The sequence below is a fragment of the Puma concolor genome, chromosome C2 (assembly GCF_028749965.1).
Source record: "Puma concolor isolate L17-30 chromosome C2, mPumCon1.1.hap2, whole genome shotgun sequence".
NCBI classification, from domain to species: Eukaryota; Metazoa; Chordata; class Mammalia; order Carnivora; family Felidae; genus Puma; species Puma concolor.
The window spans coordinates 154,366,684-154,438,272 of record NC_141675.1 but is presented as its reverse complement, the minus strand read 5'-3'; the positions used below and the strand labels follow the sequence as shown (position 1 = coordinate 154,438,272).

The 71,589-nt window shown below is 48.2% G+C and overlaps 1 protein-coding gene across 3 annotated transcripts; it reads right to left on the bottom strand.

Moving 5' to 3' along the window:
* Nucleotides 1-28,392: 28,392 nt before the first annotated feature.
* Nucleotides 28,393-66,296, bottom strand: B3GALT5 (beta-1,3-galactosyltransferase 5). Of its 3 annotated transcripts, none has more exons than XM_086676000.1 (6): nt 66,143-66,296; nt 53,906-53,967; nt 39,054-39,158; nt 38,497-38,665; nt 30,285-30,604; nt 28,393-29,402 (listed from the first exon to the last, which is right to left on the bottom strand). In XM_086676000.1, the coding sequence occupies exon 6, from the start codon at nt 29,400-29,402 to the stop codon at nt 28,467-28,469; it is 936 nt and encodes a 311-aa protein (XP_086532126.1). In that variant the 5' UTR covers nt 30,285-30,604; nt 38,497-38,665; nt 39,054-39,158; nt 53,906-53,967; nt 66,143-66,296; the 3' UTR covers nt 28,393-28,466. The 3 variants fall into 3 exon arrangements, with proteins under 3 accessions (XP_086532126.1, XP_086532125.1, XP_086532127.1); XM_086675999.1 differs by having other exon boundaries at nt 30,444-30,604; nt 66,143-66,295; XM_086676001.1 differs by lacking the exons at nt 38,497-38,665; nt 39,054-39,158 and having other exon boundaries at nt 30,444-30,604; nt 66,143-66,295.
* Between the last annotated feature and the right edge of the window lie 5,293 nt (nt 66,297-71,589).

Genomic DNA, 71,589 nt, shown 5'->3' with positions numbered 1-71,589 from the left:
CACCTGTGGTACTAGGAAGTCAACAGAAAATGTCTGAAGCAACACAGGACACACAGCGTAATAAGCACATCACCTAGAAATGTAGACATAAATGCCCAGAGAAATAGCAAAGGAGATCAAGTCTGGGGGAGGGAGGGCTAGGACAAAAATCTGCTATTTTCATTCCTTAAAGCTGATTAACACCAGTGACCTTTCACTCTAGGTACGTGTATCACTTTGGTAAAAGTAATTGATTTTTCAAAGTGTGCCTGTAGGAAAACTCACGCAAATTTCAAAGTAGAAATGATACTGCTAATCTTCCACTGCGATTCAATATTCCGATTTCAGAGCTACCGATTTCTATGGATTCTTCAGCACCCAGCTCTTAATGATACACTTAGAAGAGCTTATTCCTCAGGAGGGGATATGTTATGATGAATGAATGAAATACACAGAGGTGTCACTGGCTTCATATAGTCAAGCAAGTCATGATCCTGCTGAGTCCCAGTTAACTTCTTCAAATGCAAAAGGGAAAAAATACACTTGTTCTGCCTGACTCAAAGGCTGTTGTGAAATTAAATATGATTGTGTTGAAAGTGCCTTATAATGGTAAAGTGCTATTTTTAGCTCATTTTTCTCTACCAGTTAGCTTCTTTTATTTATTTATTTATTTATTTATTTATTTATTTATTTATTTATTTTTAACGTTTGTTATTTATTTTGAGAGGGCGTGGGCACAGAGAGGGAGAGGCACAGAGAGAGAGACAGACAGAGAGACAGAGAGGCAAAGGGAGAGAATCTCAAGCAGGCTCCACCCTGTCAGCACAGAGCCCGACTCGGGGCTCAAACTCACAAACCATGAGATTATGACCCGAGTCGGACGCTTAACTGACTGAGCCATCCAGGCGCCCCGCCCCCCAAGTTAGTTTCTTTTTTTGTAACTCACCATCTTACAGTTTTGCTTTGAAAAGAAGACAATACTTTTCCAAAGAAGACATCCAGATGGCCAACAGACATATGAAAAGATGCCAACATCACTCATCATCAGGGAAATACAAATCAAAAACCACACTGAGATACCACCTCACACCAGTCAGAGTGGCTAAAATTAACAACTCAGGAAACAACAGGCGCTGGCGAGGATGTGGAGAAACGGGAACCCTCTTGCACTATTGCTGGGAATGCAAACTGGTGCAGCCACTCTGGAAAACAGTGTGGAGGTTCCTCAAAAAATTAATAACAGAACTACCCTATGACCCAGCAATAGCACTACGAGGAATTTATCCAAAGGATACAGGAGTACTGATTCATAGGGGCACATGTACCCCAATGTTTATAGCAGTGCTTTCAACAATAGCCAAATTATGGAAAGAGCCTGAACGTGCATCCACTGATGAATGGATAAAGAAATTGTGGTTTATATACACAATGGAATACTATGTGGCAATGAGAAAGAATGAAATCCTGCCATTTGCAGCAACGTGGATGGGACTGGAAGGTCTTATGCTGAGTGAAATAAGTCAGTCAGGGAAAGATATCCTATGTTTTCACTCATAGGTGGAACTTGAGAAACTAATAGAAGACCATGGGGGAAGGGAATGGGAAACAAATAGTTACAAACAGAGAGAGAGAGGGAGGCAAACCATAAGAGACTCTCAAACCATAAGAGGGTAGACGGTGGGGAGGTGAGGGAGAAGGGAAAATCAGTGATGGGCATTGAGGAGGGCACTTGTTGGGATGAGCGCTGGGTGTTGTATGGAAGCGATGAACCACGGGAATCTATCCTCAAAACCAAGAGCGCATTGTACACACTGTATGTTAGTCAATTTGACAATAAATTATATTTAAAAAAAAAAGTAAGACAATAAATTAGCCAAACCAAACTGTACCTGTGGCATCACAGTGAAATGGTTCCTCTTTCTGTGTAATGATTTAGATGCAACCTACACGGTAATGACATTACAATATCTACATTTTCCTCCTTGGTATAATACGTTAGGCGAAAAAAAAAAAAAAAAAGAATCCTCCCAAACAGGGACCATGTTCAAATGCAAATTCTGGTTTTGCTCCAAACCTAGCTGCTTGTACCGTTGACATATAAACACAGTCTAAAGATACAAAGAGGGGCAATTATTCTCAGGTGTTTTTTGCTTCTTTACTTTTCATTATGGAAAATGTCTAACATACATTATGTGGGAGGCAAAATAATGTCTCCCAAAAATGGTTCCCGTGAATATGGTAGGTTACACAGCAAAGGGGAATTAAGGCTGCTAATCAGTTGAGCTAGAGATGGGGAGATTATCCTGGATTAACCCAGTAAATCCAATGTCATCACAAGGGTCCTTAAAAGTAGAAAACATTTCCTGGCTGGTGACACCCAGAAAGATGGCAGCATGAGAAGGATTCAACCCGCCCCTGAGGATTTGAAGATGAATGAAGGAAGAGGGTCACAAGCCGAGGAATAGAGGCAGTTTCTAGAAGATGAAAAGGCAAGAAAACAGATTCTCCCCTAGAACCTCCAGAGGAAAATGCAGTCTGCCCAGCGGGCACCATGATCTGAGCCCCGCGAGACTCATGTTGGACTTCTGACCTACAGAACCATACGATAATAAACGTACATTGTTTTAAATCACTATGGTTGTGGGGGTACCTGGGTGGCTCAGTCGGTTAAGCGTCCAACTTTGGCTCAGATCATGATCCTTTGGTTTGTGAGTTCGAGCTCCACATCAGGCTCCGTGCTGACAGCTCAGAGCCTGGAGCCTGCTTCAGATTCTGTGTCTCCCTCTCTCTCTGTCCCACCCCTGCTGGTGCTCTGTCTCTCTCTGTCTCTCAGTAATAAATAAACATTTAAAACAAAATTTAAATCGCTATGGTTGTGGTTATTACGTTGAATGTGATGAATGAATTTTAGGAGAGGTGACATCCTACAACTTAGGGTTTTTCCAAACATGAATATGATATGACTCTCCATTCATGCAATTCTTATCTTATTTTTCAATTAAGGTGTATAATTTTCTGAGATGCCTGGGTAGCTCAGTCAGCTAAACGACTGACTCTCAGTTTCAGCTTAGTCATGATCTCGCAGTTTCATGAGTTCAAGCCCCACATCAGGCTCTGAGCCTGCCTGGGATTCTCTCTCTCCCTGTCTGCCCCTTCCCCACTCCCGCTGTCTCTGTGTCTCTCAAAATAAATAAATAAACTTTAAAAAAAAGATGTATCATCTTCTTCACAAAGTTCTTACATAGTTTTGTTAAATTATTCTTTTTTTTTCAAATGTTTATTTATTTTGAGAGAGAAACAGAGAGAGATGGGGGAAAGGGGCAGAGAGAGAGAGGGAGAGAGAATCCCAAGCAGGCTCTGTGCTGTCAGCACAGAGCCTGACTCAGGGCTTGGTCCCACGAACTGTGACATTGTGACCTGAGCTGCCATCAAGAGTCAGACTCTTAACCGACTGAGCCACCCAGACACCCCTTGTTAAATTATTCTTAAACAATATGGATTTTGTTGCTGTTGCCAAAGGATCTTCTTAAATACTTATCTTTTAACAACTTTTTATTTTGGAATTGTGATAGACTCACAAGAAGTTGCAAAAATAACCCAGACGGTTATTATTATTTTTTAAGTAGTTGTTGATGTGTTATTGACTTATGTATATTGGTTCCATATCCAGCAACCTTGATAAGCTATTTATGGCTGTACTAGTGTTTCCGAATATTATCTTCAATATTCAATCATATCACCTGCAAATAGTAAACATTTTATTAATTCCATTTCAGTCCTTAACTCTTTTTCACTTACTTCATTGTGCTTTTTAGATTCTGAAAAGAAATAGTAAAAGCAAGCCTCCTCATCCTATTTCCTGCTGTAAAGCAGGATTGTTTAATCTCAGCGCTATTGACATTATGTAGGATGTTTAGCAGAATCCCGGCCCTCTGCTCACTAAATGCTAGATGCCATAACATAGCACCTGTCCCTGCAGGTTGTGACAATGACAACTATCTCCAGGTATTGCCAAGTGTCCCCTGGAGAGCGATAATTCCTCTGGATCAGAAACATGCCCTAAAAGGTAGTTCTTCTAACATTTCACCATTAAGTTTGAGTTTTGCTGTAAGCTTTCTGTAGGTACCAATTAGGGTTTATGGTTACCAACAGCAGAAGCTGACTCAGGCTAAACTTATCACAAAAGCAACAACAACAAAGAGATATCAGGTTCCTAACATAATCAATGAGAAGGCTGGAGAAAGCGAGCTGAGAAAATGGACGTGAACTAAGGGAAGCTATGTGGAAGCCCAGGGCACAGGGGAGTGTTCCAAGAATAGCCTACTGAGGGCTCTGGCCAGATGCTTCTGCACCTGACCCGATTCTTTGTGATACTCATTTCCAATCCGGGCCACTGGTAGAGCATCCAGTTGTCTAGGTTTAAGTCACAGAGTGGAGGGGGTGGGGTGGGGTGGGAGTGGAATACACAGGCAGAATCTGGCCTTTGGGGCTTCTAGAATAGGATATGGGACTAGACTCTCAATGAGACTCAGAGAAAAGTGAATTTCCCAAATGTAGAAAGGAGATCAGATGTTGGACAGCCTAGAACTGTGCACAAATATTGGTTAAAAGATACCCATATGCACTACAATTCTCTTTATCAGGTTAAGAAAATCACCTTTCAAATCCTAATTTGCTGCTTTTTTTTTTTTTTTTTTTTTGGAATGAGGGTTTTAATTGTTAGTTTGATATGTCAGTGTAACTAGGTTAGAATCTCCAGTTCTCCAATCAAACATGAATTGAGGTGTGGCTGTGGCCATGTATCTTTTTTTAACATTTATTTATTTTTTTTTTAATTTTTTTTCAACGTTTATTTATTTTTTTGGGGACAGAGAGAGACAGAGCATGAACGGGGGAGGGGCAGAGAGAGAGGGAGACACAGAATCGGAAACAGGCTCCAGGCTCCGAGCCATCAGCCCAGAGCCTGACGCGGGGCTCGAACTCACAGACCGCGAGATCGTGACCTGGCTGAAGTCGGACGCTTAACCGACTGCGCCACCCAGGCGCCCCACATTTATTTATTTTTGAGACACAATGAGACAGAGTGTGAGTAGGGGAGGGGCAGAAGGAAAGGGAGACACGGAATCCGAAGCAGGCTCCAGGTTTTGAGCTGTCAGCACAGATCTCGATATGGGGCTCAAACCCACGAACCGCAACATCATGACCTGAGCTGAATTCGGACACTTAACCTACTGAGCCACCCAGGCGCTCCTGTGGTGAATTTTTTTAGATGTGGTTAACACCTACAGTCAGTTGACTTTAAGTAAAGTAGATTACTCTCAATAATGTGGTTGGTCTCATCCAATCAGTTGAAGGCCTTAAGAGCAACACTGAGGTTTCCTGGGGGAGAAGAAATTGTTTCATGACTGACACATCGGCTCCCGCCTGAGAGTTTCCAGCCTGCCAGTCTGCCCTACAGATTTCAGACTTTCCAGCCTGTGCGATCATGTAAGCCAATTGCTTGAAATAAATCTGTGTGTGTGTGTGTGTGTGTGTGTGTGTGTGTGTGTACAAATGCATGTGTGCATTCTATTAACGTATAGATTTGGGTAGAAATATATACTGGTCTGTTCCTCTGGAGAATGCCAACTAATACAAAAGGTTTTTAATTTTATTAAAAGCTTTATCTGCACTTAATGAGAGGATTTTATTTTCTTTTGAGGCAGAGGCAGCTAGTTTTTCCCCATTATCTGTTCTTTTTCTTCCATAGTAGTAAAGTTAAGGACACACATTGCCACTCGTGACTTTCCCAAAATCTCTTGCAGCGAGATGTGGACGTGTGACTACGTTCCAGCTAACGAGCTGTGATTTGAAGTGTGTGCAATTTTCACATCTTGTCCTGTAAGGTGCAGGGGAGGGAGAATGGGGAGAGGGGGGCATGCTCTTTGCTTGACCATTTTTCCCTTCTTGCTAGCTGAGACATATCATGAAGAGAGCAGCTGAATCAGCCATCTGGGTGACAAGACGGAAGCCACATGTTGAAGGGCACAAGGCAAGCAGTGAGTGTGTGTCACCATTCATCATGAGTCACCACTCCAGCTTCGGGCCATCTGCCTACAGTTTCACGTGAGGCACAAAATTCTATCTGGTTAAAGTTGCTATTATTTTAGATCTTTCTGTTCCAAGGGTCAAACTTACATCCCAATACATCCCGTCAGCACACATTACACCAACAAATTTTCTAATATTAAACAGTACTCTCATATTTTTTTAATTTTATTTTTTATTTTTTTAATTTACATCCAAATTAGCATATGGTGCAACAATGATTTCAGGAGTAGATTCCTTAGTGCCCCTTCCCCATTTAGCCCATCCCCGCTCCCCCAACCCCTCCAGTAACCTTCAGTTTGTTCTCCATATTTAGGAGTCTCTTCTGTTTTGTCCCCCTCCCTGTTTTTGTATTATTTTTGCTTCCCTTCCCTTATGTTCATCTGTTTTGTCTCTTAAAGTCCTCATATGAGTGAAGTCCTATGATTTTTGTCTTTCTCTGACTAATTTCGCTCAGCATAATACCCTCCAGTTCCATCCACGTAGTCGCAAATGGCAAAGTTTCATTCTTTTTGATTACCGAGTAATACTCCATTGTGTGTGTGTGTGTGTGTGTGTGTGTGTGTACACACACACACACACACACACACACACACACACACATATATATATACCACATCTTCTTTATCCATTCATCCATCAATGGACATTTGGGCTCTTTCCATACTTTGGCTATTGCTGATAGCCATGTGTCCCTTCAAAACAGCACACCTGTATCCTGGGGATAAATGCCTAGCAGTGCAGTTGCTGGGTCGTAGGGTAGTTCTATTTTTAGTTTTTTGAGGAACCTCCATACTGTTTTCCAGAGTGGCTGTACCAGCTTGCATCCCCAAGTACTCTCATATTTTTAATGTATTTCACATTCATTTTAGTATTGGGTTTTTTTCTTGTTTTTTACATCTATTTTCACAGGTGAGATTGGTCTATAATTTTCCTTTCTTTACTGTGCCTATCAAGTTTTAGCATGAAGGTCACATTAGCCTCTTAACGCCCATTGGAAAATGATGCCCCCTTTTTCTACTTTCTGGAATAATTTACACAATAAAAGTTGTTGAATCTTGGAAGATAAACGATTTCCCATAAGTGCTTGATGAGATGGCCCTATGATTGACCACTGATACAGTTTTTATAATTGAGTCATATGTTTACCCATGGACATAAATTCCATTTCTTCTTGGCAATTGTTTTCCTAGAAAATTGTCTCAGTTCTTAGATGTTTTCAAATATTTTGGCTCTTTCTCTTTCAATTTTACATTTTCTACTCAATCTATAGATGGATTTCCTCTTTAAAATTCCTAATATGTCGGTGCGCCTGGGTGGCTCAAGTCGGTTAAACATCCAACTTCAGCTCAGGTCATGATCTCACGGTTCGTGGGTTCGAGCCCTGCGTCGGGCTCTGTGCTGACAGTTCAGAACCTGATGCCTGCTTTGGATTCTGTGTCTCCCCCTCTCTCTGCTCCTCCCCTGCTCACACTCTCTCTCTCTCTCTCAAAAATAAATAAAAATTTTTTTAAAAAGATGCTTTGCTGCAAAAAATAAAATTCCTAATGTCTGCCGCTTCCCTCTCCTTTCCTTAATCATTTATACCCAAAATATACCTCTTTATAAAAGTACTTCCAATGTGTTTGGGTATTGTTATTCCCTGTTTAGTACTTATCTGTATAATTGTAATTTTGTTACTTTCTGCTCTTACCATTGTTATTTTATTATTACTGCTTTTTTTTTTCAATTATTCTGTTGTTATTTTTGTATGACGTGAATAGGTCTTTCTCAGCCCCTCGAAAGATATGCTTCTGGGGTTACAGTTTTCCTTCTTAGTCCCGTTTCAGGTTCATCCAGGCCTCTATTAGCCCATGAAGCCCCTGTGTGCGAAGTTTCAAAAGGTATTCTCTTAGGGTGGACTCAGTTTGCTGGGTGCACAGGTTGGTCAGTGGTGGAGCTCTGATTTGGAAGAGGAAAAGTTACCCTTCACCCGGGCAGACACCATTGCATGGGGAGCACTTGATGACGAAGCTTCAGCCCTGCCCAGGGCCCCTTGGACACACCTAGCCTACACCGTAACCCTACTCGCATCCCACAAGTTTTAATAGATTAAATACATTTTGATTCGCTCTTGTATATGTGTGATATCCGTTTGACCTCTTCGACGCATGAATTCTTTAGAGATACATTTTTCAGTTTCCAAACACATAATAGGAAGGAAGAGCGGTGTTTCGAGTGGGTGTTTTTTACATATTTATTTCTTTCTGTATTTCACGGTGGTCAGAAAATGCGGTCCATATAATAATCATTCTTTGGTGTGTGCTAACATTTATCCCATGGCCTCAGCTAGGTCATTACTGTTATCGGTGCTCCTGCCACCCACGTGCGAGAGAGACCTACTTCTCCCTTTGTCTGTGTAAGGCTTCACAAATGTCAATTCGCATGAGTTAGGAATGGTATTCATTTTTCTGGGTTCAATTTTCTTTTTGTTGATGTCCATTTTGCAGTGACTTTTTTTTCCTTTCGATGCATTCATAGCAAAATCTTAGTTCTTGACAAGAATGCTTTTATTTCCCTCTTCCATGTTTAAAAATGTCTTTCTTCTGCTTTTACACTTAACGGATAGTTTGGCCAAGTTAAAAAAAAAAAAAAAAGTCTAGGTTGGAAACAATAATCCCCAAAAGAAAAATTCCCTCCTAGCTACTGGTCCTGATACTGAGAAATCCAACGCAATTCTGAAACCCGTTATCTTTCCCTCCAAAGCTTTTAGGATCCTCTCTTTGGACATTTTCAAATGCCCTGTGGTTGGTGTGTGTGACTGTTGTCGTCCAGTATGATGAGCACTTGGTGGGCCCACAAAATTCGGAGGTGTGTGTCCTTCAATTCTGGATATTGCTCTTGAATAACCTCTTAACAGGTCTCTCCTCCCCCATTTTCCCCTTTCTCTCATGGCCTCTCTGCACCTCCTATTTTAGGATGACCCACCCTCTCATTTATGGTCTGTTCTTTCCTCTTTCACCTTTGTTCCATTGCTTCATTTACTAGGATATTTCCTTACATTTATCTTCTGCCTCTGACCACACGTCCCCTTCTCTGCTGTCATATTGTTAATTTCCAAGAAACCCTTTGTGATCCCTAATCTATTTTTTAACAATCTTCTTCTGGTTCTTCTTATATATCTGAGGACAGCCTTTGAAGATTGCCTTTCTTCCATTCCTTTGGTCCTCCTGAAACTCCTGCTGGATGTATTTGGACTTTCAAAGGGTATTATCTTCTTCTGCCTCAGATAAAGTCTAACTGTCTAACTTGGCTTGAACATTAGCTTTCTATCACTATGTAAGCCCAGCACAGACTACTTAGTGCCTCGTGGTTCTGGCCAGGGCTCTGCTGAGCAGCCTCACGCCGTCACAAGGTACCGGCTGGGATGGGCATTTACCTGGCAGCTTTGGGGAAGCATCCACTTCCAAGTTCATCCAGGTTATTGGCAGATGTGGTTCACGGAAGCTGTAGGACCAGAGTCCCTCTTCCATGTGGACCGTCAGGGGAAGACTCCCACGTTCCCTGACATACGGCCTCTCCGACATTCAGCCAGCAGCAGCATGTTGCCTCCTTCCCAAACATGGCATCTCTAGCACTTCTCCGTCCATCACCATCCAGAAAAAACTCTGAGTTTGAAGGGCTGTGATTAGACTGGACTCACCCAGATAATCTTCCTTTTCATGAACTCCAAGCCAACTGATTGGTAACCTTAATTACACCTGCAAAATCCCATTGGCCGTGTAAGGTAACATAATCGCTAAAACCATGGCCACGATGCTTCATCATGTTCACAGTGGTGGGGACCAGAGCAGGGAATCCTGGGAGACCGTTTCAGAATCTTGACCGTTTCAGAATCCTACACAGCCATCCATCATCTGGATCTAAATTATCTAGTCTGTCTTAGGCAGCTCGGGCTACTGTAACAAAACATCACAGACTCAAACAACATACATTTAGCTCTCACTGTTCTAGAGGCTGGAAGCCCCAAAACAAGGGGCTGGCCAATTTGGTTCCTGGCGAGAGCCCTCCTCCCGGTTTTCAGACAGATGCCTTCTGGGCTTTCTTGCCGTGTCCTCACATGGCGGGGAGAGAGGGATCATCCTGTGCACTGCGCTTCTTGTAAGGCAGTAATCCCGTTCATGAGGGCTCCGTCCCCCTTCACAACCTCATCACCTCCCAAATCCCACCTCCAAATACTATCACACTGCAGATGAGGATTTAACGTATGAATTTGGGGTGGACAGAGGCATGAAGTCCAGGCAAGTCTTTTGTAGTTGTTTTGTTTTAATTTTTGTTTTTTGTTTTATTTTTTTTTTCAACCTAATTTATTGTCAAATTGGCTAACATACAGCGTGTACAATGCGCTCTTGGTTTTGGGGATAGATTACCATGGTTCGTTGCTTCCATATAACAGCCAGTGCCCATCCCAACAAGTGCCCTCCTCAACGCCCATCACTCGTATTCCCCTCTCCTACACCCCCCTCCCCCCAGAGAACAAACTGAGGGTCATGGCTAGTCTTATTCTTGGCGTTGTCCCTCTGCACTCTGCTTCTGGTGCACTGAACAGTATTTCCCTCCCAACGCACCCTGCTCCCGCTCACATTCAGCCTCTCCCCAGTGTTTCTCCCAGGAACCCTCCTCTTCCTCCCACGTGACTAAGTCTTATGTATGTTTTAGGTTATATTTCACTTTGTCTGGAGAGCTTTCCCTGTCCCTACAGAATACATGAAGCGCCCTCTCTGCGTGCACCCCCTGCACTTAGCATGAAACTGATCAAAGCCCTTAGTACATGGCATTCTGCAAGCCTGTCTACCCATCGTTTTCTTTAATAGAAAATAAGTTCCAAGGTGCCTGGGTGGCTCAGTCAGTTAAATGTCCAGCTTTTGATTTCAGACACACAGTTCGTAAGTTTGAGCCCTTGAATTGGACTTGGCGCTAACAGTGTGGGGTCTGCTTGGGATTCTCTGTCTCCCTCTCTCTGCCCCTCTCCCTGCTCACTCTCTTTCTCTCAAAGTAAATAAAGAAACAAAGAAAAGAAAAGAAAAGAAAAGAAAAGAAAAGAAAAGAAAAGAAAAGAAAAGAAAAGAAAAGAAAAAAGGGAAGGGAAGGGAAGGGAAGGGAAGGGAAGGGAAGGGAAGGGAAGGGAAGGAAGGGAAGAAATGGAAAGGAAAGGAAAGGAAATTCCATGCGGGCAGGAACCCTGGCACATGAAAAACATTCAACACAAATGTGATAAATGTGTAGCAATTGTCACTCAGTAAATATTGGAAAACTAAGCGTAGAATCACACCATGCCTCCTTTAAGACATATACCGTTAGCTCTGATTGAATTCTAAGCTTTAGGCAACGGAATTCGAGTTAGACTCCAGGATTGGTTTCTAGCTGTATTACTTTGCTGTGGACTGAATGTCTGTGTCTGTCCCCACCCACCACCCCCACATCCTCCTCGCCCTGCTCCAAATTCTTACGCCGAAGCCCTAACCCCCAATGCAATGGTATCAGAAAGTGGTCCTTCAGGGGGTAATTAAGTTTATATGGAGCCCTCATGAGAGGATCAGTGTCCTTATAAGAAGAGACACCAGGGGGGCACCTGGGTGGCTCAGGAGGTTGAGCGTCTGATTTCGGCTCATGGTTCATGGGTTTGAGCCCCACGTCGGGCTCTCTGCTGTCAGCACGGAGCCTGCTTCAGATTCTCTCTCTCAAAAATAAACATTTTTTTAAAAAGAAGAAGAAACACCAGAGAAATGAGCTCTTTCTTCCCACCATATAAAAACATAACCAGGAATCGTGCCTCACCAAGAACCACCTTGATCCTGGACCAGCCTCCAGCCTCCAGCGCTATGAGAAATGGATTTTCTCATAGCCCCCCCGGTCTGATACTATTGTTATTGCAGCACAAGCAGACAGGGCTCCTGGGACTGAGGGCAGGCGTCAGTGGAAAGAAGGGGAAGAGGTCTGAAGTCTCAGCCCCGCAGCTCCCCAAGTGCTGGAGGGTGAGGCTGGACGAGGAGGAGGACCCAGGGAAGGACCCAGGGAAAGGGGGCCCAGAGAGAAGCCGCAGAGAGGAGAATCTGCAGGGGCTGTGGGGTCCCAGGAGCCCGGGGAGGCAGCCCACGGGAGGAGGGTGGGCCCAGCGGTATCAGGTGCAGGTGCTAGCCAGGAGGAGGGGGTGAGGCCTCTGCCAGAACTCTCAGTGCCACAGCGGGGGGGGGGGGGGGGGGGGGGGAATAGGAGCTGGTGGTGGCCAGAAGGCTGTTCTTTGGAGAGGTTTTTATATTCTTTTTTTTTTTTTTTTAATTTTTTTTTTCAACGTTTATTTATTTTTGGGACAGAGAGAGACAGAGCATGAACGGGGGAGGGGCAGAGAGAGAGGGAGACACAGAATCGGAAACAGGCTCCAGGCTCCGAGCCATCAGCCCAGAGCCTGACGCGGGGCTCGAACTCACGGACCGTGAGATCGTGACCTGGCTGAAGTCGGACGCTTAACCGACTGCGCCACCCAGGCGCCCCGAGGTTTTTATATTCTTAAAAAGAAAAGTAAAGAAAGGGGGCAGTACTGGAAAAAGAGGGAGGTCTAGAAAGTTGTCTCTGAGTGGGAAGTGAGCGCATGTGTGTGTGCTGTGGGAACGTTCTGGAAGGCAGGGAGCAAGCGGAGGTGCAGATGGGGGCGGGGTGTGATGAGCGAGTGAGCGTCACTGGCGGGAGAGCGGCCCGGCTAGGGGACAGGGGACAGGGAAGAGCGGTTCACGCATCCTTTGAAGGCATCCCCTTCCCTGCGCATCCCCAGCCCCCCCAGGCCCCCTGTCCCCTCCAGCTCCCGCTTTGTGTCCGAGACGGGCTGCAAGCAGGAGGGGTGGACAGTGATTTCCAAGTGTGCGGTAGCACAAGAACTGTGGCAAACGCAAGCCAAAAGCCCAAGAAAAGCACATCGGTTGCGTTTTATTTCCATTTAAACGGCACTGAAAGCCCCAGGGGCCAGTGCGTAACCCAGAGACAAGTTAATTCGTGTCAATTCACAAGTCCCCACTTCTTACACTTGAATGACAGCTTTCAAAACATATAAATATACCGGAGAGGAAGATAATTCTGAAGGACGGCTGTCTCCTCACGCTCTGGGCTTAGAGCTCCCGACACGATGCCTCACCCCTCCACACCCACCCAGACACTGTCCCCCTAAAGACCCGCCAAGAGTCAGAGCCCCAGGGTGTTTTTTGCTTCTAAAATCCAAGGGAAATAAGAAATCCCCATCTCTTACAAAGATAAGCACGTCAATGTTGTTCAGCATATTTTTCTAAAATCAAAGTCGAATTTCAAAAGTATTTTCCCCAACGGGGCGCCTGGTAGCTCAGTTGGTTAAGCGTCCGACTCTTGGTTTCAGTTCAGGTCATGATCTCATGGTTCATGGGATCGAGCCCCACGTCAGGCTCCGTCCGCGCTGACTGCACAGAGCCTGCTTGGGATTCTCTCTCCCTCCCTCTCTGCCCCTCCCCTGCTCTCTCTCTCCCTCTGTCTCTGCCCCTCCCCTGCTCTCGCGCTCTCTCTCTCTGCCCCTCCCCTGCTCTCTCTCTCCCTCTGTCTCTGCCCCTCCCCTGCTCTCGTGCTCTCTCTCTCTCTCTCTCTCTGCCCCTCCCCTGCTCTCTCTCTCCCTCTCTCTGCCCCTCCCCTGCTCTCTCTCTCCCTCTGTCTCTGCCCCTCCCCTGCTCTCGCTCTCTCTCTCTCTCTCTGCCCATTCCCTGCTTGTGCTCTCTCTCTCTCTCAAAAATAAATAAATAAAATTTAAAACCTTTTCCCAAACACAGGGCACCTGGGTGGCTCAGTCGGTTAAGCGTCCAACTTCGGCTCAGGTCATGATCTCACAGTTCGTGAGTTCAAGCCCTGCGTCAGGCTTTGTGCTGACGGCTCAGAGCCTGGAGCCTGCTTTGGATTCTGTGCCTCCCTCTCTCTCTGCCCCTTCCCCACTCACACGCTGTCTCTTTCCCTTTCTCAAAAATAAATAAACATTAAAAATGTTTTTAAAAATTCCTAACACAAAATAAATATAGAAAGCTTTAATGGAGGAAAAAAAAATTGTCCAGTTTAGACCTCGGATGGTTGACTTTTCAGGAGGAGGACAAGTTTATCACACCTATCTACAACTTAGAACTAGCCACGTAAGTGCATTCTGCCATTTTAATGGTTGCTTTTTTATTAAAGATAATCAGTAAATCATAAATAAACACATACGCCCACTTCCAAAAACTGACATAAGAGTCTAGTACATCCCTTAAAATACAGAGACATTTTCCAATATCATTCAGTAACATACAAATTCACTTTTATTTCTTGTCGTTTAGGAAGAACAAACTTTGACCACAAAGTCTCCTCAGTTAACATTAAGTAATTTCCAGTCATAGTGGATTTTCCTTGACGTCTCGTATGATCAGGTGTAAAATAAGTAAGTTCTCCCTCCACCTGACATTTCCCGAAGCAGAACTTAACAAAGGGTCTCGTTACTTCTTTGGTTTATCTCTTTGGGACCCAAGAGACTGGTCCCTTGAGACAAATGACCTGGCATTGACTTCCCAGGAGCGTGTGTGTGACAGGAGCCCCGGGCCAGGCTGTGGAGATGCCACACCAGCTGTCTACGCCTCAGGCAATCATTTCTCAAACCAGAGAATGGAGGTAGAAGAGATAATGCAAAACAATGGGATCCCAAAACTACATCTGGCTATGAAAGTAACTTGTCCACGGATACTTAAAGTTGACCACGTCTGGGGGCACCTGGGTGGCTCAGTCGGTTAAGCGTCCAACTCTTGGTTCCCGCTCAGGTCACCATCTCACGACTCGGTGAGTTCCAACCCCACATCAGGCTCTGCGCGGACAGCGTAGATCCTGCTTGGGATTCTTTCTCTGCCTCTCCCCACTCACGCTCTCTCTCGGTCTCAAAAATAAATTAATTAACATTTTTTTAAAAGGAGTATTTTTCAAATTGATCACGTCTGATAAGGAAGGAGTTTTCTTTAATTAAAATCTAATGTTTTTGTTTGCCAGTATTCCAATTGGCAGATGCCAGTATTCCAATTGGCATCATTCCTGCTTCCTCCTCTCGTGTGCTCAGCTGGCCCTTTCATGGCTCTCGGCCCCACACTGGGGTGGACAGCTTCACCACTCAGTGATAGGGCCAATCCGAGAGGAAGGGGTCCTTTCCTGTACGCCTATGTGAAAAGAAGGAAAATCAAGAGGAGTTCCTCCTTCCAGGTTCCCAGTGGCCACAAGCTACAAATCTTTCCACCTATATTCAAAACAGAGAAGGTAGGGGTACCTGGGGGGCTCAGTCGGTTGAGCGTCCGACTCTTGACCTCGGCTCAGGCCCTGATGTCACAGTTCATGGGTTTGAGCCCTCTGCTTGGGATTCTCTCTCTCCCCCTCTCTCTTCCTCTCCCCTGCTTGCTGTCACTCTCTCAGTAGAAATAAATAATCCAGCAAAAAACAAAACACAACAGAGAAGGTAAGCGCATTTCATAACCCAGAGACATTATTGAGAGTTTATTTCAAATACATCTCAGCCCGTGACAAAGTTCCCTAATGTTCACATACAGACTTTTGAATCCTGTAGGACCGAACATAAGTAAAAATCAGTGGCTATAACAATCTAGAAAAGAGGCTTCAGGGGGCACCTGGGTGGCTCAGTCAGTTAAGCGGCCGGCTTCGGCTCAGGTCATGATCTCGCGGTCCATGAGTTCGAGCCCCGCGTCGGGCTCTGTGCTGACAGCTCAGAGCCTGAAGCCTGTTTTGGATTCTGTGTCTCCCTCTCTCTGACCCTCTCCCGTTCATGCTCTGTCTCTCTCTGTCTCAAAAATAAATAAATGTTAAAAAAACAAAATTTTTTTTTAAAAAAAGAAAAGAGGCTTCAGGAGTTGGTGTTTGAAGGGACCTTGAGGCTCACTTAACTCCCCTGGTCCAGCTCACTGCTCTGCCTGAACATGTCCCTCAGGAAACCACCTTAAAACCCACTAGACAATTGCCGGTGTATCCTCTCTACCACGCACCATGTCGAGGACCTGGACAAAGAGGATTGTAAGCCTGGAGAGGGTTACGGTCTCCAGGAAACAGCTAAGCTATCAGTCCTGAGATGACAAGTCCCAAAAATTAATTCTTGAAAGAAAAATCTTGAGAAAGGAAATACTTGCAAATGGAAGACCCGGAGAAGAAACATCTTCTCATCTATGTCTAAAACGAGAAGGCACAGCAGCTGTTATGGTAAAGCGGGCTTGTTAATTATTCAACGTACCACAGAGCCACAGGATCCTAGTGTGGTGAGCCCGCCAGCGTGGCCAAGGCCAGGCCGTCCCTCTCAGCCCATGTATCAGGGCGGAGCAGAGCCAAGGACTCTGGACGGCGCTGTGTGCTGTCTGCTTTCGAGAAACACGGCCGTAGTCAGGAGGCTGCTCTACCTTGTGCACCGTATTTCGCTTTTTTAAACATTCCACCTGACACTTGGGAGTCCGGGATAACCTGTGACGGCAGACCGTCCCACAGCCCGCGTTGCTGGCACACCAGTGCGGCAAGTAGCACACAGTGCGTCACAGGCGTGTGACCAGTTGCACAATGTTGACAACAAGTAACCCCCTGAGCACCATGCTGTCGCCCCAAACCTAGGGAACTGGACAGGACAGGTCAGAGGGCCCAGCTATACAGGAAGTTCTTGGGCACACCACAGATGACAAAGGACCACGTTGCTGAAGGTGAAATAGGACCGGGAAGGAGCAGACAGAGACATGTGTCAACACTCAGAAGGTGGTGCAAGAAAAGGACAAGAGGGCAGGCTTTGGGGTGGGGCCAGCCCTGGGTCCCTGTGGAAGGCTCAGGATGCCCTGTTCCCCCTCGGCACCGTGCGAGGACTCACCAACCCTGGTGAAGGGTGAGGGGCCAGGTCTCTGCCACGTCCGAGCCCCCACTGAGTCACTGGGAACCTCGGTTTCCTCAGCTCAAACCAGGGTGTTGATTATGATGAGAATGGGGACCCCAAAAGTTTCTTGTGAGGGTTCACTGAGACAGCTTCTGTGGAAATGGGTGGTGACATCTGTCCACAAGGAAGGCGTCGAACAAACGCTTCTTCTTTCAGTTGTCAAGAGAGCCGATGCCCCAATCACCTCCTTGGTGTTGTGTGTTCACCCTACCCAGCTAACGCCGTTTGCAAAACCCACAGCCAAGAACCTTGGCTTGACCCTCATTCCTGACATCTTGTGAAAAGCACTGAGCATATGTGCCCAATGAATGCATAAACAAAAGAGTGAATGACTGACATGAGTTTTCCAATGCTGGCTTCTGACCCTGCAGATGCCGCTACCTAGAGGACTTAGAGAAGCCAGCCCGTCCTCCTTAGACCTGGCTTTCTCTTCAGTAAAAAGGAGGTAATCAAACCACAGGTAATGTTTAAGGCACCTTACAGCTCCGTTTTTTTAACCTGTTTAGATTTTCATGAATTCTGAATTGAATCTAGGATACCATGCCCTGAGATTTTGACAAATTCCTCAGATACAAGGATTTTTCCAAAAGTGCCAGGGAAAATTCAAGGAGGGAGCATAGTCCTAAGACTCACCCCAAAGGATTTCTTGATTTGCGTACAGATCGCCATAAATATGCCATCAGAGTACGCGCCGAAATTCATAGCCCAAATACTATCATCATAAACACTCGTATTACTGAGTCATTTACCCACATTGTCTCAACAACCTTAACAATAACCCTGTGAGGTGGGAACCACTATCACCCCATTCTCAGGATGAGAAAACTGAGGTGAAGGTAAGTATCTTACTTTTGGAAGTGAAGGAGGAAGGTTAAATTCAAACCCAGGCAGCCCAACCCAGAGTAACCACACCAAAAGGATCAAAACATTCAATGAAAAGTAATTCCTTTTGTTCTAAAAGATTTCAGTGCTTCATGCAAGCCTTTGGGGATAAGCAGAGCAATTTTGAGGTGCCCAGCTGGAGTTGGGGTCACTAGTCCGACCTCTGCAATGGCCCACACTCATGGACAAGAAGGCAGGTGCCCAGAGGCAACCACTCAGCACCCCTGGGTCTCTGAGTTCCCTATTCAGATCTGCTTTTTATTTATTTTTTGTGTTCTTTTAAAGTTTCTTTATTTTGAGAGAGAGAGAGCGCAAGCAGGAGAGGGGAAGAGAGAGAGGGAGAGAGAGAATCCCAAGCAGGATCCGTGCTGTCAGCACAGAGCCCCACACGGGGCTCGAACCCATGAACCATGAGATCATGACCTGAGCTGAGTCGGACACTTAACCGACTGAGCCACCCAGGGGCCCCAAGATCTGCTTTTAAAAAAAATTACTCTGGGTGCAAAGTGGAGGATGGGTTGGAAGGAGGCGTGACTGGAGGGATCCACGGGACCAACCTGGAGGATGCAACCTGAGTCCACTTGAACCAAGATGGTGGCCGGGACTAAGGACCCAGTGGTGGACATGGAGAGAAGAGGCTGGCAACTGTCCGACACGCAGGGTGAAGTGAGGGAGAGCAAAGTGACAAGGTGACCCCTGGCCTGAACGGAATGGATGGAGGGATGGGACAGTGGCCGCACCGCCTGAGATGGGGAAGCTCTGACCTCAGAGACCGAGCTTGGGGGAAGGAGCTGTGGAGTCTGGTTTTAGCCTCACTGTGTTGTGTGCACTCTGGGGGTGCCCGGGAGGAGATGTTAATCGGGCTTTTGAATGGACAGATGGAGCCCAAGGAGAGGAAGCTGGACAGGGTTTATTGCTTGGATATCTCTTTCCCCTCTTTTTACACGTGGGGCTGCAGTGCTATGTTTTAAGACAAGTAGGAATTAAGTACATTTAGTTTGGACAAAGAAAAGAACGAAACAGTATGGCACTGTAGGTATGGTGTCAGGCTGAGAGTCGGGGGTCCCTCCGAGCGCTGAGTTGAAACACCAGCCGAAGATCTTAGTTTTCACGCGTGACCTGAGGGGATGGGACCAAGTTCTAAACCCTCTTTCTCTCCACAAGCACAGAAATCCTACTTTCCTTTGAAACTGTTTTCTCACCTCTTACTGTAGGTGTCACTATCTAGAGAAATCAGAACAGTGACCCCCGGGGCCATGCGCCCCCAGACAACAGACAAGAAAAGTTGGGAGAATCGTAGGGTTTCCGGGGCAAAAACCCGCGACACAGGGTCGAGGTGACCCAGTCAGAGAAGATTGTTGCCCCAGAGCCCACCAGGAAGTGAGAATCGGCCTGAGTCTGCATTCAGTACAAGACGTGATGTGTGGACCACGCTGGAGGTGGGTAAAGGTGTCTAAAAAGAGTTAACTACTCGGTGAGGAAGAGGAACCTGAAGTTCAGGATAATTCGATTACACCTGAGGACAAAAGTCCCCTCGTCGTTGGGGCACCTGGGTGGCTCAGTCGGTTGAGCGTCCGACTTCAGCTCAGGTCATGATCTCACGATCTGTGAGTTCGAGCCCCGCATCGGGCTCTGTACTGACAGCTCAGAGCCCGGAGCCTGTTTCAGATTCTGTGTCTCCCTCTCTCTGACCCTCCCCTGTTCATGCTCTGTCTCTGTCTGTCTCAAATATACATAAACATTAAAAAAAAAATTTTTTTTAAAAGTCCCCTCGTCGCAAAGTGGCAGTGGTATCAGCCTTTCCACCCAAATGACTGACGTGATTCACCGTAGATTCTCCGAGTCTGGAGGGCAAGGGAACAATATTCAGTAACTTAACAAATGGCAGGTATTATAGTTTGTAAAATTAAGATGCTCTACAATTTCCGTTGCTGTCACATTAGGATGATTTATTCCATCACAGCATTGGTGTGGTCTCCTAGTTCAACTGGCAAGTACTGAGTTAAACTCTAGTCTCCTGTTATTAAACACGGTCCCTGAAATGTACGCAACAGGTTTGTTGACCAGGAAACTGCCCCCTCAGCCACGGCCGGGCTTTCAGCAACTAAGCCCGTTCCGCGGGATCAAAACAGATTCGTGAGGTGCAGGAGTCCGGGGACAACCTTCCTGGGCCAACCACATTCCTTTTCCGCGAGCCGGCCAGGCCCCAGGACACCAAGCAGTGGCAATCCCAAGTCCAGAATTGACCCACACAGCTCAAGAGAGCGGGTTGCTTCGGAGTTCTGGTTTTGAAAAACGCCCTCCAATACTGGCCAAGTGTGGTTTTCAGTGTCCCAAAGATTGCCACGTATGTAGTTATTTACACACAGAAAACAACAGCACTGAAAAGTCACATCGGTCGTCCCGTGTGTGTTTTCTGACAATTCGGTTAAGTGTCTTCTGACTAAAAGTTGAGGAAAAAAGGCAGATTTCTATAATCATGAAAAGAGGTGGAGGGGGGGTGTCAAGAGGGTGACAGGTGAGACAAGGCTGGCACGTGGGGGCTGGAGGGCGGGCACACAGAGTGCATCATAGGGTCCTACCTGCCATAGGTCCCACCTCCCTACAGGTCCTACCTGTCTGAGGCCTTCTGCTATGGAGAAGGGGGGACATGAAGTCAAGAAACAATGCTCTAAAACACTTCTAGGTTTTCAGGTCACAGTCTGCAGTAAAAGTGCACCCCTTTCAATACAGGTGTGCTGTTGCAAAGGGACACATGCACCCCAATGTTTATATGTTTATAGCAGCACTATCGACAATAGCCAAAGTATGGAAAGAGCCCAAATGTCCATCAATGGATGAATGGATAAAGAAGATGTGGTATATATACACAATGGAGTATTACTTGGCATTCAAAAAGAATGAAATCTTGCCATTTGCAACTACGTGGATGGAACTGGAGGGTATTATGCTAAGAGAAATTAGTCAGAGAAAGACAAAAATCATAGGACTTCACTCACATGAGGAATTTAAGAGACAAGACAGATGAACATAAAGGAAGAGAAGCAAAAATAATATAAAAACAGGGAGGGGGACCAAACATAAGAGACTCTTAAATATGGAGAACAAACAGAGGGTTACGGGAGGGGTTGTGGGAGGGGGGATGGGCCAAAGGAGTAAGGGGCATTAAGGAATCTACTCCTGAAATCATTGTTGCACTATATGTTAACTAACTTGGATGTAAATTAAAAAATAAACAAATTATTTAAAAAGTGCACCCCTTTCCTCATCTACTGATTCACGAGGAGCCACGGTGTTGGCTGTGCTTCAGAAATCCTCCACCTTCCAGGGGCTCCTGGGTGGTTCAGTCAGTTAAGCGACAGACTCTTGATTTCGGCTCAGGTCATGATCTCACAGTCTGTGAGTTGGAGCCCCGCATCGGGCTCTGTGCTGACAGCTCAGAGCCTGGAGCCTGCTTCGGATTCTGTCTCCCTCTCTCTCTGCCTCTCCCCCACTTGAGCACTCCCTCTCTCTCTCTCTCTCTCTAACAAATAAAAAACATTTAAAAAAATTTTTAAAAGTCTTTAGAAACCATCTGCCTTCCAGTCTAGGCTCTCCTGTCCCCTCTAAAACCACTTCAATAAAGGCCATTTCAGTTCCATTCAACAAATATTTGCTGAGTATCTACTATGTGCCAGGAGCTGTGCTAAAGTTTTAAGGTGCATCAGTGAGGAAAACAAAGATCTATGCCTGCAGAGAGCTTTCCTTAAAGTGGGTTGAAATATAAACAATAAACAAAATAGATAATCATAATACATAGATATTATATACTCTGTTAGAAATTGGTAAGTGCGGTAGGGAAAAATAACACAAGGTAAGGGGACGTGGCGGGGGCGAGGGGCAAGCTGCAATTTCATGTAAGCTGGTCCAGGTAAGCCTCGCTAAGAAGGTGATATCTGACCAAAGGCTTGAAGGAGGCAAAGGAGTGAGTCATGAGACCCTCTGGGGAAAGGGTGATCCTGGCAGAAGGAACACCAGTGCAAAGGCCCTGAGGTTGGTGGAATCCACCTGTGATGTCCCAGGAAAGGCAAGAAGGTCAGTGTGGCTAGAAGGGTGGTGCTACTGGAGGCTATAGTGGCAGGAAGGGGAGAGTGTGAAGGGACAAAATTAAGGAATAAAGGCAGATGACAATATTAAAGATGTGGCTTTCACTCAGAGATGGAGAGCCTCTGGAGGGCTCTGAGCAGACCAGGAGATGCTCTGATCTATATTTTCGAAGAAGGGTGCTCTGGAAGCCGTTTTGGGAGCAGACCCACAGGATGCAGCGGTGGGACCCGAGAGAGAGCAGGCGGGAGCTGCTGCAGGAAGGAGGCAGGCAGGTGCGAGGGGCGGGGCTTGGGCAGGGGGCGGGGCTTGGGCAGGTGGCGGCAGAGAGGTGGTGGGAAGAGGTGGGCTTCTGGATACAATCTGAAGGTACAGCCAGCAGCGGACAAGCACAGTAGATGGGAAAGGAGGCGCCAGCATGTGGGAGAACCAAGAGCACCAAGAGTCCGGGAAGCTGGGGAGACGTGAGCCAACCCCACCGAGAACAGCTTGTGCGGTCAGGCCACATGAGGACCGAGAACCCAGCCCGGACCAGCAACACAGGTCCTCGGAGAGGACCGCCTGGTGGAGGGGACCCAACATCTGTTTCAGAAACAGCAGGAGGGAAGAAGTGTAAGAGCACGCAGAACTCCCTGTGGGTGGGGCTGCAGAGGGAACAGAAATGGAGCCCTGGCTGGAGGGAAAGAGGGTGTCAAGGAAGGCTGTTGATGAGTTTTTAAGATGCAAATGACAGCACACCTGTGTGCATATGCGGTGACCCGGCAGAGGGGGACCCCGCACAGGAGTCCTGCACCCCAGGACGCAGGGAAGGGCTGGAATCTAGTGCAAGAGCACTGGGGCTGGGGCCACACAGCCCAGTCCCGGAGGAAGGCGGGGGCCAGGGTTCGGACACCTGCGGGTGGGCGTGTGGAGGGGTGCACAGGGCGAGCAGGGACGTGCAGCCCACACCACGGGCTCCTGCACCCCGAGGAACACCGCTGACTGCCTGGGACGCCCGCCCAGGGGCTCACAGCCTGATTCCGCTACTTTGCAGCTCACGCCAGCTGCTCCCCGCTGCCTGGGCTTCCTCGTCTGCAAAGCAGGGCCCCTGCTGGCACCCTCTCCCCAGAGAGCTGCCTCCAGCATTTAAGGGGACAGGGCATGTAACATCACCCTCATCTCAGCACCTGGCAAACAGGGAGCACCCAGTCACCCTTCTCTGGATGCGCGCGAGCCAAGACCCCGTCCCGGCTCCCCTGGGTCCCAGCGCAAAACTAGTCGTCGGGTGTCACTGGAGAAGCATCGCTTTGCTTCCTAATTCACACTGTCACAGAGCTTCCTACGCTCACTGGCTGGCAAGGTGACGTCAGGAACACACCCGAAGGCGGAACCCGCGTTGCCGGACAGACAGGCATTGATGTTACTCAGACGCCTCCAATGGCTGGTTAATATCTCCCTGCGTGTGCAGACGTTTTTACCGGTTGGGGAGAGGCTTTCTGTTCGAGGACAGAAAAGGCTACTGGGGCTAGTTGGCGCTGCCCAAGTCCCTCCCAAGCAACAGGTGGTTGGGGGAGTGGGGCGGGGGCTATTTCATTCTCAGGTTAACCGAAGCCAAGACTCAAGAGGCCAGACGGGAATGTGGCAATAAAATCTTGTCAGACCAACTCCAATCCAGATGGGAAGGACCCTACCGGGTAGTCCTGGCCACTCCCTCTGCTGCAGGGCTGAAGGAATACCCAGCTGGGTCCGGCTCACAAGGATTTAACGCGCCCCTGCTGAGTTTCTCCAGTGCTCGCCCCTGCTGGGGAGAGGGTCCCTTCTAGTCTCACATTTCCTGGGGTGGTTCTGGGTCTGTTGTGTCCTTGCTAGGATTCACAGTAACAACAGCAACAACAACAACAACTAACCACGTCCCTTCTGGTCCTGGTGCTTTAGGTCTTTGTTAATAGTAATACGGTGTAAGCAAAACGTGGGAAAATGGGAAGAAAATTCTTTCTTCCAAATTACTAAAACCATGGTCTCAGACCACACCAGAAATTTATCCCACTGCTGGGTATGTCACCAACAGGTCCATGGAGAGGCACATAAAGATGTTTGGGGGAGAGGGGGGTCTACCCCGCACAGTGGTCCTGGGTCCAAACCCACCCCGTTTACAGAACCGGTAAATCTCACACAAACCCAGTCCTCCACACCCACCTGATGCCCGCTGACCTGATGACAACAAAATGCTTTAATCCCTCAGCCATAACCTGATGTACCAAGGTAGATCCCAGGTTGTCCCCACATGACACCTCTTGAGATCCTCATAGGCCCTCCATCTATACTCTGACTGTCCACGGAGCCGGCCTACTTAGCACCCATTTTATGCTCACCAAAAGGTGCACTTAACCCCACCCCACCCCTAGCCCTGACCCCCTTTATGTGCAGAAATACGACCCCCAACTCAAACACGGCCCTGGAGATAAGATCCAGGAGATATGGCTCTGGTGGCACAGTTACCCGGACTGTCACACAAGGCCACAGATGCCCTGGACCCCTGGTGATGGCGACCCAGATGATGACAAGAACTCCCTGTGGGTGCCTCACAGCCACTCACCCCTCAGTCCCCACCGATCCCTCCCCAAGGCTGCTGTGTCTGGCTAAAGGAACGGTGTTCCTAGGAATGGTAGATCGGAAGGGGACGCCACTTCAATGTCACGATACCAATAATACTAGCAGTGACTGAGCCGTGGGATGTGTCGCACCTCGCCCTGAAAATATTAAAATATTCTCCAATAACCCTAATGACACTCAGCTCTCACCACGAAGTCCAGGCGAGCTGTAGGACTGCTGATTGCTGGAACAGTCACCTTGGTGAGACTCGTGACAGGACTAGCCGGGGGACTAATTTGAAGCAGTGCGGTCACACAAAATGTCACAGCCACTGTGTCCGCAGTGGTGGCTGGAACCCGACAGGATTTTATACTTATCTAAACATCATCAGACTCAATGGCTTCCATGGTCTTAGAGCACCAATTAGCCTTAGACAATTTACTGGCTGAACAAGCGGAGAAATGTGCTATTGCAAATACATCCTGATGTTTCTACATCAATGTTCTACATTCTACATTCAACATTCTACACTGTTTTCAGAGACGGGGAACAAAGGGTTAACATCACCCTCCATCTGGCCTCTTGGCTACATCATTTTAAGAACCCCAGGCTCAAGCCATCTGGGGCTCCACCTGCCAAGTGTTACCTGTCTCTTGCCTCTCCTTGGGCTATTTTACTGCTGCTTATATTTGGGCCACGCCTCTTTAATTCATTTGTCCAATGTGCGTCCTCCAGACTACAACAAGCTGATGCTCGCATGGGGATTCAAGTCCATACCGACTGGGGACCATGTTTCCATATCAGTGTTAGATCAGATAGCAAGATATTTCCATGACCTCCAGTGATAGGTGGGGTCTCTGCCCTTGATGAGCAGGAAGTAGATAAAAAAGATTGAGGGGTGCCTGGGTGGCTCAGTTGGTTGAGCGTCAGGCTTCGGTTCAGGTCACGATCTCAAGGTTCACGGGTTCGAGACCCGTGTCAGGCTCTTTGCTGACAGCTTGGAGTCTGGAGCCTGCTTCAGATTCTGTGTATCCCTCTCTCTCTGTCCCTCCCCTGTTCACACCCTGTCTCTCTCTCAAAAATAAGTAAAACATTAAAATTTTTTTTTAAAAAAAGAAGAAGATTGAGAACTCGATCCATGTTCCCCTTAAGAATAAGGATGATGGGGCGCCTGGGTGGCGCAGTCGGTTAAGCGTCCGACTTCAGCCAGGTCACGATCTCGCGGTCCGTGAGTTCGAGCCCCGCGTCAGGCTCTGGGCTGATGGCTCAGAGCCTGGAGCCTGTTTCCGATTCTGTGTCTCCCTCTCTCTCTGCCCCTCCCCCGTTCATGCTCTGTCTCTCTCTGTCCCAAAAATAAATAAACGTTGAAAAAAAAATTTTTTTTTAAAAAGAATAAGGAGGATGAGGGGCACCTGGGGGGCTCAGTCGATTAAGCATCTGACTTCAGCTCAGGTCATGATCTCACGGTTCGTGGGTTCAAGCTCCGCATTGGGCTCTGTGCTGACAGCTCAGAGCCTGGAGCCTGCTTCGGATTCTGTGTCTCCTTCTGTCTCTGCTCCTCCCCTGTTCATGCTCTGTCTTGCTCTGCCTCTCTCTCTCAAGAATAAATTTTAAAAGTTAAAAATATAAAAAAAAAAAAGAGGAGGATAAAATCTCTCAGGAGGGACAGAAGACCATCAGGGACCATAGGACCAAGCCCCAAATGAAAAACGCTATGCACCTGGGGCATTCTTGTCGGCTGTTATTACTAAGCTGCTTCTCTCTCAGAGCAGAACCAGGAGACGACCCCACCCAAGCAAGACTAAAAACAACAGCTTCGGCCATATCCTGTCAACCCAGGAGCAAACCAGAAGCTCTGGAAACCCGAAAGACCCTGGGTCCGAAAACACCAGCTACCGGGTGGCCTGCCAGTATCGACCAATCAAGACGAGGCACTTTTCTGTCCCTTAGTAGCGTAAGGGACTGGAGTGGGAACACTGGGGGGGATCTTTCTCTATATAAGCAGGGCCTCCCCTTTGTGCAGGGAGGCCAGCATAACCGCTCTCTTGGTGCTGTGTCTCCTTCAGCTCAAGCTGTTTCCCGTGCCTTTGACTTTTGGGTCCGGCCTCATTTCTATCATTGTTGGGCCCAAGAATACGACTTGGGTAACACAGCCACACCTGTGCTCACGGCCACCATGGCTGAGCTGCAGGCTGATGCAGAGAAGTCCAGATCCTGAGTCAGCCACACCTCACCCACCTAGCCCAGGGGCCACACGGTCATGCACACCAGACAAGGTGGACATCTGGGCACAAACCCAGCCCTACCGCCAGACGAACTGCTTCACCCTCAACACCCACCCACCATCACCTTCCGAATCAGGGGCAACCCATTCTGCAGGACCCAGGCCCTGGCAAAATCCGGGCTTCAAAAAAATGAGCTCAGTCCCCGATTTTCCCACCTGGGAAGGAGCGTTTTCCGAACACGACCCAGCACGCTCAGATCAGCCAGGTAAGGAAACACATCTGCGAAGCAACGACTCGTCCAGATACAACAAATGCGGTTGCAAACTAGGATGCCACACCTCGACCTGCAAGCTAACATCGCCACGGCCGTTTTGCGGCAAATACCTCTTCTGAGTTCGGGTAGGAGCTTAGTCCAACGATTGTGAGTTACACGGCCACGTGGGGCCTTGGCTTTGAGTGCTGGTAAAGTCAAATCGGATAAGGTAAAAAACAAGAACCAGTTATTCCCACAACCAGGAGCAAGGTGACTCTGCGTGCAATCGATGGCGGCCAAACGCAGTTGAGACCCCTCTGCACAGCAGCGCCTGGTGTCCACGGCCCGCGGAACGGGCCCCTGCAAACGTCCAGGCAGGAAAAAGTCGAAGGATGAAGTCCTCCACAAACTCTGTCGTTCCTTGGCCGTCTGAGAAATCCAAAGATGAGCTGGGGTTGGGTGTGCCAAGCAGGCACAGGAAGACAGCCCCTCCTGACCCGAGTGCCTTCGGCGCTCGGTGTCCCAGGGGGTCCTTGAGGACATCTTGACTTAAACCCGCCTGAATTCCCAGAAAAGCTCCCAGAGTCCTTCCCAGGCCGAGGCTTGCGCCCCGCTGCCCTCCCGTGGGAACCCCGACAGACCAGGGGCATCTGCAACAAACAGACGCCCTGGGAGAGGTCGGCAGTGCGGCCAAGAATCTGCACCACAGGCCGACTCTGCAGCCATTTCTAAGCCGAATCTTCCATCTAGGGATGGCGGTTTCTGATGGGCTCTTGCCTGGGATGTTCTCGTTCTGCCGTGAGCGGAGGGCCGAGACGCTCACAGGGACTCAGGGTCCAGCTGGACCCACCGCAGAGAATTAAGGATCTGGGGGCACGCTGCTTCGCCCCAGTGACAGCACTAAAAGCACAAGGATTAGGAGCGGAGGCGGAGGGGACTCTACAAAGGGGCTGAAGGGCGTCAGCAGCAGGCGTCTCTCCGGGACGGAGGGGCCGACCCAGTCGTTGGCTGCACCTGAGTTCCGACGGTGCTGGATTTTTCATCGCTGCCCCAACATTCACTGGCCGGGAGCCTGGGGACGAGGCCCTGTGCCTCCGCACGCTGCTGTTTCCTGTGTGTCAGAGGGGGACGCAGTGTGGACGCACTGTGGAGACGGCCCCTGCAAATGGGAAGACGTGGGCGTGCATCACATGCTTAGTGCAACAGCGTAGGTACTCAGGAGATGGCATCTGTTATTGCTTGGGCACCAAGCGGTTTCTCTCAAGTTCATGTGCTGGTTCAGACGTGGAGGAGATCACCCTCCCCTGCCTGTCCCCCCTCCTCGCTCCCCCCCTACCCCCACGTCGATCCTCAGCAGTGCCACCCAAGATCTTCCAAAGCTATCTGACGTGTGTCCACGGGTGCCCCCAGGCTCTCCTCATTCAGCTGGGCACTCTTCCCCCAGAGAATTTTCCAGAGCCTGCCAATAGCTCAGCATGTGGTGAGGCTTGACGAAATGGCAGGCCACGATCTTCTTAAAACGACACGTGGAAAAGCGTAACCCGTTTGGGAAGAAGGTCTGCTCGGAGTGAAGTTCCTCCAGACTGATTTGCAGTTTGGCGAGGCAGAGCCCCACGAAGACGTCTTCCAGCTTAATGAACGGGACGCTCTCCGAGACGTTGTACACCTGACCCGCGACATCGCTGGAGAACACGTAGCCAGTGCCCGAGCAGAAGGGTGGGTACTTGTCCCACGGGTATTCGTACTTACTGACAAACCACTTGTTGTGCTTGTCCCTAATGGGAAACTCGTTCAGTTTTAAGAAGCCGGTGAAAAACCGGGTGGTTCTGTTTTTCTTCAGAAGCAGCTCGGTCAGGTAGTAGACGTTGACGAACATGTCGGAGTCCGTTTTCATCACAAAAGCCGCCTGAGGACAGAAGCGGTGAATCCACTCTATGCCCATCATGGTCTTCAGGGTCAAGTTGAAGTAGGCGTCCATGAAGTCCTTCTGGATAATGTCGCGATGCTGCTGGCTCTCCTGTGCCACCAGTCTCGACAGGTCCTTGTTGGCCGTGGCTCCCAGGAGGAAGAACGTTTTTATTTGCTTGCCACTCACGTTCTTTTCTTTCCCCCACGTGTTCCGGATGACCGTGCGAGCAAACAACTGTTCGTGGGAGGAGGTCACCAGCAGGACAAGGAAAGGGGGGTCCTGCCTGCAGTTGATATCTGGGAGCTGAAGGAAGCTCCCTCTTTCTTTCTTGAAAACAAACGGCTCGCCTTTAAAAGGAGTCAGACTGGACATGCTAAAATACAAACAGAGGGCTCCCAGGACCACCAGCGAGACATATACCAGTCGCATCTTCACAAAAGCCATCTGAAAGGAGCAAAGTGGAGTCGTTAGGTCTCAAAAGGAGGACAGCGTGCTTAGCTCTGCCCCGGGAGGCTTAGCGGGGGGAAGACAGAGACGCCGGGGTCTCGTTGCACAGGTGGAGAGCCGTGCGTCAGCAGTGAGCATGGATGCCCGACAGGGTCGTCCACTCCAGAGCGTGAGGCCGGAGCACGGCGTTCCGGGCCAGCCCGCCCTTCACCCATGGGGCTCTCAGACTCCCCCTCTAACACACGGGATCAGATCTCCCACTGGGTCCTTCTAGCTCTGCCCGTCTGGACTCCATAACGAAATCCAGCCAGAGAACCTGCGAGACTGGAAACCACATGTTCTAGGTCTCAACGTACGAACCATCTGCATTCTTCTCTGACGGAGTCAAGCACCATCCTACCACGCCCAGAAAGAAGCAAGACCAATGTTGTGATCTGTACAACTTTGCTCCCCCTGCCTTACCCGGGAGGCTACCTTCCAAGACCCCCAGCAGGTGCCTGACACTGAGCACAGTGCCGAACCTCGTTCCTATAACTTGCTAATTTTTAAATTAGGCACAGTAAGAGATTAACGGCAATAATGAACAATCCAATAGAGCAGTTTTAATCATACGCTGTAATAAAAGTTATGTGAATGTGGTCTCTCTCTCTCAATATCTAACTGTGCTGTCCTCACCCTCCTTGGGATGACGGGAGGTGACAAAATGCCCGTGTGATGTGATGAGGTGAGCGAGGCAGGCGGGTGACGTTGTGCTAGGCTGCTGCTGACCTTCTGATGAGAGGTCAGAATGGGGACCATCGGCTTGGGGACAGCGGTTGACCGTGGGTGACTGACACCTCGCAACACAAAACCTCAGAGAAGGCGGGGGGGATACCGTACCTTGGTTCTGTCCCTGCTAGAGGTGCTGGTTTTACTTTTTTAGGTGACGTCTTTCAATGTCCTGATTCTTTCGTCTTGTGCCCACACGTGTCTGTCATTGTCAGCAAATCCAGGACCACCCGTGTTAACGTTGTAACATTAAGAAAGGAAATCACTCACTTTCTCCTGGCTCCGATGGACCCTCTGGCTTGAAAGCTAAGCCACGGGGTAGATTCCGGGAGGCAACTTGCCAAAGAGCTGTCAGTGAGTGCCAAGGGGCACTGTCAGGTTCCGGACTCACTTTGTTTGTCCAAAATGCGGATTCTCATCCTCGAGAGTCACTATGAGGAAAAGACAAAAAGAATAGCGCCATTCAAATCAGTCATGCCTCGCCAGCAGCCCCTCCCCATTACATCGGCTGTGCCAGACGGAACCACATTACCACCTACCCGGGTGACCTTGAGAAGCATTTGGGCCCCCCCCCCCACTCCAGCCTCACTTTTCTTATCTGCAAAGTGGGTGTGATCAAGACAAACTCTGCCGCCTGGTTCACCTGTCGACAACAATAACAGCATGCAAATACCCAAGAAGCCTGCTGGGCCTGATGCACTAGGACAGCACCGGGAGCTCAGTAAGGGGACGCGGTGGACTCACAAGTCAGTTTGGGTCCAATTCCTCATGCTGAAAACTGACCTACTACGTAAGAGTCTGTGGCTGAGGCTTACAGAATTTAACACAAGGAAGAAATCCATCTATTCTCAACTCAGTGCTCCTGTCTGCAAAGAGACAAAAAAAGCAGGAAGCAAGACAAAAAAAGCACCTGAGTGGAATGATGAAAGGACCAGGGCGCCTGGGTGGCTCAGTCGGTTGAGCATCTGACTTCAGCTCAGGTCATGATCTCGTGGTTCGTGAGTTGAGCCCCGAGCCCCGTGTCGGGCTCTGTGCTGACAGCTCGGAGCCTGGAGCCTGCTTCAAATTCCGTGTCTCCCTCTCTCTCTCCCCCTTCCCCTTCCCCTGCTTGTACTCTGTCTCTCTCTCAAAAATAAATACACATTAAAATTTTTTTAAAAAAAGAAAGAAAAGGAAAGAACCCTGAATCCAACCTTCCACCGGAGGGCACCCAGCATCAATAAGTAACAGAGCCTGGAACACCACGTTTCAAGCAAAGGAAATACATATCCCCCAGGTTCTGCCCCTCACAGTCTGGCTGAGAGGAGGGAACCCTTAGCATAAAGCAGCTCCACAGACAGAGCCAAGAACAAACAACTGCTCTGCTGTGGAAGCCCCACCTTCAAAACCCACCGGGACCAGTCTGCGTGGCCCAGCTGTCCAGTCAGTAACGGAACAGCAGTTTATTTAGCAGATTCTGGGTCCCTGGCTCTGCTCTTTCAACCTATGAGCACTACAGACACGGACACAGAGCCTGGGAACTGGAGTAGATCAGTATCGTGCATGAATTATAGATCAAGGCAAGCCAGAAGGCGGCAGGTCCCTCCCTCCCTTCTCTGCCTCCTGCCCTCCACGGGCTCCTCCGTAGTTATCACTACAGCTCCAGGCTGGGGCAGCTGTGTTCCTCCTGGGTCGGCGTGCCCAGAGGGCCAGGGGTGTGCCCTCCTAATACTGTACAGGGCTGTGCACAGGTTAGACCCTGGGCACGTTCAAATTACAAGGGAATAAGCAAGTAACAGCACATCAAGGGCCTTTAGGGCAGGGAAAGGCTGTCTGCAGGGAGCCCAGGAGTCAGCATCTTAACGGACAGTCATGTGGAGGGTCCCTTCCCAGGCCAGGTGGGTAAAACTCCTGACCTAAGGCTACAGGGCCTGAAGACAAACGGAATGGAAATCCATCTCCAAGGGCAGGAAAACATCTGCAAAATCAAGTTTAATGGACTGGGCTGGGGCGGGAGTGGGGGCGCGGGGGGGGCAGGAAGGAGAGGACCTCCTCGATCTAAAAGGAAAGGGGTGATGAATGGAACTTCAAGAGATACCATAAAAAAAAAAGATCCCATCAAGAGAGTTCAAAAGCAAGCCACAGAATGGGAGAACATATCTGCCATACATTGATGTGACAAAGGACTATTATCTAGACTCTGTCAAGAACTGCTATGAATCAACAAGAATACCACAAAAACAAACCAAAAAAACCCCACAATTAAAAAAAAAAAATGAATTGTGAACAGGTATTTCACAAAAGAAGATTATCCAAATGGCCAAAACCCAAGGAAGTACATCATTAGTCATTAGGGAAATGCAAATGAAACCACAAGTACCACAGCCACCCATGAGGATGACTAAAAGGAAATGGGCGTGTAAATTAATACAAACACTTCGGAAAGCCGTAATCGTCTGGCAGCATCTACGGCAGGGAAAGCTGGACGCCATGACCCAGCAAACAACTCCTGAGCTCAGACACAACAGAAATGGGGCATGGCCAAGAACGCACGGAACACGTTGCTGCCCGTTAGTGCCAAAACCTGTGATATCCATCTGGGTCCAAACAGGAGAGAGAAGCCACACAGTAATCCAAAGGGAAAGTTTAACATAAAGAATTGTTCCTATAACAAGGGGTGTGAGTGACGAGAGATTAGCAAGAAGCAGAGATCTCTGGGGCGCCTGGGTGGCTCAGCCGGTTGGAGCATCCGACTTTGGCTCAGGTCATGATCTCCGGTTTGTGAGTTTGAGTCCCACATCGGTCTCTGTGCTGACAGCTCAGAGCCTGGAGCCTGCTTCGGATTCTGTCTCCCTCTCTCCCTGCCCCTCTCCAACTCTCTCTCTCTCTCAAAAAATAAACATTAAAAATTTTTTAATCAAAAAAATTTAAAAAAAGAAGTAAAGAGATCTCTAAAAACACAGGAACAGCAGATATAAGGAGCAGAACTGCCCGTAGCAGAGGAGAAACCCTGAGGACAGTCCCCCAACCCGGCCCCGAGATGCAGACCTCCATGACAAGGGCACAGCCTAGCCCACTGACAGCACAGAAGTCACTGTGGGCCCAGAGTCATTTTCACCAAGTAGTCAAAAAAAGAATGAACATGGAGACAAGACACAATACATTGATAAAGGCACAAACGTAAATTAAAAATTTCTTTGGACAGCAGAATGGGCCAATCAAATGTGACACGGCCATTAAAAAATACAAACTTCTGATATACCCACTATGTATTAATCTGATAGACATTATGCTGAATGAAAAGAGCCAGACGTGAAAGTTATATTCTGAATGATTCCACTGATTAAGAAGCTCAAAACCAGGCAAAATATATCGGTGATGATAGAAGCCAGAATAGTCATTACCTTTGATGGAGGGATTATTAACCAGGAGAGGGCACGAGGACCCTTCTGGAAAGCTGCTTTTATTCTTGATCTGGGTAGTGGTTTACATGGGTGTAGACATATGTAAAATTTCACTGAGCCATACGGGTTAAGACGTGTGTATTTTGCTGTATGTAAGTTGTACCACCATTATTTTTTAATAATTTTAATTAAAAATAAATCTCTGAAAAGGGGAGATCTTCTATAACATAGCCCGAATTCATTTGGCCACAAATCTGATTCCCCCCCACCACCACCACCACAGGATGTTTCACGGACCAGTGTATCACAGGACAAACCTGTTTTGTGCCCAGGTCTTAATTTATAAAGAGGAATGAATGACAACCCGGACAAGTCAATGTCATTGAAAGAAAATGTTAATGTTACAGTCTTCTTAGAAACAAAAGACATGGCTTGTCATTCTGGGCCACAGGAAGGTCACAGGTTTTGGTCAGGAAGCAGAAGCAACAGACAGGTTTGAGCCTTTTGTGGTAAAGGCAATACACACAGCAGGGTGAACAGCTTAGGACTGGCTAGTTTGAATAATTCTGGGAGCCAGCTCTGGGGATGGCCCCTAGATACCCAGCACCTGGCCGTGGGATGATCAAGGCAGAGGAATCTTATCTCCTGGGGCACAAGGGCCAGGGAGCAGAGGACCTGTGACTCTGGACAGGTTAGTTTGCATATTCAAGATCTGGTCCTGGCTGGGTCCTACCTTATCCCTAAGAATTGACTCAACCTTGGGGGAGGGGGGGGGGCAGTCCCTCCCCATCCAGAAAGCATTTTTGTTATTGTTGTTTTTAAGATGTCAAAACGTAGTAGCTTACAGAAAATTAAAAATAGAATTAACAGGACCCCAGGAAATGAAGCCTGGGGCTTCCTTTTTCTGGGAGCTCTCAAGTGTTCACGGCTGCTTTAACCTACCAGTTGCTCAGACAAGGAAGACAGGCTCCTTGATCAAAGTGTGCGGTTTCCACAACATTCTACAATATTTCATTCGTTGCCAGGCCAGGACCATCTCCACTTTCCATTAAAAGTCAGCTTAAGATGCCAGACAGCAGATTTTAAAAATCCCTTTTTGTTCATTTCAGGCAGCCTGCTGGGATGGAAGCATCGAGGAATTTGGAAACAGAAGATCTTGTTCACGTCTGGCTCCATCAACAGGGCGCCGTAATTTGGCCCAGGACACTTCAAGGCTGCTGATCTGCGTCTTTGTCTCCAACTGGGATCGTGACGTCTGCCTCACAGGGTGGCTCGAAAGCTCTGACTTCATGGCAGTAATTATTTCCGTCCTGGGTCTTATCCCAGTGTGCCCTCTGAGAGTATCGACTCATAACTCGACTCCTCTTCAAGCTCCACCTGGCCAGCAGTATTCGGCCCAGCGTGCTTCCGGTCACAGACAAGCAGGGGCGCCCTGTTCACGGGGTGACCCAAAGCCAAAGGAGAGCGGACAGAGCGGTCTAGAAGGCCCTCAGAGAGCCTCGCTCCTGGCTGGCTGCTTCCAAACATATAGGATTACAAAGGAAATCAACGACGTTGGAATAAGTGCACCAAAATAGTTTTTAAAGCGCACCAGGGCAATGTGTGCACTTCTTTATTGCAGCATCTGACAATTTCTGGCTCCAGGTCTGATAACTGCCTCAATTTTGAAAGCAGCGGGAGCCATGCCCATATTTGGAAACGTTTACAACTACTATCACGGGATGTGAAATCACGGGTGATTTCTTTGAGAGACAGAGTCACGGCTCTGCTGTGTGGGTCAGTGTCTGCTACGGGCTGATTTGTGTCCCCCTTGAAATTGGGGTGTTGGGAGTCCTGCCCCCCTGCCAGTACCTCAGAACGTGACCTCATTTGGGGACAGGGTCTTTACCAAATCGCCATAAGGTCATCAGGGTGGGCCATCATCTAGTTATACCTCATGTCCTTATGAAAAGGGGGTATTTGGGGGCGCCTGGTGGGTCAATCGGTTAAGCATCCAACTTTGGCTCAGGTCATGATCTCACGATCTGTGAGTTCGAGCCCCATGTCGGACTCTGTGCGGGCAGCTCAGAGCCCGGAGCCTGCTTCGGATTCTGTGCCTCCCTCTCTCTCGGCCTCTCCCCACTCACACTCGGTCTCTCTCTCTTTCTCAAAAAATGAGTAAACATTAAAAAAAAATTTTTTATTGGGGTGCCTGAGTGGCTCAGTCGGTTAAGCGTCCGACTTCGGCTCAGGTCATGATCTCGCGGTCCGTGAGTTCGAGCCCCGTGTCGGACTCTGTGCTGACAGCTCAGAGCCCGGAGCCTGCTTCGGATTCTGTGTCTCCCTCTCTCTCTGCCCCTCCCCCACTCATACTCTGTCTCTGTCTCAGACATAAATAAACATTATAAATTTTTTTTAATTTTTTTTATCTTAGAGAAGGGGGTATTTGGAAACAGACACACACGGGGAAAACACCACGTGAGGATGTACGCAGAGACGGCGTGATGCATCTACAGGCCAAGGAAGGCCAAGATGGCCAGCAACTACCAGAAGCCAGGAGAAGGGCCCAGAGGAGAGTCCCCCTCACAGCCCCTGAAGGAACCATCCCCTGCCCACACCTTCATCTCAGACTTCCAACCTCCAGAGCTGTGAGACGACACCTTTCCGTTGTTTTAAGCCACCCGCCTGGGGTCCGTAGTCACAGCAGCCCCAGGAAGCTAATACGGGGCCCACGTTCGTAACGGAAGAAAGCGCGAAATCACAGTTAGAGGCTCGTGAAAATAAGAACGGAGGGTTTTTTCCGACAGTAGGTGTCGGACCCCAGGTCTGGTGCACAGGGTCCCACACAGCCCGTGGTGGACAGGCTCGCACACCTGAGCCGAGGACGGTCACGCCTCAGAACTACCCAGGTGGCACCTGGAGGGGCGGACGGCACCGTGGAGCTGGAGGCACTGGGGGGACAGCCCCCACACTGCCACTCACTCTTGAGAAGGTGTGTGTGTCCCTCCCTGCTTCTCTCCGCTCCGGCTGGCTGGCTGGCTCACAGCCGAACTGGGGCCTGGCAGCCAGGCTGGGGTCGAGCAGAGGGGGGCGTCTGTGAGCTGCACCCGTTTACCACTTTGGGAGATAAAATGTACTTGTTTTGTTTTTGTTTTAAGAGAAAGAGAAAGAGCACAAGCAGGATAGGGTCAGAGGGAGAGACAGAGAGAATCCCAAGCAGGCTTCATGCTCAGTAGAGTCCAACATAGGGCTCGACTCCACAACCCTGGGATCATGACCTGAGCCAAAATCAAGAGTCAGATGCTCAACCGACCGAGACACCCAGGTGTCCCTAAAATGTACTCTTTAATTATATTTTTAAAAATTTTTTTTAATGTTTTTTTTTTTGAGAGACAGAGAGAGAGCGTGAGCGGGAGAAGGGCAGAGAGAGAGGGAGACACAGAATCTGAAGCAGGCTCAGGCTCCAAGCTGTCAGCACAGAGCCTGAAGGGTAGCTCGAACTCACGAACCATGAGATTATAATCTGAGCCGAAGTCAGATGTTTAACCGACTGAGCCACCAGGGGCCCCTTTTTAATTGTATTTTAAAAATTTTTAATGTCAATTTATTTTTGAGAGAAAAGGACACAGAACATGAGCAGAGGCGGGGCAGAGACAGAGGGAGACACAGAATCCGAAGCAGGCCCCAGGCTCTGAGCTGTCGGCACAGAGCCCGACGTGGGGCTCAAACTCACAAACCTCAAGATCATGACCTGAGCAGAAGTCAGACGCTTAACTGACTGAGCCACCCAGGTGCCCCTTAATTGTATTTTTAAAATGGTTACACTGGCTGACAATTTAAAATTATTTTCCTGATTAACAAAATAAACTTCAGCTCTGTTTCAACCCCTCTCTGGTTTACAAACTGTTTTACCTTCTATCCTGGCTCCTGCGAGACTCAGCAGAAGCCCTCAGGAGGCGGCCAGTGGATGCGGCCTTCCCCACCAGCCGCCCCGACCGTTGTGCAGCCCGTGGCCGAGTCATGCGCGGGCGTTTAGAGGGGTCTCCTCCTTAGTGGAAGGACATTCAAGTGTCCCAACCCAGGGGAGGGACGTCTTGGCCTTTCACATCATCTCATGAGCCCATCCAAGAGCTGTGAACAGAAACCCCTTCATCATCCGTCTTTCCTGCTGCTGGTGGCTGAGGGACGCTGTGTCAGTGAAATGTCCCCACAGGTCTGGCCTCAGGGGCATCCTGTGCCCGTCTTTCCAGGCTGACCAATGAGGACAGGAACGTATCCTGTCAGAAGAGCCCTCGGCGTGGCCCGTGGCTGTCACAGGCAGTGAGCATTTGCCCTCATCCCAGGCCCTCCTGAGAGGCCCCCCTGTGCCAGGCCGGGGTCCGGGTGCCAGGAGCTCCACGATGAAGACAGACCTGGGAGGGGCTCACGGCCCACAGCGTGCGCAGGACAACAGCTACTGCTGAACACAGCGAGGAGGACCGTGTGCCGGACAAACACTCTCCGACCAGGCTCCCATCGGCTCCTCAAATTCCTTTCCCGAAGAGGCCTTGACCTTCAGACTTCTGCCCAATTTTAGCTAGAATCCTGCTAGGTTGGTTTGGCCAGACCCCCGAGCTCTGATGTTTCTTTCCTCTTAAGAACCTCTCATCTGCGGGGCGCCTGGGTGGCTCAGGCGGTTAAGCGTCCAACTTCAGCTCAGGTCATGATCTCGAGGTTCATGGGGTTTGAGCCCTGTGTTGGGCTCTGTGCTGACAGCTCAGAGCCTGGAGCCTGTTTCAGGTTCTGTGTCTTCCTCTCTCTCTGCCCCTCCCCTGCTGCGCTCTCTCTCAAAAATAAATAAACATTAAAAAATTAAAAAATAAAAGAAGTTGTCATCCACTGACTGCCCCCGCCCCCCACCACCGCCCTGCTCCTTGGCTACACATCCCACTTGTCTGTGCCATATTCAGAGTTGAACCCACCTCTATCCTGGGGTCTCCCCCCACGGTGATAGTTCCTGCCACTTTATCCGCTGACCAGCTCTGGTTTTTGTTGGAGAGCGTAGAGGAGAGAAGAGAGGTCTGCCGGGGCGGGGGTGGGAGGGGATGCTCCGGGGAGGCTGAGGGGCAGAGGCAGGGAATCCGGAAGGGCCTGGTGGGTTCCAGAAACAGGGCAAGTTGTACCAAAGGAAAATCTGGGTGTCAGGCTAGAGACCAGGCAGGGCAGGCTCAGGACCTTGCATTTTCTGAGGACCCCAGGGAGCCCACAGTCCTTCCCGAGGCTTCCCACCCTGATGAGTCTGGGGTCCGATGGGGCCTCTCTCGCCTACTCATAAGACAACAGAGAAGCCTCCTGCTAACTTTGCACATGGCCGCTCCAATCAAACCAAGGAGGCATCTGAGGAGATACAGTGCGGGATTCATGCCAATGATCAGTTGTCTCCGAGTCGATGAATTTAGAGCTTTCAAAAGGCATTTTTCAGGAATGACATTTTAGGCAACAAAATACCGCAGACTGGGCGGTACTTTGAGCAACAGACCTTTATCTCTCGCAGCTCCGGAGGCAGGAAGTCAGAGATCAGCCCGCCAGCATGGTTGGGTTCTGGGGACAGTCCTCCTCGTGGCTTGCAACAGCCGATTTCTCACTGTGTCCCCACGTGGCGGGGGGGGGGAGAGAGGAGGAGAGAGGGAGAGACAGAGAGGGAGGGGAAGGAAGGTGCACAGGGGCTCCCTTGGGTTCTTGGGTCTCTTCTTTACAAGGACACTAATCCCACCACCACACAAGCCCCACACGCATGACCTCATCGGAACTTCATTAGCTCCCAAAGCCCCCCCACCCCCGTAAATGCCACCACATACATGAATTTGAGGGGCAGGGAGCACAGTTCCATCCAGAGCAAGGATCGTCCTCCAGCATTCACTGAGCACCTACTACGTGAAAGGCTGTGTCACCGCGAGCAGTCCCGGGGTCTCCTGAGACTCCTTGCATCGTTCCTCAATTACATGAACTTACTACCCAGAAGAAAATGTCGCCTTTCCACGCTATCCGCTGTGCTTCCCACTGGGAAGGGCCATTTCCAGACGCTCTAGACTCATTCCCTCCTGAACATGGACAAGATGATCATACCTGGCCTGGTGACACCAACCCAGACACTGAGAGAGACGTGAACGTGCTCGGGGGGTCTAGAGGCACCCCTGCTGCCCCCTTGCTCTGCACTCTACTCCCTGCTGAAGCTTTCTCTATTAAAAAAAAAAAAATGTTTCACTAGCAGCTCTCAAGCCTTCGGAAACCAAAATCACAGCTCAAGGTTTTTAAAACCTGATTCCTTTAAACCTCTGAAGCGTTCTTTCCCCAAACAGTCCAAATAACACTGAGCAGTTGTACGGGACAGTTGTATCCACAGCGTCAAAGGGAGCGACGGCAACAAATAGTGTCTGTCCACAGATTCAGGAAGGGCCAATCTACAGTGGGCTTCTTTAAATTTTTTTTTTTTTCAACATTTATTTATTTTTGGGACAGAGAGAGACAGAGCATGAATGGGGGAGGGGCAGAGAGAGAGGGAGACACAGAATCGGAAACAGGCTCCAGGCTCTGAGCCATCAGCCCAGAGCCTGACGTGGGGCTCGAACTCACGGACCGCGAGATCGTGACCTGGCTGAAGTCGGACGCTTAACCGACTGCGCCACCCAGGCGCCCCTACAGTGGGCTTCTTTTTTTTTTTTTTTCAACGTTTATTTATTTTTGGGACAGAGAGAGACAGAGCATGAACAGGGGAGGGGCAGAGAGAGAGGGAGACACAGAATCAGAAACAGGCTCCAGGCTCTGAGCCATCAGCCCAGAGCCTGACGCGGGGCTCGAACTCCCGGACCGCGAGATCGTGACCTGGCTGAAGTCGGACGCTTAACCGACTGCGCCACCCAGGCGCCCCTACAGTGGGCTTCTTAAAGCATAAGCTCTGGGGGCGCCTGGGTGGCTCGGTTGGTTATGCGTCTAACTCCAGCCCAGGTCATGGCCTCTCCGTTCCCGAGTTCGGGCCCCGCATCGGGTTCTGTGCTGACAGCTCAGAGCCTGAAGCCTGTTTTGGATTCTGTGTCTCCTTCTCTCTCTGCCCCTCCCCAGTTCACGCTCTGTCTCTCTCTTTCTCTCTCAAAAATAAACATTTATAAATAAATAAATAAATAAATAAATAAATAAATAAATAAATAATAAGTTTTGGTGGAGCCTGGGTGGCTCAGTTGGTTAAGAATCCAACACTTCCGGGGCGCCTGGGTGGCGCAGTCGGTTAAGCGTCCGACTTCAGCCAGGTCACGATCTCGCGGTCCGGGAGTTTGAGCCCCACGTCAGGCTCTGGGCTGATGGCTCAGAGCCTGGAGCCTGTTTCCGATTCTGTGTCTCCCTCTCTCTCTGCCCCTCCCCCATTCATGCTCTGTCTCTCTCTGTCCCAAAAATAAATAAACGTTTAAAAAAAAAAAAAAGAATCCAACACTTCCTATCAACTCAGGTCATGATCTCATGGTTTGTGGGTTCAAGTCCTGCATCAGGCTCCTTGCTGCCAGTGTAGAGCCTACTTGGAATTCTCTCTCTCTCTGTCTCTCCCTCTCTCTCTGCCCCCCACCCTGCTTGCTCTCTCTCTTTATCTCAAATAAATAAGCATTTAAAAAAATTAAAAAATAAACTATGGATTATTTCAGTAAGCTAAGAATTGGGGGCCCTTCTTCTGACCAAACGCCAAACAAAACCAACTGGTAAAATGCAGAAAGGATACAGCACCACATCATGAATGGGTCTGCTGATTATTCTACACAGTCAACTATGTGACAAAAACCTGGAAAAATTGGAAAAGCTCTTCGATTGCCTGGGTCTGGTGAAATACAGGCAGGAAAGTACTCTTTAATCCCACGTAAAACAGCCTGAAGACAAATACAAGAGATTTCTCGGGGGCGGAGGGGCATCTTATCCCTGATTAGTCCACAGTCCTGTGGCCCAAAGGGTAGAGCCACAGAATCTAGGCTGCCTGGATGGCCTCAACGTGAATTCTAGAGTGATAGGAATTGAGCATACAAACCACAGAACAGGGAAGAGAAGGAAGAATAGTAATTAAAACCAGTGAATGTGATCATTCTGCAATTTGGCCTGCCCAGATTTTAATTTAAAAAAAAAAAAAAGTTCATTTATTTATTTCGAGAGAGAAAGAGAGAGAGAACAAGTGGGGAGGGGCAGAGAGAGAGGGAGAGAGAAAATCCCAAGCAGGCTCCATGCTGTCAGCACAGAGCCCGACTCGGGGCTCAATCCCACGACCGTGAGATCACAACCTGAGCGGAGATCAAGAGTCAGAAGCTCCACCGACTGAGCCACCCAGGAGTCCCAGGCCCAGATTTCACTTTACATGAGGTGCCCTGAACAAGAGGCAGAGGACAAAACAGGCAGCGTTCAGGTTGGCCCGTGCTGCCTGCGAGGTGTCTTCGTGGCTTGAAATTTCATTTCTGGACGAGCAGGTTCAGCCAACCTTTACAATGACGACTCAGGGCTCCTCATCAGTTAGCCCCTGCCCTGCACCATCTGTTCCGTTAACATCGGCACCTCTGCCCTCAGGCCACTCCTGTTCCCTTTCGGTCCCACAAACAGACCTGTTCTTTCCCTTCTGTGCAGACGTCCCTCCCTGCGTGTGTTCTGGGCCTCCACCTGCACCCCCACACGCTTCCGCTCAGCCAACTTAGCTCACCCCTCACCCGCCACCCCCAACTCCTCAGCAAAGCGCTGCCTTCATTTACTGCTCATGGCACCCACCGTCTGGTATTTTGTCAATTTCATTAATGGATCGTACTGTATTATTTCCTTTTTTTATAGGAGTTTCATTTTCAAAACTTTTTTTCATGTTTATTTATTTTGAGAGAGAGAGAGAGGACGGGGGAGGGGCAGAGAGAGAGAAGAGAGAGAGAATCCCAAGCAGGCTCCACACTGCCTGATGCGGGGCTTGAACCCACAAACTGTGAGATCATGACCTCAGCCAAAACCAAGAGTCAGACGTTTGACCAACTGAGCCCCCCGGGCGCCCCATACTTTCTTATTTTTTTGTGCAAACCTTGGACTGGCTTTCCCGCTGCTTGGTAACTCCTGCTGCTTCGTCCAGCAGAGCAAGGACCACTTTCCTTCGGTATTTTTCACTGTGGTAGCAGCTGCCAACGCACCATATTTGCCACATAGAAGCCCAAAGGAAAGCTCTGTATGAGCCAATGAGAAGATGCCCACGTCTCCAAAAGCCAAAGCTTGCTTCTTTGCAACGTGGATACACTTCCTTACTTGAAAACCCTTGCTTTGTATGGCATCTCCCTGGGATGAAATTTTTTTCGGAAAATTTTCCGCTGCCTTAGGTATTTTTGCATTGTGTACATTTCATAAGACCTCAATTATTCCCAGAAGAAACAGAACCTGGCGTACCTCAATGGAAGAAACAGCCAAACTGAGAGTTTCACCCCCTACTGCTCATCCTGAGGGGGCTGGCGGGTTACCAGAGGCAGCGTGTGGAGTGTTATGAGGGTGTTCAGACAGAACATCAAATGCTTTCGTATGGAAGGGAACAAAAAGCCATGCAGACAAGGAAGACAGGAATTAACTCCACACATTAATTCCAGCGTTTGCCTATTGGTCCCAGGAGGTAGGCATATGGTTAAGAGAATGGAAGAGAAATTTCCTTGAGAAAATAGTGCATGTACATGGTAATCAACCACGGCTGTGCACACACAAAGGTCAAAAGCATTCATGATTTGTCCACACGGCGGAAGGGACCCTTTGAGAGGAGCTAATCCTCTGCCGAACAGCCTCCTGGCCCGAACCCCAAACACCTCACTCTCCAGGGCCCATCAAGAGCACCCTCGACGTGCTACTTTCCTCTGATGATGGAAAAACTCTCTCTTCACAGATCTGGTCACTCATGGCTACCTCTCAACCCTGACAGAAGAAGACCACAAAAGTCTACAAACGAGCAAAAAAGCTGAAATCCAAGTGCCAGCAGGCAGGCCCATCCTGAGGCTTCCACTGCTGATTGCAATGATGACCATGTATCTCCTGCTAGAATTAAAGCCCTTCGGACAGTGGGCTCTCGATGTCACCGCGGGAGGTGTGGCAGGTGATTTCGACCTCAAGGTGACGAGCTACGTTCTTAGGCCTGTGGGTTTTTTTCCTACAGGATGATCACTTAACTTCCCTCAGCTTCTCTTACTTGCTGATTGTTCAGGAAGGATCGCACTGAGAACACGTGACTGACTAGGAAACGAAATTTGTGTTTCTAACAGAAATAAGGCAACACGTCATGACGTCTGCTCGCTGGGCTCAAGATCACTTGGCTTGGCCTGAAGCCGGTGCCTCTGCCCAGGTTCTGGACAAAACTTCGAGGCCATGACGCCTGGACAAGAAACTCACTGATCGGGGAGGCTGAAGGGCCCCTTTTCATGATTCAAACACTGACCTACCCAGTTGCCAAGACACTTCCCTCAACCTTGCAGGCCTGTTCAACCTGCAGGTTCATTTACAAACATGAGCCATAAAGAATAAACCAATGGACACTTGAGAATTAGCAAATGTTAGAAAGACTGGGCAAACATCTTCGCAGTCTTCTTAAGAAAGCAAATTTCTACCCGACACCCTGGAAACAAATTTTACAACTGCCATTTGTATACGAATATTGTTCTGGTCACAAATACTCTTACCTAGATCACAGTGCAAGCCTTGTAGAGACACCTCGGTCGCAGGGAAAGTGAACGTCGTTATCCCTAATAAACAAGTTCAGTAGTTTAAACTGAACTTTTCCCTCACTACTGAACTTGAGAAAACCTTACCATAGTGGTGACAAGTAATGTTGAGTCACACCTACTTTTTAGGAGTCCCTTATTGCCGGGGACCAAGTGCAAGACGGCCAGTCAAGGCAAAGCCTCACGGCCCTCAGGTAGTGCATGGAGCCATCTGTCTATCTCCGCTTCCCCCTCTAGGTGCATCATGGCACCCATTGCCTACTCCCTAAAGTACTCAGCCTTCTAATAAAAGAGTCCAATAGTCACTTTCCATCGGGAATCTTCGGATCAGAAATGATGCTATATGTACCTGCTTTGCTTCACTCCCCAGAGCCCCAGGAACCTCAAGGCCTAACACAGTGGTAGGAGGTGTGCAAATATTTACTGAACAAATGATCTGAAGTGAACATCCGGGCAGAGTCTACGACCATCGCTAAGCTCCAATGCTCTGCTCTCACTCCTTCCTCTCAAGGGGCATTCACACTCACACCTCAATCCCTGTCCACACTCCGGGACCCAGGCTTCAGGCCCGGGGGGGAACTGTGAATTTCTTCCTCATCAGTTCCAATGACAATAGATAATAACGAAAAACACAAATGTGTTGACTTTTCACTTAGGATGACAATCACTGCCTGTGTGGATTTCTGCTGTAGGTCTGACTGCAAAACAAATATTCGCTCCAAAAAAGTGTTTAAGAGACCTTAGCCCAACCACCTGACACCTTCTGGGAGCTCACCACTGCCTCGTCCACCAATTAGTTAATTAATCTTCGACCACAGCAACCTACGTCCACGCCCACTGCTCATCCGAAAACACCCTGCCAAAGGTGAGCCACAGCCTGTTTGGGGTCAGGAAAGAATTCACAGGGGGATGCGCAGAGCCTAGCCCTGGTCCCCGGTCTATCGAGAACAGTGCCCATTACCAGCTTGCTCCTTGCACAGAGTTCGGGTGGTAGATGAGGACAGAGTTGAGAAATGCTGGAAAAGGCAGAGTGACTAGGGGAGCAGAGTAGGGTCGATAGGAAGATGAGAGACACCAGAAAGGGTGGCGGGGGTGAGCATACAGAGGGAGTAACAAGAATTGAAAACTTTGCTGGGCATTATGGATGGACTCATCTTCGGTGTTCTTCCAAAGATTTCAGGAAAGGTTCAAATTGCCGTTCTGGATACCAAACTGGTGACACACACATACATATCAGGAGAGACTTTGAAAACATCGTGTCAAGACTGAGCCACAGGCCACACTGCTTTTCTTGGCTTTATCTTCCATGACCTACTTGTGATGTCAGGGGTTTCTGTCCAAGCTCTTCTCCTTGTCACCGCCACAATCCTCGGCTTCGGTGGGGTGCCCACCTGGTCCGATCTCCCTGATCCTTCTCTCCGACTCTCCTTGATTGGCTCTTCTTCCTCATCCTGCCCCTAAAATCCAGGTGTGCCCCCGATGCCCTCTTCTATTTGACACAATTATCCACTCCCATGGCTATACACAAAACAATCCCCAAATGCATACTGCCCTTCCACGCTTTTTGCCTGACTCCAAATCCAAGTGTCACTGGACATCCCGCCGATAATCTCAAGCTCCACTCTTTCTCTCAGACCGAAGGGCCTTGGAATCCACTCAGTGCCACAAGCACCAGACCCGTGGTCATTCCCACCATTTTATCTCACAAACTCTAGACTTAACCACCTACACTCTAGCCTCCATGCTGTCAGTCAGAAGAACATTCCCGAAACTACAAGTCCAATAGCAGTGCTCTAACACTTAAGACTTTGCAGTGGCCACCCACCACAGTGCACCCTATCCTCCTGCCACAAGATGGCTTCAAAGTCCATGAATGCGCCATTTTGTCTCATGCAGTCTACCTAGCGAGCTTCTTTGAATCCTTTCGCATCCAGCTCAAGCTTTGCCCCACAGTGGTCTCTTCCCCAGTGAGGAGGCTTGACCAGTTCCCTTCTTGGCACCACAATTCTTCGTACCTACCTTTACCATGACTCCGCCAATCACAGCTATTTGTTTATACGCCTCTCCTACTTTACTGTAAGTGGTTTGGTACAGGAAATGTTTTACTCATATTTATTGAAATCTCAATGCCTCATATCACACTTTGCACATAATAGAGGCTCCTTAAACATTTAATGGGTGTGTAAATAAATATTTACTGTTATGGGCCAGGATTGTGTCTCTTCACCCCCAAATTCATATGCTGAAGTCGTTCGAAACCCCCAGGATCTCAGAAGGTAACCTTGTTTGGAAATAGGATCATTGGAAATGTAATAAGATCTGGTCATGCAGAGTAGTGTGGACCCCTAATCCAATATGACTGGAGCCCCTATAAAGAGGAAATGTGACACGGGGCACCTGGGTGGCTCAGTTGGTTAAGCGTCTAACTCTTGATTTTGGCTCAAGTCATGATCTCATGGTTTGTGGCTTCAAGCCCCATGTCGGGCTCTGCACTGACAGCAAGGTTGGGATTCTCTCTCTCCCTCTCTGTCTGCCCCTCCCTGTCTCATACTCTCTCTCTCAAAATAAATGAATAAACTTAAAAAAAAAAAAAAAAAGAGGAGGGGCATCTGGGTGGCTCAGTCAGTTGAGCATCCGGCTTCAGTTCAGGTCATGATCTTGCAGTTCGTGGGTTTGAACCCCACCTCGGGCTCTGTGCTGACAGCTCAGAGCCTGGAGCCTGCTTCTGATTCTGTGTCTTCCTCTCTCTCTGCTCCCCACCTCCTCAAAAATAAATAAACATTAAAAAAAAACTTTTTTAATTTAGAAAAGAGGAAATGCAGACCCAGACACACATACACAGAACACCACGTAAGATGAGGGCAGAGACCGGGGTGATGCAGCCCCGGGCGAGGGAACGTCAAGGAAGGCCATCAAACCACCAGAAGCTGGGGAAGAGGCCTGGAGCACATTCTCCCTCGTGGCCCTCGGAACCAACCCTCCTCGCCTTGATCTGGGACTTCGGGCCTCCAAAGGGTGGCAGCCAACTTCTCTCAGGGAAGCCCCTCGGTCTGTGGTGCCTTGTTCCGGCGGCCCTAGACGCTTCCGCGTTTACTGAGGAATAAATGATAACATGACTCAGAGCAGCCACCACCTGCGAGCACAGTGGTGTGAGACAGAATTCCGCCCACGGCCCACGCGCTCTGTCAGCGAGGGCTTCCTCCTCTCTCTGGGAAGACTTTGAAAGGGAAAGTGGTTTTTTCCACATAACTCTTCCCCACTAGATTTTTCTTTCTGTTAGGAGAAAACTCACAGGGAGGGACAGTTCTCCAAGACAAAGGGTTACACTGAAGACTGGAGAACAGCAGGGGGAGGGGGGGCGATTCCCATTCAGCTGTGTCCTGCCTTTCCTGTATTTCTGCCTCGTCTTCCCTCCCTGGACGGCCTTCCCTCCTTGGGCCACCTCTAGGCACTCACAGCTTTTCCGTGCACGGACAGAAACCACATTCCCTGAGATGGAAAAAGAAAATGCTAACAGGTGACCATCATCCCTCGTCAAATGCCAGTCACCCCCTCGTGTGTCACTTGAAAACCCAGCACGGACGCCAGGGATCAGTGGGAGAAGCCAGAAATGTGTGAGGAGGACATTTCACTGGCTAAGTCACCCATGCCCAAGTGGTCCTGACTGAGTCACTGCCATACGCGTGTCAGGGAGCATGTCCAAGACTGTCACTGCCATACACGTGTCAGGGAGTGTGGCCAAGATTGGGAGTGTGGCCCAAGATTAACAGAACCAAGACCCAGATGCCCAGGAAATCCCCGCTCCGACACCTGGCTTTCTTGTGGGATCTGGGATCTGCTTCCAGGCTCACTCACATTCCCTCCCCTCCAAATCTAGCTGAACGTACACAGCTTTCGCTAAAGATAACTCTGGCAGGAAAACCACAGATTTTAATGTAAAATGAATCACAGTGAAAATATGACATTTTTTTTAAAGTTCATTAAAATCGTTAAACATTGGTGGGCTTGTTAGAGAGCCGTCCTGTTCCACTTTTAACAACACCTCCTCATTTTGTCACTCTATCTGGCTCTGAGTGCTGGTTGTTATACAACAGGCGGGACCACTTTCCTATGAAAACCCAAACTGGCAATGTGCCCCCAAGAATTTTATTGAGAATATATATTCTATTTTAATAACAAAAAGAAACACAACGTATCAGTTGGAGAAACAAGAACTCAAATTTAGACTAAAATAAGTGAGGTATAAGCACCGTTTTCAAATCCTGCTCGTGTTCATTTTAAACCAGTATTTCCATTGTTACAACCACATATACTCCTGATAGCAATGGAACTGTATACAGACTTAAGAGGAAAACAATAAGCCATCATCCTGACCATAAAGCAATAAAGGAATTAAGTTTGATCAAGATCATCCCAAATCCCAAGAAATAAAGAAAATTGACTAAGAAGTCAAAGGAGAAATTAAATGTGTAAAAACAGATTACTTATAAAACAAAACAAATGAGACCACCACAGAGCATTCCTAAGGATGTGTTCAAAGTTGCTTTCAGAGGCAAATGCATAGCCTTGGGTATTTTCATTATACAAGAAAAGAGGGGAGCCTGGGTGGCTCAGTCAGTTGAGCATACAACTCTTGATTTCAGTTCAGGTCATGATCTCTCAGTTTGTGGGATGGAGCCCCACATAAGGCTCTGTGCTGACAGCATGTAGCCTGCTTGGGATTCTCTCTCACCTCTCTCTCTCTCTCTGCCCCTGCCTTGCTCACACCCTCTCGTGTGCTCTCTTTCTCTCTCAATAAATAAATAAAGAAGCAAAAAATAAACAAACTTTTTTTAAAAAGAAAAGAAAGAAATTTTTAAAAACTAAGCTCTCTCAACTAATTTAGAAAACAAACAAAAAATTACAGAAAAGAGCAGGAATAATAAAACCAAAAAGCAGGACTGGACTAATTCAAACATTAAAACAAAATATTACTGGGGCACCAAGGTGGTTCAGTCGGTCAAGCATCCAACTTCGGCTCAGGTTATGATCTCACAGCTCCAGAGTTCAAGCCCCATGTCGGGCTCTGTGCTGACAGCTCAGAGCCTGGAGCCTGCTTCTGATTCTGTCTCCGTCTCTCTCTGCCGCTCCCCAACTCTCTCTCTCTCTCTCTCAAATATAAATAAACATTAAAGATAAAAAATAAAAATAAATATTTTTTTTATTTTATAAATAATTTATTTTTATTTTATAAATATTAAATTATTTTATAAATAAATAAATAAATAAAGATAAAAAATAAAAAATAAACATTATTAAAAAAAAATTTTTTTTAATAATGCAATTCATAGAAATTGGTGAAAAGGCTAAATTCTCCCAGACTTGAAGAGTCGCCAACATGGCTGTGGATGAGCCGGCGAGGGGGCGGCTGGTGTGGAGTGATCTGACAAGAGTCAAGTGTCCTCCAGAACATACATACCTATAGCACAATTCTGAGATCTGTGTTACAAGAAGGCTCCCGCTAAAATGTAGAGAACCGACCTCATTAGATCTGCCCACACAGGGTGGGACACTGAAATGGCAAGAGTGACACAATGTCTGGGATTAGACTAATGAAGAACAAAGAACAGAATATAGGAAACACGAGTCAGAAGATGGAAATTGGGAGCGGAGAGGGATCAAGTGGATACACAGGAGGAAAATCACGTCAATGTGCCAACAGTGGCTGACACAGACACGTCCTGCACACGGGCAACCATGCCAAGTGCTTCTCATGTGATTGCTTGCAAATCCTTCCCACACATGTTCACGGTGGGCGCCAAAGTTCTTTTTGGGAGAACCCCGAGAGTGAAGTCACCAGCCCGGGTCCTGGCATGAGTTAAAGGACAAAGTCAGCATCGACAGCCAAGGTAAGGTGCCCCGGGGCCTACAGTCCTGCACCCACTGCTTACCCCCGACTTGGTGTCACAGAGAAGTATCCCAGGGACCAAGGAAGCCCAAAGAAGGGAGGGCCATCATCAGTGCCAATCCCATAGAGGGCTGCGGGGAACTAGAAGCTCTTGGACTTCCACAACACTGCTTCCGTGGAGTGGCTAAAATCAAACAGCGGATGACACAATCCTTTAGGAAGAAAAGGAAGGTGATGGGGAAGTGGACTTAAACAAAACAGCCCAGCCAAGGAAACAACAGCTAAAAAGACAAGGGTCCAAAACACAGGCCGTAGAAAGGGGTGGGAAGGAATGGAGCCTCGCGGTTCAGCCAGAGACTAGGACAAGTAGGATAGTGATAAATGATGGCTGATGGCAGAAAAGAAATTAATGCTGCCAACATCCTCCCCAGAAGTAAAGTTGATGCTGGTAAGAGAGTCTTACCTGTTAACAACTAGGGGACTCATTGACAATGACAAGAACACTGATTTCAAAAATGGGCAACAGACGTGAACAGACAGTTTTCCACAGGAGAAATTCAGACGGACAACAGACTGATGAAAAGATGCTCAACATCACTAATCATCAGGGAAATGCAAATCAAAACCACCATGAGATGCCACTTCATACCCACGAGGGGGGCTCTTATAAAAATAAATTTTAAAAAATTAACACGTGCTGACAGCTCAGAGCCTGGAGGCTGCTTCGGATTCTGTGTCTCCCTCTTGCTCTCTGCCCCTCCCCTCCCTCAAAAAATTAACAAGTGTTGGCAAGCGTGTGGAGAAATTGGAGCCCACCTTTGCACAAGGCTGGCGGGAATGTAAAATGGTGCCGCATTCTACGATACAGAGCATGGCAATTCCTCAAAGAAGGAAACAGAATTACAATATGACCCAGTAACTCCGCTTCTGAGGATCTACCCAAAAAGCCACCCACACATCCATTGACAGATGACTGGATAAACCAAACATGGTTTATACACACCGTGGGACAGTGTTCAGGCTTAAGAAGGAAGGACATTCTGGGGGCACCTGGGTGGCTCAGTCGGTTCAGCATCCGACCTCAGCCCAGGTCATGACCTCCTGGCTCACGAGTTCGAGCTCCGCGTCAGGCTCTGTGCTGACAGCTCGGAGCCTGGAGCCTGCTTCAGATCCTGTGTCTCCCTCTCTCTCTGCCCCTCCCCGGCTTGTGTGCTCTCTCTCTCTCTCTCAAAAATAAATAAAAACATTAAAAAATGTTTTTAAAAAGGAAAAACATTCTGACACCTGCCACAACAGGGATGGATCTCGCAGACATAATACCGAGTGAAATCAACTAGTCATAAAAGACCAGATACCGTCTAACTCCATTTATGAGGTTCCCTAGAGCAGTCAGATGAAAAGTCCGCCAGTAGGACAGTGGTCGCCAGGGGCTGGGGGCTGTGGGGAGAAGTGACTGATAATGGGCACAGGGTTTCCTTTGGGGTGATGCAAGTGTTCTGCAACTAGACAGCAGGGATGGGAGCACAACATCGTGAATGTACTGAATTACATGGAATTGTGGCTAATGTGGCCAACATAATTTACGTATCTTTTACCACAATGATAAAAAAATTGGAAGTTCACTAAATTGTAAGCTTTGTGGATAAAACTTGTATCGATACTGCACACTAGTAAAAGTGTTAATAAAACAAGAAAAGGGAAGAAAAAATCAAGGGTTGAAGGGAAGCCGAGATCAGAGCTAGAAGGGATATAGAGGCTTTTCTATCGCTATAGGACAGGTTTTCCCAAACTGTGCCCACCACACACCCAGAGGACCTGCCGTGTGTCTGGGGGGGATGCATCGGGGTGGCAGACAGGTAGACTGCAAGTTGGGGAACCACTGGATTAAACAGAATTAGACGAGCTTCTTCACTGCAAGACTTTGGGGAAACTTTACAAAGTTAACGTTCAGAGTAAATCTCAAAAAAGAAAATTCCTAGGCAGGGCTGCCCAAACTTTTTGGCCCTAGACCAGTTTGTGAGGAACACATCCCACGGACTAATGAAGAAAGAAAACAGACACAGAAAAAGATTGACAAGTGGGGTTGGAGCTGGGTCAACAGCACAGGTGAGGTGGGTCGGCAGGTGAGAGCCATGGGATCTACGAATCTGAGTCACCAAGAACCAACCACATGAAAAGTGCCTTTCTAACCTCATCATTCGGCTTCTCTAACCATTTAAACCTCCCACACAGCGCCTGGCATGATCAACTTTCATTAGCCTGGAAAAGCTACTCCACGTTTCATCTAATGGAATAACTTATGCAAACCACTTTCCGTGTGGCGGGCCACGGGATGCTGCAGATGACTCAAGACAGAGCTTCAACAAGACAAGTGTTAATAGACTGTGCTACAAGTCAGCAAAACAGGAAACTGGAACAAGTGCCTGTCAGTCAATATTAGACACAGCGCTACCACCTAAGTCCCAAATGGGAAGCATAAGTCTGTCAGAGAGCCCGGGTGGCTCAGTCAGTTAAGTGTCCGACTCTTGATTTCGGCTCAGATCACGATCTCACGGTCTGTGAGATCGAGCCCCCACTCGGGCTCTTTGCTGACAGTGTGGAGCCTGCGTGGGATTCTCTCTCTCTCTGCCCCTCCCCAACTCACACACTCACACACATCTCTCTCTCAAAAATAAATAAACATTTTTTTAAAAAAAGAAAGCATAAATCTATCAAAGGATAACAGAAACAGCTCCTTTATGTTGCATGTAGTTTAGTTATCTTTCATACAAATTATTTTCTCTCATGGGACAGTCAGCTGGTAAACTAATTCTTAGAACAGAAGCAAAACCAAGATTCACAGGAGAGTTAGAATGAGAAGAAAAAACTACAGTCCTAGAATGATGAATCTTGCACATTTTGGGGATGGTCATGTGATTAGTTAATAACTAGCAGAGGGGGTATCTGGACACTCTGTCCTTGAGAAAGCCAAATTAGGGTATCAAAAAAATCCAATTTGGCTACTTCTGGGTCCTCCAGGAAACTCCTGAGTGTGAGCTAAGAAGCATTGGTGACAGGTTGTATCTATGGCATGTTGACCACCATCTTTCCATCTATACCCCTACCTTAGTAAGGCCAGCCCTCTACCACTGATTTTGCCTCATTCAAATTTCTCAGTTTCTTAATCCATGTCCAATTATATAAACACCTGTTTCCCTCCAAAGATGTCAAACACCTGGGCATTGTGCCAGGCTTCATACGAAACGGGGGCACTGAATACCCACTCTGACCTGCTCATGGGTTGAGTAACAGTACCAACTCTTACTGCTTAAATGTATAATAGGGTATTGAGACATTTGTTTCTCTACTTTGTCCACAATGACATAAAACAGTAAGTTCAAATTGGCCAAAAGTAGACAAGCAACACTCAAATGATAGTATGACTATGGGCGTGGTCCCTGAAAGCGGTGGCCAGGGAAAAACACTGAAAACGCCTGAATTTTACCTGTGGGAAAAATTCACTGGGGAAGTGTACCTAGGGGAAAGGTGAGGAACTGACACTCACAAAAGTCTTATTTTTATTGGTCTCCCTTCCTGAGCTTGAGAAAAATGAACAGGGGTGGTAAGTAGGAAGCCTCAGGGAAATGGCCCTCTAGAGTAAAATGGGATCAAAAACCTACCCCTGCCTTCCACTTTCCACAGTGAGGAAAAGCCCAACTGAAAGGAGAATTATTACCACCCCCCAAAATAACTGCCTCCAACACAGCCAAGACTTACCAGAAAGACAAAGGAGATGTAACAGACAGGTTACGAGGGTCAGCTTAATCTGGAAAGCATTCCTGAAAAAAAGAATAAAGGGAATAGATGAGAAGATATATCAGCTGAGGATTTTCCAGAATGGAACATGGGAGTTCTCAAATCAAAATTGCAGCCTAAGTGCCCAGCACAATGATTAAAAGTAAATCCACACCTCAAATTATCCTAGCGAAACTAACAAACATCGAGGGCAAGGAGAAAGTCTCAAAGGCTACCAGAGAGACAGGAATATTATCCACAAAAGCCCGAAAAAGAGATGGACAGAAATTTCCCATAACTGATAATGTAAGTCAGACAATAATGCAGTGTTACCTTCAAAACACCAGAGGGAAAAAACTGCCAATCTAGAGTTTTGTACCCAGTTAAAATAACATACAAGAGTAAAGCCTCATTTTCAAACACACAAATAGGAATTTTATCACCATGGAGGCTCACTAAAAGAATTATTAATGGATGCACTTCAAAAAGATCGTCAAACTCAGGCCTCTGTCAAGGAATACAGGGCACAACAATGAGCATAGAAATTGACCAAATATGTGGTCAATTAATTTATGCCCATAAGAATAACTCATTTTTTATGTTTAATTTTTTTAATGTTTATTTATTTATTTTGAGAGAGAGCACGTGCAAGGCAGAGAGAGGCAAAGAGAGAGGGAGACACAGAATCCAAAGCAGGTTCCAGGCTCTGAGCTATCAGCACCAAGCCCCATGAAGGGCTCGAACCCACAAACCACAAGTTCATGATCTGAGCTGAAGTCAGATGCCTAACTGACTGAGCCACAGGAGCCCCTAATTTTTCATGTTTAAAAAAAACTTAAAACGAGTGTTGCCTGGGTGGCTCAATCAGCTAAGCATCCAACTTCAGTTCAGGTCATGATCTCATGGTTCATAGGTTCGAGGCCCACATAGGGCTCTACCTGAAAGCTCAGAGCCTGGAGCCTACTTCGGATTCTGTGTCTCCCTCTCTCTGCTCCTCCCCCACTCTCTCTCTCTCTCAAAAATAAACGTTAAAAAAAAATTTTTTTTTTTAACGTTTATTTATTTTTGAGACAGGGAGAGACAGAGCATGAACTGGGGAGGGTCAGAGAGAGGGAGACACAGAATCTGAAACAGGCTCCAGGCTCTGAGCTGTCAGCACAGAGCCCGACGTGGGGCTCGAACTCACGGACCGCGAGATCATGACCTGAGCCGAAGTTGGCCGCTTAACCGACTGAGCCACCCAGGCGCCCCAAAAAAAATTTTTTTAATAATGGAAATACAGTTTGTAGATTGAAAATCAGCAAGGGGAGAAAATTGGAACACAGAAAACTTTACTAATTCAACAGGAAACAAAAAATAAAGAGAACTAAAGCAAAAAACCTAGTAAAGAGAAAACACAGGAGACAATAAAATTAAGTCCAAGTACTTCAGAAACCACACTTATTATAAATAAATTAAACTCACTTATTTAAGAACAATTTATCAGATTGGCCAAAAAAATATCTATCTATATGCAGATTCAAAAGATACACCCAAAATAAAGATACAAAGACAGGTGGGGAAGACACCAGCAAGAATTGGGGTCAAGGAGATCCCTAGAGCAGCTCTGTGACACAGAAGAGAATTCAAGCCAGAAGCATCAACACAACACAGCACTTCACCATATAATTTGTAATATAGATCCTTGATAAACCTGTACACTTTTTACAACTTGGCCTCAAAATATACAACACAAAAACTGACAGTACCATAGGATAAATTATATTTTTACACATCGTCTCAGAAAACAACACAAGCAAACCAAATAATAATAATGATCTGATGGGGGCACCTGGGTGGCTCAGTCGGTTAAGCATCTGACTTCAGCTCAGGTCATGATCTCGCGGTCTGTGAGTTCGAGCCCCGCATCAGGCTCTGTGCTGACAGCTCAGAGCCTGGAGCCTGTTTCAGATTCTGTGTCTCCCTCTCTCTCTGACCCTCCCTCGTTCATGCTGTCTCTCCCTGTCTCAAAAATAAATAAACGTTGAAAAAAAAATTAAAAAAACATAATGATCTGATGAAGAAAACTAACAAATTCCATTCTATCCATAGGGAAACAGAGAATAAACAAATCTAACAGATTCTGTTGAATGTTTTACGTATTTGATATTTTGGTTATCTGTGTCTTCCTAGCACACGGGAGGGTTTCACTTCCCAAACTATTTTTTAATGTTTTTTATTGTTTATTTATTTTGGAAGAGACAGAGCATGAGTGGGAGCGGGACAGAGAGACAGAATCCCAAGCAGGCTCAGTGGTGTCAGCACAGAGCCTGGCATGGGGCTCAATCTCACAAGCAGTGAGATCATGACCTGAACTTAAACCAAGAGTTGGACGTTGAACCCCCTGAGCCACCCAGGTGCGCCCCTCACTTCCTAAACTTTTGAAGTTAGACACAGCCATCTGGGTTTTCCCGGCCAGTGAAATCAGAGCTGAAGTGGTAAGAGACTTCACTGCACGTGCTCGATTTTCTAGCTCTCTCTTCTCTGCTTTTGCAAGTACATCTTGATAGAAACATGCCGTAAGATCCAAATGGCAGAAAATGACAAATCGCTGTATGAAGGGCAGCCGCCTCGAAAAGTAGCTTGGATCAGCAACAGACTTTACTTCTGTGAAAATAAACGTACAGCATTAAGACCTGAGATTTGGGGGCTGTTTGTTACTATGGCATAACCTGGTCTATTGGGTCTGATACAATATTGTCTGCAAATAAGAATAGCTTAGTTTCTTTTCTGGTCTTTGCATTGGCTAGAACCTCAAGTACAATGTTTAATAAAAGCAGTGATAATGACATCCTTGTCTTGCTCTTGACTTTAGTGGGAATTCTTTTAAGTTTCACCATGAATATGATGTTTATGTTAGGCGTTTGATAAATACCTTTGGCAAATTAAGAAAGTTCCCTTCTTGGGGCACCTGGGTGGCTCAGTCGGTTGGGTGTCCGTACAACTTTGGCTTGGGTCATGATCTCTCAGTTGGTGGGTTTGAGCCCCGCATAGGGCTCTGAGCTGTCAGCACAGAGCCTGGAGCCTGCTTCAGATTCTGTGTCTCCCTCTCTCTCTGCCCCTCCCCCACTCGCATTCTGCCTCTATCTCTCTCAAAAATCAACATTAAAAGAAATTTTAACATTCCCTTATTATGAATTAGTGCAGAGTTTTATTGATTCATTTATTTTTGGTTACATCTTTTGAGGTAATCATGCATTTCTTCCCGCCTTTAATTTATTGATATAGTATATTAATAAAAACCGGATATATTATTTAGGAACATTTCACTTGTGTTTAGAAGAGATACTGGGTTTTTTTAGAAGAGAACCTATTAATTCTTTTTTTTACTATCTCTTTCTGAAGTGGAGAACTTTTTTGTTTTTTAAAACAGCTTGCACAATAGAAAAAGTGGTTTTTTGCTGTGCCTTTAAAATTTAGTGTTCACCCCTAAATCTTTGGGGGGTTGTTGTCTTTTTAGGATGGGAGCAGGCAGAATTCTGATTACAAATTCAGTATCTTTAGTTGTTATTTTTTACTCAGGTTCTATTTCTCTTCAGTGAACTTTGTTATTTGTGATTTTTTACAAAATGATTTTATCTAAACTTTGAAATGTATTGGCATAAAGTTGTCCATAATATTCTGATTTAAAAAGGTTGTTTCTCTGTGCTTGTGGATATTCTTTATTTTTAATCTGGTTTGTTTGTGTTCCTTTTCTCTTTTTGGTTCAATCTTGCTAGGCTTTATGTTGTTGGTTTTTCTTTTCTTTCTTTTTTTTTTTTTAATGTTTACTCATTTTTGAGACAGAGAGAGACAGAGCACGAACAGGGGAGGGTCAGAGAGAGAGAGGGAGACACAGAATCTGAAGCAGGCTCCAGGCTCTGAGCCATCAGCACAGAGACCGATGCGGGGCTCGAACCCACAAACCGTGAGATCATGACCTGAGCCGAAGTCAGACACTCAACCGACTGAGCCACCCAGGCGCCCGTTGTTGGTTTTTCTAACAAACATTTTTTGAGTCTGTAGCTACCGCTGTTTGTTTTATTCTCCATTTCATTCACTGCTACTCATATCCTCATTTTCCCCCTTCTCTTGCCTTTGGAATGTTAACTGCCTTTTTCCAGCCTCTTGAATTAAATGCTTAATATATTTTAAATCCTAACTCATCTGTATGTTTGAAATACTTCATACTCTGGGGAAAAAATTTACCAAGGGCAAGCTACATTCTGAATTCGGAGGCAGTTTGAACCCCAAGGGTACCCTGAAAACAACTTGTGATACAATTACAGGACACATAAATAGAGACTAAACCCACCAATCCTAATTAGCCATACCTCCTCCTTCAGATCCTCAGGCAACAGAAAGGCAGAGAAAACGTGATATCCAGAACACAGATTAAATCAAGGTCCAAGGCAAACACGGTTCTCCCATTAGGAGAGATGCAATCCAAGATCATTCACTCAAATTATATCTGAAGGTCTAGCTGAATCTGCCCTTCTCAAATACACTTGACATCAAGAGAGATAGCAGCTAAGCATAAAACTATAGAGAAGGGACAGCAAAGGGAAGGGAATGTGCAAAAGACAAATGAAGAAACCAGTCTGGACGAAAATACGTCCCGGAAGTGGGTTACGAGTTTCCCCATAGGTGCCAGTGATACTCCGTGAACACAAGGCAAGTATCCCCGGATGGATGGATACTTCTCCAACCCTGGCTCCACGTCTAGCCTTGAGGTTGATTTGCAATATTTCATGAGAAAGTGGGATGATTACTACTGTAAAAAATGATTTTAAAAGCTGTCGGTGTAACACCACGCACTTTAAGCTTTAAAAAGATTGACCACACTCCAAGCTAAAAAAAAAAAAAAAAAGCATTTACAAGAAATGATTTGCGGCTACAAGACGTTAAGAACAGGAAACCAGCAAAGCAAGATGACAATGAGAAAGCATGGGATTACAAGGAGACACTGCAGAGCTCAGGAAACATATGGAGACAAACCACGACTACAGACCAAAAAATATGAGACAGATAGCAAGAAACAGAACAGACAGTTGTAAGCTTACACAGTAAGGTCCAAGAACGGCTTCAGATAGTCAAGAGGGTCAGAGGTTCCATAAAAGGGTCAGGCACCAAAAGTGAGACAACAAATTAAATACTGTGCTCCTGACATTAGTAATTCTATTACAGCAATTCTGCTGTTGTACAAAATTGCTTGGGCACTTTCTTTTTTTTTTTTTTTTTTTTTAGCAATTACCTTTAAAACCAGGGTGTGCCCTATCTTCATGCCTCATTCTGGACCTGAAACAATCTTTTAAAAAAAAATTTTTTTTTAACATTTATTTATTTTTGAGAGACAGAGAGTGAGCGAGCATGAGTAGGAGAGGGGAGAGAGAGGGAGACACAGAATCTGAAGCAGGCTACAGGCTCTGAGCTATCAGCAAAGAGCCCGACACGGGGCTCGAACCCATGAACCATGAGATCATGACCTGAGCTGAAGTCAGATGCCCCTTTAAATATTTTTTAATGGGGGTGCCTGGGTGGCTCAGTCAGTTAAGCATCTGACTTTGGCTCAGGTCATGATCTCATGGTTCATGGGTTCAAACCCCATATTGGTGTCTGTGCTGACAGCTCAGAACCTGGAGCCTGCTTCAGATCTGTGTCTCCCTCTCTCTCTGCCCCTCCCCCACTCGTGCTGTGTTCTCTCTCTCTCTCTCAAAAATAAATAAACATTAAAAAAAATTTTTTTAATATTTTTTAATGTTTATTTATCTGGGGGGGGGGGGGGGCGGGCAGAGAAAGAGAGGGAGACACAGAATCCGCCGAAGCAGGCTCCAGGCTCTGAGGTGTCAGCACAGAGCCTGACGCAAGGCTCGAACTCACAGACTGCGAGATCGTGACCTGAGCCAAAGTCAAATGCTTAACCGACTGAGCCACTCAGGCACCCCCAGGAATTCTTAATAGGAAACTTATACTTACATCATAATTGCTTATTGTTTTTTTTTAATTTTTAAATGTTTATTTTTGAAGCAGAGAGATAGAGCATGAGTGGGGAAGCAGGGGGCAGAGAGAGAGGGAGACACAGAATCGGAAGCAGGCCCCAGGCTCTGAGCTATCAGCACAGAGCCCAATGCAGGGCTTGAACTCACGGACTGTAAGATCATGCTGCAAGCTGAAGTCCAACGCCTAACCGACTGAGCCACCCAGGGACCCCTGGACCCAAAGCAATCTTTAAAAAAAATTTTTTTTTTATGTTTTCCTTTATTTTTGAGGGGGCGAGGGGCAGAGAGAGAAAGAGAGAGACATAGAATGCGAAGCAGGCTCCAGGCTCTGAGCTGTCAGCACAGAGCCCAACGCAGGGCTCGAACTCACAAACACCTCGATCGTGACCGGAGTTGAAGTCAGAGGCTCAACAGACTGAGCCACCCAGGCGCCCCTGGACCCGAAAAAATCTTACGCGGCATGGTAAAACCACGGTAAAGTGCTTGGCAGAAAATGACCAAATTATAATAATAATGGCTCTAACTTACGTAGCTCTTGTTCATATCCTGGCACTGTTCTAAAGCTTTATTCATATGGAACCATTTAATCCTCCTAACCACCCCCAACTATGAAATGAGCCCTCTTCTCTCGGATTTCGGTGGAGGAAACTGAGGCACAAAGAAACTAAGTAACATACCCAAGGTCACACAAGTGCCTGGCAGAGCTGGGCTGTGAAATCAGGCATCTGGATCCAGAGCCCAAGCCCTTCCTCTCTCCATGCGTGCTTGCCGAATGAGTAAATGGATGATTAGCTACTTTAGGTACCCAACTTAGTCCCAAATGACTTCAGGTAAAAAAAAAAAAAAAAAAACCCTGGTTGATCTGTTTTCAAATGAGTCTCATTACCCAACAGCCAAATCTCCTAATTCTGGGTTTCAAGTGAAGGCCACATGGAAGATAAGTCCTCTTAGCCACCCCCTCTGCAGGCACAGGCTCGGATACCTCTGCTCCCTTGCAGGCAAAAGGAAACGTCTCATTGAAATCCACGGGAGAGCAGCCACAAAGCCTGAAGGAACCCCCGTCCTCGGGCTAGGGGCAAAGGAGAAGAGCCTGGAATTGGGCCGCTGGGAGGAGCCCTTACCCACTCGAGGGGCCTCCCTGGGGACAAAGAAGGGAAGCAGAGGCATGCCATCATGGCGGACAGAGGGAGGAAGGTCGGGAGAGTACCACAGGAGGTCCCAAGCCTGGGGTCTCCCAAGGGGACCGATGAAAGAGAGGAGCCCCTCTCCTCTCTGGAGGAGCCCCTGGCTGAATGTTGACAGTTATGCTCAGGTGGACAGAGATGTGGTAGTTCAAAGTCGGTCAAGCTAATCCTCGCCAGCATCCCAGTCATCTGGGGAAAGAGGCTGACAAGGACCAAGCAGCCTTTTACGGTCACTGGAACCGGGATTCAGGATCAGGATGTAGTCCTGGCAGAAGACTAAGTCGAAATTTGATCTGAAGCCCAGTCAAACGGACAAGCATCCTGGGGAGACAAAGAGTTCCCCTGGGACACCAGCGCCTGGCTCAGGGCCCAAGGCCAACTCCAGGCTCAGGAAGGCAGCGATGAGGCCCCCGAAACCCTTCCAGGATTGATCCAAACTGGCCGGGGTCTCACTGCCAGTCCAGCAGGACTGAGGAAGAAGGGCTGCCCACTGGTGTCCCCTGATGAACGATGAGACTGGCACCTGTTCGAGGAGGAGTGGTCAGATATACAGACACTCATAAAATCAGACATCAACGGTGGTCCTTGTTTACTCAAAGTACCTACTTAGGAATCCTACAAGAGGGGCACCTGGGTGGCTCAGTTGGTGAGGCATCCAACTTCGGTTCAGGTCATGATCTCACGGTACACGAGTTCAAGCCCCGCAGCAGGTTCTATGCTGACAGCTCAGAGCCTGGAGCCTGCTTCAGATTCTGTGTCTCCCTCTCTCTCTGCCCTTCCCCTGCTCAAGCTCTCTCTCTCTCTCAAAAATAAACATTAAAATAATTAAAAATAAGGGGTGCCTGGGTGGTTCAGTGGGTTAATCGTCCGACTTCGATTCAGGTCATGATCTCAAGGTTTGTGAGTTCAAGCCCCGCATCAGGTTCTGTGCTGACAGCTCAGAGCCTAGAACCTGCTTGGGATTCTGTGTCTCCCTCTCTCTCTGTTCCTCCCCCACTCGCACTCTGTATCTCTCTCTCTCTCTCTCAAAATTAAAGATTAAGAAAAAAATTTTTTAATTAAAAATAAATTTAAAAAGAAAGAAATCCCACAAAAGAAACGGCGCTCATGTTCTGGAACCTTTGTAAAGACAACACTGTCCTTGTCAATGTTTCGAGATAACTTAGCGAGGTAGCTTTCTGCTCTGACTTGCAGATGCAGGAGCTAAATGTCAATGGACCACACAAGTTTAGTTATTTTTTAGTTGACCTAACGAAGGAAGCATAAAAAATGAACTGACTTGGAAAGGAAAAATTGAAAGGAGACAGAAAACAGGTCTCAATAGATAAGCAGCCATTCCTTAAAGAAAAGATAGATGTCCGTATTTTTTTCTACCACGCTGTACGTTACATCCCCAGGACTATTTATCTTGTAACTGAAAATTTGTACCTTCTCATGCCCTTCACCCATCTTCCCCCACCCACCCGCATACCACCTCTGGCAACCACCAATATGTTCTCTGCATCTACGAGTTCAGTTTGGGTTTTTTGTTTTTTTAGATTCTGCATCTACATGAGAGCATTTGTCTTTCTCTGATTTATTCCACTAAAAGGAAGATATTAAAAGCCGTCTTTGAAACAATTTGTGTATTACATGCACCCGTTTAAGAAGAAACGCGATTGGGGCGCCTGGGTGGCGCAGTCGGTTAGGCGTCCGACTTCAGCCAGGTCACGATCTCGCGGTCCGTGAGTTCGAGCCCCGCGTCGGGCTCTGGGCTGATGGCTCAGAGCCTGGAGCCTGTTTCCGATTCTGTGTCTCCCTCTCTCTCTGCCCCTCCCCCGTTCATGCTCTGTCTCTTTCTGTCCCAAAAATAAATAAACGTTGAAAAAAAAAATTTTTTTTTTAAATAAAATAAAAAAAAAAGAAGAAACGCAATTAAAGAGGTGTGCCTACAAGACTACATAACTTAACTAAAATGTTTTATGACGTGTGAGGATGAGTAGAATCAGTATGTATTTATCCACAAATGTGACCCTAGGAATTTCCATCTATAAAATACCCTAAGGCCCTCCCACCCCCAGGATTCATGGGAATATGATGTCTCCCCCGATGTCTTCATTAAATTTGCTTCCTGCATCTCAGGAAGCAAGGGCAGAAACAGCAAATGAAGGAGGCGTGGACGGGGGCGGTGATGTTAACATTTACAACAGGCAAATACCTAACAGGGACTTTTAGAAGCTTCTCGTGGTAACATAAAGGAAGGGTGACAAGTAAGTTCACGACATCTGATTACTGCAGAGCAAACTCAAGAGTTTTCTATTGGAAGCTGTATTTATCCCCAACAAGTCAGAGATCTAAACAGAAATTAAAAAAAAAAAAAAAAAAAGTGAAGCCGGAATAGGATAAAAAAAAAGTCAGTTGCAGGGTAAACTGCACACATTTAACACACACACACGTGCACACGCACAAACGTGACTGGTGGAGACATTATGAGAAACACTGATTATAAAATCATAAGGCAGCTCACCGCACTTAGGAACGACCTCAAGAGATGTCCTTCTCATCCTGTCCACAAAACCAAACCCCCTCCTGTGGCTCCTTCATGAAGCCTCTGAAACCTCCTGCCGGTCAGTCCTCCACAAACGCCACTGCAAGGAGCCACCCCTCCCCCCACCTCCTCCAGCGCGCCAGGGGGTCGCGTTTGTTTGTTTCTCAGGTTGGGTTACTCATTTCAACCGTAGGATGTTTCCATCCCAAGTTAATTTTCCCCATCTTATGTTTGCACTGTGCCCACCTCTCAACACCACTTCCTCAAGTGTGTGGTGTGAGCAGAGATAATACTTTGTACATGGATATAGTGTTATCAGTAGCAGAGGTAATAATAATGGCCCAATTAAAAACTGGGCAAGGGACCTGAACAGACATTTTTCCAACGACATCCAAATGGCCAACAGGTACATGGAAAGATGCTCAACATCACTCGTCATCAGGCAATGCAAATTGAAACCACAATAACCTGCTGTGTGTTAGGATGCCTATTATCAAAAAGACAAGAGATAACAGATGCTGGCCAGAACGTGGAGAGAAGGAAACCCTGGAGTACTGTCGGTAGGAATGCAAACTGGCACGGCTACTCTAGAAAATACAGACGTTCCTCAAGAAAGTAAAAATGGAGCATATGATCCAGCAATCTCACTTCTTAGCACATAATCCAAAGGAAACCAAAACATTATCTCAGAGAGGTATCCGCACTCCCATCCACACTTCAGCAGTACTCACAATATCCAAGGTACAGAAACAACCGGTGTCTGTGGACAGATAAAAGAGACACAGAAAATGTGATGTATGCATACAACTGAACGGTGTTCAATCTTTAAAAAGAAGAAAATCCTGCCGACTGGACAACACGAATGCACTTGGATGGCACGGTGCTAAGTAGGAAGAAGAGAAAGAAAGAAAAAAAGCCGGATAAAGACAAATACTGCAGGCGGAATTAAAAAAATAAATAAATAAATAAGGGGCGCCTGGGTGGCGCAGTCGGTTAAGCGTCCGACTTCAGCCAGGTCATGATCTCGCGGTCCGTGAGTTCGAGCCCCGCGTCGGGCTCTGGGCTGATGGCTCGGAGCCTGGAGCCTGTTTCCGATTCTGTGTCTCCCTCTCTCTCTGCCCCTCCCCCGTTCATGCTCTGTCTCTCTCTGTCCCAAAAATAAATAAAAAACGTTGAAAAAAAAATTAAAAAAAAAAAAAATAAATAAAAAAAATAAAAAAATAAAAAAATAAAATGGGACGCCTGGGTGGCTGAGTAGGTTAAGCTTCCCACTTCAGCTCAGGTCATGATCTCACAGTTGGTGGCTTCAAGCCCCACGTGGGGCTCTGCGCTGACAGCTCGGAGCCTGGAGCCTGGAGCCTGCTTCGGATTCTGGGTCTCCCTCTCTCTCTCTGCCCCCTCCCCCTCGTGCTCTATCTCTCAAAAATGAATACACATTAAAAAAAATAAAAATAAAAAAGCGGAACTCACAAGAAGAGAATAGAAAAGTGGTTGCCAGGGGCTGACGCTGGGAAAACAGGTAACCGGTTGGAGGATGTATGTAGTATCATGAGCATAACTGCTAACACTGTGTCGTGTAGTTTAAATGTGATGAGAGTAGAACTTAAATGTTCTCACCAAAAAAAAAAAAAAAAAAAAAGGCAAGGTGATTTTTTTTTTAATTTTTTTTTTCAACGTTTATTTATTTTTGGGACAGAGAGAGACAGAGCATGAACGGGGGAGGGGCAGAGAGAGAGGGAGACACAGAATCGGAAACAGGCTCCAGGCTCCGAGCCGTCAGCCCAGAGCCCGACGCGGGGCTGGAACTCACAGACCGCGAGATCGTGACCTGGCTGAAGTCGGACGCTTAACCGACTGCGCCACCCAGGCGCCCCGTAAGGTGATTTTTTTAAAAAATAAATACACTGTTAGACCAAGTTTTTATTTATTTTTTTAAAAATTCACCTTGCTTCACTGTTAGACCAAGTTTTATGAAATCTGATGTGTAACCATTTTCTTTTCCTTAATTTAAAAAGAAAAAAGAAAACAGGACAAGCCTGCAGAACCCGCGCTCCTCCTAAGCGCTGGGCAGTCAAAAGCGCCCGGGCGCGCCCGCGTCAACCCCGCGTCCTCCGCTCCCAGCCCCCGCTGCCCCCGCAGGTCCCGCGTCCCCGGAGCCTCCTGCACCCCGGAGCCCCGCTCTCCCACTTCCAGGTCCCCGGCTCCGGCACCTCCCGGAACCCCCTCCCGCGTCCCTCGCGACCCCCTCACGCCCGCACCTCCGCGTCCCCCTGAGCCCGCGCCACCCCCCCCACCCCTGCACCTCCCACGTTCCCTGCGCCCCCTGCGCCGGCGCCCCCCACCCCGCACCTCCCGCGCCCACGCTCCCCGCACCCCAGCACCTCCCGCGTCCCCTGCGCCCGCGCCCCCCCCCCCGCGCCCCTGCACCCGCGCTCCCCTCACCCCCGCGCCTCCCGCGTCCCCTGCGCCCGCGCCCCCTCCCCCGCCTCACCGGGCGCCCCGCACTCCCCCGAGGCCCGGCTGCAGCCGCGGCGAGCTCAGAGCCGCATTGCGGCCGGCACAGCCAGGGGCGCGCGGCCAGTCTTCGCAGGCACCGGGTCCAGGCCGAGGGCGGCTTTCCCCTCCGCGCGGCATTTAGGAGGTGGGAGGAGCGGCGCGGCGAGGCGCCCGGGAAATCTGATAGGTGAGGCGGCGGGCGGGCGGGCGGGGACGCGGGGGCGGGGAGGGGCGGGGGGTGGGGGTGGGGGCGCCCCGGATCTCCGCCCCCCTTCCCCTCGCGCCCGGCGCGGGGCGGGGGGCGGCGGCGGGACCACCCGGCGGAGCGCCGGCGGAGGGGGCGGGGGCCGCGTGCGGCGTTCCGCCTCCGTAGCCCCGAGGGGAAGAGCATCCTTCGCGGGGCGGCAGACTTTCGGGAGGGTGGAATTTGCTCACATCCCCTTAGGCCGATTCTTTGCGTTTACCCTCCTGGCCTCCCGGGGGACCGTCCCAAAGTGAACTCGGAGAACACTCTGTACCGGGCAGGCAGAGCGGCCCTGTGCTTCTCAAACCCGAGTTGCCTCCAGAAAGGATACCCTCCCCTCCCCCCCCCCCCATAGGCTATTCTTGTCGCCAACGGTTTGATTAGCAGCAAGAAGAGAGGTCTGCTAACGGAATGGGGAGTTTGGGGGGCTGTGTAAGCCTTAGGACAGCCAGATGAAGTAGGTACTATTCCCATTCCGCATTTCACGGAGGAGGCAACTGAGGCCCAGAGCAGGTAAGGACTAGAGGAAGGTGAGCAGACGAATAGTGACATATAGATGTGGTGTCATGGGGACCCCCGCCTAACCTAACATGTATTTTTTTTAAGAGTTGGAGACACATCACCGATCATCTAATTCCATGGCTGTCGTCTCTGGCTGCAGAGTAACATCCCCTGAAATCCCAGGGCCCAGGCCCTGCCCAGACCAAATTAATCCAGCATCTTTCACTTAATCTCCTATCTGCAGTGCCTCCCGAGGATGCCAGGCCTGATTCCCCCACCCCTCACCCCCACCCCAAGACTAGCATGCTTCTTCTTGCACAAAGATGAAGTAAACTGATGTGGAGGAGAGGGGTGGACAAGACCCCAAAATAATTCAGTGAGCTGGAGTGCCAAAGCCTTTCTGAAAGGTTGGGCATCCGTCCAGAGTTTGCAAGCAGAGGCCCCCCCAGGAGGGAGCCGGGAGCCTCAGCGGGGTGGAGGGAGGGCAGCCTGCGAAGAGGCTGATGAGTAAGAACATAGTAGCAATGTAGCACAAAGACCAGCCTGGATGATTAAACTCCCCCGTGCTTCTGCGCGGTTCCCGGCTTTTAGACAGCAGTTTCCTGGGGTAACCAAATGGCCTGGTGCACTCAAAGCTGAGCGCTATTAGCCGGCGGAACCAGACAGGATGCAGCCCAGGGAGCCATCAGGTGGGACCGACCCAGAGGGTGAAGGAGATGAAGCCGGTCCTCACACACTCCCCTGCCCTTTCCCTGAGTCCCCTCCCACATCCTTAGCTCGCCAGGCTCAGCCGAAGTGGCTTCTGGCATCCTGGGGGACTGGGTCCCAGGGCAGCTGGCCTGGGGAGGACCGGACACTGTTCCAGCACCAGGTGAGGAGAGCGCCTTCCCGGCAGAGGAAGGGCCCTCAGACAGGCATTCGCCTGCCCAGTGGCTCAGTATTACCATGTGGAAATGGGCGAATAGGACAGGGCAGACCAGGGGCGCCTGGGTGGCTTGGTCGGTTAAGCATCCGACTTCGGCTCGGGTCACGATCTCTCGGTCCGTGAGTTCGAGCCCCGCGTCGGGCTCTGTGCTGACCGCTCAGAGCCTGGAGCCTGTTTCAGATTCTGTGTCTCCCTCTCTCTCTGCCCCTCCCCTGTTCATGCTCTGTCTCTCTCTGTCTCAAAAATAAATAAACGTTAAAAAAAAATTAAAAAAAAAAAAAAAAGAACAGGGCAGACCAGGTAGGGAGGTGCACACCAACGGCACAGCCTTGGACACGTCAGGAAAATGAAAGCACCGTCCCAGGGGCGGGAGCCGGTAGTTAAGACTCTGACCTTAACTGCGAGACCTTAGCAAAGACCTTGCTCTGTCCCTTTCACCACGGGGTGGGTCTCAGCTGTGAGCCATGCAAGCTTCCTCGCTGGATGCTCTTCCCTACCCCCACCCCACACCCGCTCCAGAGCAGGGACCCCGGGACCTCGTGACTGCCGGCCCAACGTCCAGCCTTACAGGCTGCTGAGACCCACCACAGGAATTTGCACCATCAGTGTAGACAGCGGGGGTCAGAGGTTGTTGTGGAGACTGCTCTGCATGTTGTAGGGTATTTAGCAGGATCCGTGGCCTCTGTCCACTAGATGGCAGCAGCATACACACGCTCACACACAGTTGTCTTCAGACCTTGCCCCTTGTCCTCGAGGGAGAAATACTGCCCCTAGTTGGGAACAGTTGCTCTAATAGGAAGGAAGGAGACTAAGTGCTCCACAGATCACTATAGAATACAGTTATTTTTTTAATGTTTATTTATTTTTGAGAGAGAGCGAGCAGGTGAGGGGCAGAGAGACAGGAAGACACAGAATCCGAAGCAGGCTCCAGGCTCCGAGCCGTCAGCACGGAGCCTGACAACATGGGGCTCAGACCCACAAACTGTGAGATCATGAACTAAGCCGAAGTCGGACGCCTAACCGACTGAGCCACCCAGGCGCCCCCAGCACACATATTTCTTAGTGATGCCCTCACAAAAGGGCCAATTTGCAGATTGGAACCATTGTGCTACATAATGGGGCCCCTGGCCAAAGTCCCATTCCTCCGGTCACACCAGCCTTCTCGTGCTCCTTGAACAGACTGAGCTCATCCCCAGTGCAGATCTGTTCACCTCCTCTTCCCTCTGTCTGGAATGTTCCTTGCCCAGATATTCATGGGACTGTCCCTGGCTTCATTCATCTCTCTGCTCCAATGCCAGGTCCCAGGCAGGCCCTCCCTGAGCACCCACGCACCCACACCGTCCTGCTCTGTCCTTCCATGTCCTGTTAACCCCGCTCCGTCCTGCCTCGCTGCCTGAAATCATAGACCATTTGTTTCATTCTGTGTGCTCTGTCTCCCCTTGCAGAATAGGACTTTAAGGCAGACCACCGCATCCCCAGCAGAGGGCCCGGCACCCAGTGGATGCTTGAGCAATACTTGTTGAATGAATAAGTGGGAAGATGGACAGAAGCGTGTGCAGTGGCTGGAAAGAGCGGAGAAAGCAGAGAGGTCAAATGCCCATGGGTTGGGTCTTGGGAGTTGTGAGAGGCAGAGAGCGATCCTTCCCCTCCTTATGTAGGCCAGTGACGACTGGTGCGGGGAGGACAGTTTGCCTACATCGAACCCATCTCAGAGAGCTTAAGGCCACTGCCAGCGGGAAACTCCTGCGTTTCTGATTAAACAGCGTGGCTGGAAGTGACATTCTGGCTGAGACCCCCAAGGACCCTCATGCAAATTAACAGACCGATCGGAGGTTCCTGGAGGCCTGGAAAACGGTGTCCCAAGGAGGCCACTGTACTAATTCGAACTGTGGTGCTGGGAAGGTTTCTCAGGTCCCCAGCAGCGTAATGAAACGTTAAACAAAGTCATCACGGAGCAAAGGGAAGGGCTGTCGGAACTGAGCTCCAGAGCTCAGAGGAAAAGACGGCTGGTGTACGTGTGGGCTGTGGGACGGACCCTTCAGGGGACACCCTACCCACGTGGCCCGCAGAAGCCCGCCCGCCTGGACTGACCACACTGAGGCTGCCTGTTCCCCCACTGGGGGTGGGGGGGAAGCTGCAGCTATAATTGTCAAGTGCAGTTGTAATCCCCACCCCCCCCCCGACGGACGGGAGGGCCCAAGCTGGCCCACATAGCTGCAACCAGTCATACCTTCAGGTTGGGTCGTGTGTGGCCCAGCCAATGAAGGGATTCACACCCAGAGTGGGGCTAGAACGGGCAGTCTACACTGGTCTAAAGAATGTCAAATTAGGGAGGAAGGCTGAGTTCAGATGACCCTGGCCACCTCTGAAGAAATAGAGCCCTCCAGCCACCAGGCCACAACCAAAGTGCAGTAAATAAAATTGCTTCTTTTGTTATAAGTATTTCACCTTCTTTCCGGATTATTCTAGAGTAATGCAATTTTATGGTACATGAAAAACTCAAGGATTCTTAGAGAATGGCCACTGATTTCCAGCTGTCGGGGGGGGGGGAGGGCTTTTGATACTAAATTCTTGACACAGTGTGCCATTATTCACCCAGATGGATGCTCCCCCTGACATCTCCAGTGAGTGCTGAAGCATGTAAACCTAAGCAGATTCTGAAGTCTAAAAACAGATATTGATCTTGAGGGGCAGCTGGGTGGCTTAGTCAGGGAGCGTCCGACTTCGGCTCAGGTTATGATCTCATGGTTCATGGGTTCAAGCCCCACGTCGGGCTCTGTGCTGACAGCTCAGATTCTGTGCCTGTCTCTCTGTCTCTGCCCCTCACCCACTCATTCTGTCTCTCTCTCTCTCTAAGATAAATACACATTAAAAAATAAATTTAAAAAAACTTTTTAATTAAAAAATAAATAAAAACAGATATTCATCTTGAATGTGAAGGACAGAAATTCCAAGCCAGGGAGGCGATGGAGAAGTAGGATCACCTGGTTGTGCAACGTTCTCCCTGTAAGATGGCGACACCATCGGTGGCCAAGACAATGGAGTTGTCGTGAGGGTTAAGTAAGATAGTGCGGTCACAGGCTGGGCACGCCCCTGTGGCACCTCTTGCTTTCATCATTTAGAGTACTTCATTCTGCAGTATTTTCTTTGTTCAGTTTGTTTGTTTTAATTGTGTGTTTCGTGGCCAGAGCGTGAAGGCACCCCCTTCTCTCAGCCTTGCCTTTAGAAGCATTTGCCATCCGGAAACCCATCCATCGAGGGACACATCACCCTTGTCAGAGAAACTGTCTACATGGTGCTAACTGATTTGTTGACAGACTGAAAATCAAACTTCATATTTAAAGTGTTTTCCACAATTGAGGAGGTTTTCATGCACCCTGAGCTCAGCAAACAGCTCCTGAAGAAAACACATCGAAGGGAGGGTTGAGTCCTGGGGGCCATTTGCTAAACATGACGTTCATTCAAACATACAAATTTTGGAGCATTGGCTTAAGACATTGGTCATCCCTTGAGGAGGGCACACACAAAAAAAGTCATCATCTTTCTTCTTCAGGGACACCCAGTGGCAGGAAAGAGATCAATTTTTCAGTAAGGGACCATGTCAGGAGGTGAACCTGGCCAGGAACGTTAACAGAAGTTTAACAAAATATGGTGGGAACACAGAGGAAGGACCAGTTGCTTTTAACCAAGGGTTTGACTTAGTCTGCTATATTCCATATCTTTTTAGCACTAAAAACTCCTTTTTTCTCGTTTTATTTATTTTGAGAGAGAG

Coding starts and splice junctions, on each gene's coding strand:
- B3GALT5 (XM_086676000.1), bottom strand. CDS start 29,402: ATGGCTTTTGTGAAGATGCGACTGGTATATGTCTCGCTGGTGGTCCTG.